The 72,089-nt window shown below is 36.5% G+C and overlaps 1 protein-coding gene and 1 pseudogene across 1 annotated transcript; both read right to left on the bottom strand.

Annotated features, from left to right (window-relative positions):
• Positions 1 to 30,762: 30,762 nt before the first annotated feature.
• On the bottom strand, positions 30,763 to 32,822 carry LOC113324009 (dehydration-responsive element-binding protein 1D-like). Its single transcript, XM_026572352.1, has 2 exons — positions 32,607 to 32,822; positions 30,763 to 31,230 (listed from the first exon to the last, which is right to left on the bottom strand). Exons 1-2 carry the CDS (start codon positions 32,820 to 32,822, stop codon positions 30,763 to 30,765), a joined length of 684 nt encoding a protein of 227 aa, XP_026428137.1.
• Positions 32,823 to 57,424: 24,602 nt separating this feature from the next.
• Positions 57,425 to 58,098, bottom strand: LOC113324007 (annotated as a pseudogene).
• Between the last annotated feature and the right edge of the window lie 13,991 nt (positions 58,099 to 72,089).

Below are 72,089 nucleotides of genomic sequence, written 5' to 3'. Positions count from 1 at the left end.
CTCCATCTTAGCGATCAAGTAACACAACATAATCGGTTTTGTTTTTCTTTTTTGAATATTAAATCATAATCATTTTTCTTTTGCAATTAAATTAATATGTTCCTTTAAAAGAAAAGCAACATCAACATAAATAACTTTTGCTTCATTATAACCTCGTAAACAAATTGAGTCCACAAGCTTGTTTGTATGAGAAGTGGAGCTTGTACCCCATTCATAAATAATATCTTGAGAGCAAACAAAAGATACGGGAAATAAAAATATGGTACAAAACTTTAATCTATTCAAAATCATATGTCACAAAATACTTGGTGATATTTTTCATCAAAAGGAAAAGAAAACAAATAAAAAAGTATCAACAAAAAGAAATTGTATAATTAATGCCAAAAATGCTACATAGAGTTAGTACTTAGTGCACGTCCACACGGAAATATTAATCTATAACCATATATATTACTGCTCCCAAAAATCCTAGAGAAAATTTTTAGCCTCTGTTCTTTCTTGTTCAAATCTAATATTAGAAGAATATCAGATCCGAAGAAGGTTTGTAACATTTTATTATTTGTATAAGTTTTTCAACTATTAGTTGGGTGTTCTTATCCATATTTAGGTTACTTTTCCATAGGTTTCGGTGTGTTCTTGCTCTTACGTTTAGTGTTTTTGTGCAATTTTTGTCCTCATTTTTTGCTTGATTCCATCCTTCCTTTTTGCCGGACTTTTTCTACTATTAAAGTTATGTAGTTTTCATCTTATTATTCTCTGCAAATGACAAGATATTAGGAAAATTCTTCTTCTTTTACAAGAGCATCTCTTCTACAAGAAGAAAATTATTCTAAATGGCTGGATTTTATTCATAACACCATTCTTTCACTATACTATTCATACAAGAATTTTGTGGTATCTCGATCTTTCTCTTCTCGATTTATTGTTTATTACACCTTTCATTGTGATTGGTTTTTGAGTTTCTAATTATTTTATGTACTTACTCTTGAAATCCATCATATAAGCAATCTTTTGACATGAAGGAGTTTGTTAGTTTGACAAAAAATAATAATTAAAAAAATCTTTAAATATTTAAGTATTTAAAAATAATAGTTAAATATTAGAACTAAAAATTGTTAAAGCTCTCACGTTCATTTGGAGCAATATAAAACTCTCTCATTATAATTTAATTTCTTTGAGTTATCTGATTAGTTGTAGCTCGAATTTTAATTATACATCGTTTGTGTTAAATTCTTAAAAATAAAATAAAACTACACACCTGTGTTTTTATTGCGAAATAACAATTTAGTTGTTTTTTGGACCAGATATTTCTTTAAGGTCCTCCGAAAATTTAAAGATCCCAATTTTGTCCATGAATAGTAAATAACATTCTATCCTTACTATATACTCCCACCGAGCCAGAAAGAGTGAGGGTTTCCTATTTGAACATTTTTTGCAATTTTTTCTTTACTAATAACACAGTCTTCGGATGATGAATTGGATCAAATCACTAATTGAATTGAATATTTATCAAGTGCTAAATTCGAATCGGATATCTTTAAAGGATATATTAATCTTTTATAATAGTTTTTCCTCCAATTGGATTCAATTGCATCCGATCAACAATGCAATCCAAATTGGTTCTTAGAGGTAACCCAATTTTTAAAGAATCGGATTCTGAGATTTTACGGCGTGTTCGTTTGGGAAAATTGGTTCGACTACCTTGTAATCAGATTACTGGACTTTTGATTCTCCGAAACACGTTATTAATTTGATACTAGGTTGTCTTACTTCACATTAGAGTACTGTTACGCGTGCATATGCACTTGCTTAAATTGAGGGCTAAGAAACAATCTATAAAGTGGGAGTACCTTAATTAAGTCCACATAAATGTACAAAATCATACCATTTATTGGTGACCAACCAGTGGTGTACATTACTTTTCTCGAGTCTCATTCCCCTTGTTTATTTCTTTTTTTTTTTTCGAAAAGAGGCTAACCTTAACGGCTTACATAGAAAAATAATTTAGGATTTCAGAAACCGTACAGAAATTTTTTAACATCACAAAGCATTCACACAAGTTATAGTATACCGATCCTACAGATCTAGAAAGAGTTTGAGAAGATCTTTTCTCTCGCAAAAGAAAGGACCAAACATCTGGGACCAAACTGATTTTGAAAACAAAATCAATATGCATCAAAGCACAAGACATTGACTGGATCAAATCCAATCAAATGTTCATCAGAACGTGTATATAACACGAACTAGAGTTTTTTAAAGTTTAGACTGCCCAATGCAATTAAGGTAGCAGTGACCCAACTAGAAGTAACATTAGCCAAAAAATAATGAAAATGTCTCAAACAGTATCCAAAGTGTCTCCAGTAATAATGGTAATATGAATCGGTCTTTAAGTGTCTATGTCAAAAGGAATCGGGCGAACTCGACTTTGGAGATGCGGCAACAATTGTGGATGAACTTGATGATAATCTTGATTGAATTGTTTTTGTCTTTTCCATCATCTTTAATTCTAAATCAGTTAAGTCTAAAGCTATAACAAGAATATTCACCTTACATACTAAAACTAAATCATGATATACTTATATTCTAACATCACTACTAACAGAAACCGAAACTAAACTAAAATAGCCGGATAAGCCATTTCTCTGAACATAAATAGATCTAACCTATCATGAATAAAATGAACAGTTACGAGATCAAGAAAAACATAATACAATAAGCATAAAACAAGTAAAACAAAATCAAAAACATAGGAGAGAGCAAATAGAAAAGATGATATGTTCAGAGTTACCGGAGCTAATATTGTTTCCTATACTTGGTTGGAGGTCAATGACTGAAAAGATTGTATACCTTGATTTCTTCTCTTCGGTTGAAGAGACATGCCTGCACTAGCCCATACAAATAAATCTTAAAAAGGCAAAGATCAGAACCGGTAAAAGCAACAACAAAATTCTTCATCTGTGGTTTTTTAGGGAAGAGAAAGAGTCTAATTTAGTTTTGTTAGGTCCAGCAGCGGAGCCAGCCCAGTACAAGAGTGTCCAGTTGTACCCCTTCCCAGCTGGCTCCAAAGACTATTTTTTTGGTCCAATTAAAGACATAAGGCTATATACAAGCATAGTTTTGTTATTTTGTACTCCCTAAAAGTCTTTTGTACCCCGAAAAAGATTTTCGTACTCGGAACCTTCAAATTTTGGCTCCCCCGGTTAGGTCCACCATTTAATAATGTAAATTAAAAGTTAAATAAAGTTTTAAAGATTAGTTATAAAATAACTCTCGATATTGGGGTAAACCAAAATTAATTGAGGTTACCAAATAAAACAAAACAAGCTCATTAGGAAGTAAAATGGAAAGCCACTGAGCCAAATATTTTTGAAAAATAGATAACTTACCTTTAAGTGATTAGTACTAATTCAAATATATGAATCTTTTCAGAAAAATTTAAATCTAACAAAAACTAATTTCTTTTGTTAAATTTAACTTATGAAGGAAATTTTTTGGTTTTTGAGAATTTCGTAATGAAAATGTATCATTCTTATCAAACAATTCTCAAGATAGAATCAGACATGGTTTTGTTGGTTTAATTTGTCAAAGGATCGCAAGAATTCATGTTTTCAAAATTTACTCTATGAAAAGTCGGCATGCTCGACTGAAAAAAAAACGCCGACTAAGCATATTCAGAATCAGTCCATGGAAAGTCGACATGTTCCACAAAGACAAAGCATGCCGACCACACATAGTCGGCATGCTCTACTGACACAAAGCACGCCGACCAAATTTAGCCGACATGCTCGATTGAAACAAAACATGTCGACCAATCATCAGTGTTTCCCATTTACAATCGTCATGGTCGAAAATACATCACATTGACAACTATATATTAGTCATCTTATTCTTACAAAATCTTGACGACCAACAACAAAATTGGACAAGGGAAATCTTATTTTCTGGGAGTCATTAATCGTCAAGGTTAATTTAGCTTTTCAAAACCTGACGACTATTCATATTACATCACTAGTCGTCAAGGTTTAGGGATGACGTCCATGGCGACCCTATAAATGTTACTTTCAGAAATAAAATTCTTTGAATTGTCGTCACGCTATTCATCCTACAACCTTGACGACTGAAAATAATTATAAAAATTCGTTATGCTCGACGAAGAGATACCACGACGACTGTATAACTGCAATTCAGCAATTTCAATTTTTCTGACCATATAAAGTACTACATAGAGTTTGAAAGAATTAACCGATAATAAAAAAATTTAATCGACGATTTTTTTTATATTTGAAAACGATGAAATATAAAGAAGGAGAAAGGAATTAATCATTAGGTTGATGATGAAGGAGAAGGAAAAGAATAAGGTTTGAATTTAAAACCAAAAAGGAAGTAGTTTTAGTTATTATTAATGGAAGAGTAATTAGATAACTTTATGCATATTAGACACCCTTAGAGCGTCCACAGTGGTGCGAGTATAACTAAAGACCAAAGACTAAAAAAAAAAGATCAAATTTGGGTTTAGTCCGTCCTGTGGCGTAGCGGGTGACGAGTAAATTTGGTCGCGCATTGTTATAAAGTCCGCTTCATCGTCCAGCGTAGATAAAGATTACGCCTGGCATGGGGCGTTGATAAAGATAACGCCTGATATGGGGCGTTGATAAAGATAACGCCTGGTATGGGGCGTGAACTATAGCAACGCCTGGTGTGTGGGACAGAGATTATACGTTCGCCCGGATTTAAAAAAAAAAATGGGGCGTTGATAAAGACAACGCCCCAAGCAAAGTTTTCAAAACAAGTTAACGGTGGGATCATGACTATATCAACGCCCCAAGAGAGGCGTTAACTTTATGTACGCCTGGGTGTCCGGCGTTAACTTTACGTACGCCCCATCCAGGCGGACATTATACCAACGCCCCTGCATCAGGCGTTAACTTTACGAACGCGCGGCTACATGCGGACATTATACCAACGCCCGTCGGGTAGGCGGACATTATATAAACGCCCGACTATATTTGGGTTTGGTCTTGATCGCCGACCAAATTTGGTATGGGTTTTACTCTTTGATCAAATTTTGATCGATGGTCGGTCCCACTACGCCAGCCCACTCGACACCAAATTTGGGTTTAGTCGTCCACTGCAGCTGCTCTTAGCTCATTATTATGGTTGGGAATAAAATTTATATAACCTAATTCATCCGCCAATGTAAAATAGCCCCCACTTTTTTTTTTCTATAAATGGCATTTAAAAATTCAAAATTTATAGCTTCATTTATTATCCATAGAATAATTGGCATCATATATAGTAAAATAATTTTGAATAGACCATCAATTTAATACCATCATTTTTCCATACTACATAAACAAAATTGGGTATCTTTACGGTTTATCATTCTTTCTCTTCGCGATATACTTGTAATTGGTATCTTTAATTGTATTAGGGGTTTAATCATCTTGTATTTTGATGTTTTTGTTATTCTTGTAAGCGATCATGTAATCTGTATTTTGATTTGAATGAATTGAAATATGTTGATTGACAAAAAAAGGAAAAAAAATAAAATATAAAAAAGTGGGTCCCTCACTTTCGAGAAGAATAAGAAGTTATATCTGGGCGGATTTTGTGGTGTCTGAATGAACAATATGTTCAGAATTTTTGTTTATAGTAGATATGACATACTGGACCATTTATCTTGTTACGTCTTTCATACGCCTATCTCACATGTAAATGTGGCATCTCAACTCTCAAGGAAAGAGCCGTGAAAAAACACGGTAAATGCAACAGGTGGAGGATGTCCGACCAATATGCAAAAAAAGTGAATCATAACATAACTTAACTTAGCAAGGGGAACAAGGGTTCCATGACTCATCATCTCTTCCGATTTGGCCAAAGATTTTTATTTTCTTTTCTATAAACAAGGAACCTTTTCGTTAATGGAAAGTCGAGGTTATAATGAATTTAAGATCGAAAATAGGAGAATACAAAATAACAAAAACATACTGTAAAATAATGAGAAATATGATAAAATAAAGAGAATGATTATCGGAGTTAGAAAAATATAAGTATGAATAAGATCCGACTAAATCGGATGAAAAATGGTTTTTCTCAGAAGTAAATCTCAACCATTTAGTTTGTTTTTCTTCTTTAGAAAGATATGCTCCCAAAATAGGAACGATTTTCTCAAATTCTTGTAACTAGTGATGAAGTTTCCATCATCAAAGAAATCACCGATGAAGATGAAGATTTGGTCATTAAAGAGCATCACTATCAATCTAAGAACCCAACCTAATAACCAAGAACCGTCAATAAAGCGAAGATAAATCTCAAAAGAGTAGATAAAACCACCATAATGGTGTATATAAATAGAAAAAAAAATCAAGTTAGAACTACTAACTAACTTAAAAAGAACAAAAAATAGTGAAAAAATTTGTTCAGTTCCGATCTAAAAAATGGACCTGATCTAAACAGAGAAAGGTTGTTGTTGATAGTTTTATTGAAGAAAAAGTAATGAGCCAAAGGAGAGAGAAAATAACTTTCTCCAAAACCTAATTTGGGGCGATTTGCTAAAAGATATTTGCCAAAAGAAATCAAATTGTGGTCCGGCTCTGCTGATTCTGAAGAAAATATATTAAAAAAAGGAGTCATGAAGGAGTAACAACTATAACAAGCAATACAGTCCGCCTCCGACAAGAAAACTTTCGTATGGTGTGGGGCCGTGGGGGGCCCTAAATTTCATCACACTCCACTTCTAAAATTTAAGCACAAAAATGGCACTTGAATGAGTTTAGTAAGACAATATAAGGAGATAGATGTTTAAAAATATCTCACCCTAGTCTAGTACTCTAGTGACGACAATTTATTAATAAAATTCTAAATTCATTAACAGCCACAAGAGTTGACTACATGCTTGCTCCATAAACAGACGACCACGTTGCAGTTTCAGGTTGTCAGTAAAGTAATATTTCCTCGGTCCCTATTGTTAGTCGACCTACTTTAATTATAAAGTAGAAATTTGTCTAAGAGGAAGCAAATTTCTATGGAACATATTCCCAACTTTCACATAAATTTAGAAAGTTCAGGCTTGAAATCCAGTTGGATTGGATGCACAATTACACGCTATGTGCTTTTAACTGGTTTCGCCCCTGCTAAGTGGTGGGTTGGTGATCATGTAATGTCCACTCTCTCTGACAATTAAGTAAGAAAGAACTAAAAATGTTGTCATTGGAAACTTTGGAATCTTCAGCGGCAGCTTCAGCTTGTTTGGTAGTTTAGAGCATCCACAGTGGGCGAGTATAACCAAAAATTTGGGATGAGATCGTAACACAGTGGGACGGAGTAAAGATCAAATCCCAACCAAAGATCAAATTCCAGACAAATATGATCGCGACCAAATCCCAAATTCTAATATAGTCGGGCGTAAATTTAAAGTACGCTTGTTGCTGGGCGTAAATTTAAAGTACGCTTGTTAACGGGCGGAGATTTAAATTACGCCCGATGAAATTTTAATTAAATAAAAAAAAAAGAATGAGGCGGACTTTAAAAGTCCGCCTGTTAAAATTTACAAAGAATGGGGCGGACTTTTAAAGTCCGCCTGATGAAATTTTAATGGGGCGGACTTTTAAAGTCCGCCTGATGAAATGTACAAAAAATGGGGCGGACTTTTAAAGTCCGCCTGATGAAATTTTCCAAAAAAAAATGGGGCGGACTTTTAAAGTCCGCCTGACAAAATTTTAATCATGTACCGTTGCGTCACAACACGGACTAAACCCAAATTTTGGTCTTTTTTTTGATCTTTGATCTTTGGTTTTGATCGCACCACTGCGGTTGCTCTTAGAAGTAACATATAGGGGTAAAATTCTTTGTAAAAATAAATAAAAAATGAGTGAAAAAAGAACAGGAGATAATGATTCATTTTATTTTTCGAGAAAAATATGTTATATTAAAGAAAGAAATGTAGTATTTACACAAATATGAAACTTAAACTTCCCTTTGATTTTTCCCAAAGAAACACAGCCTGCAATATAGAAGAGCCGTTAGAAGTAGCGGCACGTGAACTGAACGCCGAACAATCTTCCAAATTTACTGGAGTAGATTTCCCTCGAAGAGCTATTGCAGCAACATCACAAGCTTTAGCTGCCATTTCAAGGCTATACGTGGGTTCAAAGCCACAGTATTTTACTTCCCATAATCTGGTTCTCTAACTTCGCAAACCCACCTATCATGCATTATTACTCTGATATACACACCTCTTGGTTTTTCTTTTTTTGAACGAAGGAACATATATTACATGCACCTATCTTGTATCAGCGTTTTCATTAACCATTATTCTTCTTTCCCTTGTTTTGGTGACATATCAAATACTGCGCTCTCTTTTGATTCCTCTAAGCTGTGGTCTGAAGATGAATGCGAACTTGTATTTGTACTCCAGGGCAATGCAGGCCAAGAATTTTGATACTTGTAAGAGGGTTTCCGCGGATCAAACAGCACTGCGTTAAACCGTAAATATTACTAAAAAGAGAGATATTGGTGTGAAATAGTAGAGAATTAGAATGGTTATTTATAGAGCGGGGGATATCCGTCGACTTAAGACCCCACGAGGCGACCACAAGCACAAAATGATGTCGACCAAAATACTGATATTATATTTTGGTAACTTCGTAACCTTGGAGCATCTGCTATGGCGGGACGTGACGCCTATTTTCTGACTCTGATCCTTCCTTTTCATGGTGTTGACTAATACTTTAGTGGTGTCGAGTAATATTTTAGTCCGTCCACTAAACGCGCCATCAACATCAAAAACTACTGCTCTAGCTCGCAAACATAATGAGCCCACAAGCCCCTCAGATCAAGCTGGCCCCATCTCTCAAAATAATATCTTCATTCTTAAAGACAAAGTAGTAATAAAATTATAAAAGAAATCAAAATATCTCTGAACTTGCTGAGGAATGACGATGACAATTATTGTTGCCGAGTCTGACACCTAGTTAGCAATTCGGGATTCGGCAAACGTACGGAACGGTAAACGTACGAGTATTATACGGTTTTGTAAAATCCAGATTCGGTCCAAAATTCGGTCAACGGGACGTGATTCGTCAGTAATTCGGAACGGCATACGTACGTGTATAATTCGATTTATAAATGTGAGTTCGGCTCTGAAAATTCGGTATCTATATATAACAAATAATTTGTATTTATAAGGTCATAGACCAATTTTTATGCATATGTGTGAGTTATTTAAAGAAAAAATAAACTTAATATGATGATATTAATAATATATACAACATTAGTTATCCAAGAGGACGTCGTATGGTGGTTTAGATGCTTGGTTAGTGAGTTTGAGATCTCTCTCACCTTCACCTTCAAATCTCTTTAGTCGTTTTTGTTTCATAAAAATTACAACACGTTTAATATTCAGTCGTGTATGCTCGGGAGGCAGTAAAGCCCAAAAAATGGAGTCTTTGAAAAGTAAAAGCTAAAGAATTTATGGCGAATTAAACAGACGTATCATTCGGGATACGTAAAATTCGTGAACGGTTCGCGAATAATCCGGGAATGCCACATAATACGCGACTTGTGTTCGGAGTTGCAAACGTACGCGAATAAGACGGTAAAATTCGTGATACGGAAAAATTCGTGAATGATTCGTGAATCATTCGCGAACTTACTAACTAGGGTCTGACATTCGCAAATAATATCTTGATTTTTCAAGACAAATTAATAAAAGCAATTCATCAAAATATCTCTAAACTTGCTGGTAAATGATGATGACAATTATTGTTACCGACTGTTTGTTCGAATTTTTGAATAGAAATTAGTTATTTGAAAGTTAGGAAGTAAGCAAATCCCAGTCTCTACATCGTAAAAAGAAAATAAAAAAAATACTTTCCTTATTGTCCACCTGAGTTGGGGCGGATAGCTATGGGGAAATATCTATAGAGAAATTGGATCATTTTCCCATAAACATTCAAATCCAGGATAATATGGACGAGTAAGATTTTGGTCCGGATCAAATAGACGAAATGTCTATTTACCCGTTCAACTACCGGAGATTGGATTAGAATCACTGCCAACATTAAAAACCTGTGATATACTTCACTAATAACACGACGAACACTAACAACACCATCTCTTACGGTTAACCCATCACCATGACCGCCAAAAACCTCCACTAAGAGAAGATAAAATAGAAGAAGAACACTAAAAAAAAATTCAAATTAAGTTTAAACTGGATGCACCTGGTTGCATCTTGTGATATTCTTGGATGAAGTCAAGCTTAATCTGAATGAAACTTGTTGCATCTTGTATTACTCTTGGATGAATTTAAATTTGTACAAGATCAAACTGAATGAAACCGGTTGCATCTTGTGTTACTTTTGGGTGAATCCAAATGTATCTAACTTCAAAACTAAATGAAACTGGTTGCATCTTGTGTTACTCTTGGGTGAATCCAGATTTATCCAACTTCAAACGAAATGAAACTGGGTTGCATCGTGTGTTACATTAGGGTGAATCCAGATTTATCCAACTTCAAATTGAATGAAACTGGGTTGCATCAAGTGTTACTCTCCAAATTCAAACTGAATGAACCTGGTTGCATCTTGTGTTATTCTTGGATGAATCTGGACACATTCAGTTTAAGCCAAGATGATCCTGATTTCATCTAACTTCAAAAACAGATCCATACTTATTGCAACCAACCAATGTATCTCCGTGTCTTCTAATGCAACAACCAGATAAATTAACACAACCACAACTATTTATCCTCCTTTTGAAATCAACAACTACAGTTAAATCAGACTCATTGATAACAACGTCATCTATTATTATTGCACAACACATCAACACCACCATCTTCAAATTCAAATCATCTTCTTCTTTGTAATGCAAACCCAATATTCAGCAAAAACCCTAGTTCCAATTTCTTCCCAATTTGATAGAAGCACACAAACCTCTTATTCTTCTTCCTTGGTTTTCGGCTTAAGAACAAACCCGATTTAATCTCCTTCTCCATCTTTGCATCACTGCCAACATCAAAACCCTAGCTGCCAACTTCAGACATCACCAAACATGTTTTCCTACTCAAAATCGAATTGGATTGGATTAGATTTGATTTTTGATTCAAAATTAACTCAAAACTCTAGAAATTAAGCTTACAGGATTGAACAAAAGATTAGAGAAGATTATGATGATAGATAAGAACACTAATTCTAATAACAATAACCGAAGCTAACTTCACATCGGGTATTGAATCTCATTTTTTCTCAGTTGATGATGGAGAAGAACAATGAACGATTTTAGGTTTTAACTATTTAGTTTACGGGCATACAGGTAAACTTTCGAAAATTATGTTGGGAAAAGCACCCAAAATGGTTAATAGAAAAGTATCTTTTTGATTCCCGTCCATTTAAACAATATCAAATTTTACAAGTCTTTCTCACCCAGTAATTGTTGTCTTAGGGGTAATTGACCAATTTTGTGATATCTATATGGGGCGGATTTTTTCTGGGTTACTAATATAGTAGAATCTCTATGTAAGAATATCCTAAAGACCATAGGAAAAATATTCTTATACAGAGGTTATTCTTATCTAGAGGTCTACCTTAAAAATATGAAAGAAAAATTTCTTATACGTGTTAATACGTTCATTTATACATGTAGGAAACACCAAAATGTATTTAGGTGAGTCCAAATTTGTGCACCCCTCTAAAATCGGGGTGCACATTCCTTCCCTCCTTATTGGAGGAAATTGTTAAGTAAAACAACCCATCTTTACTCAAAATGCCAGGCGGAATTTTCGTTATTTCTTTCTCCACTTGTTTTTCTCTCTTCGCAGTTCGTTCATTACCCTTCCTCTTATAATTTCTTAGACAAATCCACTTAACTTATGTTCTAAAAAAAGAAGGAACTATGAATTTTGAAGTTGATTAAAACTCAAAAACCCCTTATGGACTATTTTAATCAAAACTGGATTTATGATAAGCTTGTTCATAATTGATAATGATTTTCTTTAGAAATTAGGGATATTTCGTGTATATATATATATATATATATATATATTCTTTTTGATAGGCCAAAGCCGGATCCAAGCCCCTATCCAAATCCAGCCAGCTGGATTAGCCGCACTGTTATACCCAACCCCGTCAAACCCCTCTATACAACTAATTAAACACAAACCTTTACTACGGTGGGGATCGAACCCCTGACTTCCTCCTTACTGGAGTTGATGGGATACCACTGAGCTATGTTCTTGGACCCACTCCGTATATACGTTAAGCTATGATTTTGTTTTCATATTTTTGTTGCATTTTCATTGTCAAAGTCTTGCTGCAAAAATATTTAGGAAGTTTAATTTCACTGTAGGGAAATATTTATCATTGAAGATCTTCTTCCTGATCACTCAACAACATGATCATCATAAAACTATTTAAGTAAGAGTATTCCTTAGGATCTAAAAACATAAACCTTTCACATCCCAAGTTTTTTCTTTCTTAAGCTCAACTTTTTTAATAATCTAAACCCTAATTCATCGTAAACCAGCACCCAAATCTTGAAATCCCTTACAAACTGCAAAAGAAAATATAAAAGAAAAAAAAATATATATAATAAAGAATGCAAATTTAGGAGTGATCAAGATTTACGAAGGAGGAGGATTATATTCGTATTAAGGAAGAGAGAGAATGTATTCGTATTATATTGACAGTTTTTATTAAAGTACTAAACCGAAAGTAGTTTTCCACCGAAGAAATCCTCCAATAGTGAGGGGAGGAATGTGCACCACCGTTTTGAAGGGGTGCACAAATTTGGACTCTATTTAGGTAATACAAATATTAATTTAATTTTGTTAAGTTACATTTATGAATGTCTAAATTTTGTTATATAATTCAATCCACATAAAACTCAGCCACGAGACAGAATAACAACAAACCAAATCATATAATTGAAGCTAGAAAAGCTCCTAATCACGTTGTCCGACATGTTTCTATGTAAGTTAAGCATGGAAAAACCGACAAAGGCCTCTAACCAAAAAGCGGATGTCACCCGACTACAGTTTTTACCTCTTAGGCTCTTAGGAGATAAGACCCACTTGATATTCAAAATATGTAAGTTCGGTTTCTTAATGAATAAATTCCAATCTTCAATAAAAAAAATCATATAATTGAAGATGTCTGTCTCGAGCTGTGCAAAAAGAAAAATAATAATCAAACTTATTAGAAGTAAAAGGATCATACAAAATGGTTACAATAATAGTTTCATCTTCAACTTTGAAGTATTAGAAGAACTAGACTTTCTCTTCATGCACAATAGTTGGCCTACTCTTTCAAGTTATTATGTTCCTTTCAAGAAAAAATTTATAGTCTCCTTAAAAACGAATACTTCCGAGTCCATAATTGACAGTCCCTGGTGTCTTATCTCAGAAATTGCTCTGATACCAACTGTGATATACCGGAAAATTACGGCTCCGGCACCAAGCCGCGCATGCCAAAAATCCCTGATACGCCACTCGTAAGTGAACTGATCGGGTCATAAGCTTCACTTCTCGCTAGGAAAGTGCACGTCAATTTTCCATTCTAAACAAGCTTCGAAAGTATGGTGCCTTAAACATTGAAAAATCGGGTGTCTAACAACACCACCCAATATTTCTCTTAGCAATCTGTATGGACAAACTCGAATATACTTTTAAGAGAATCAACAAGACTCAATCAATTAAAAGTACATCAAAGAGTTTATATCTCTCTCTCTTGATTTGATTTCCTCAAACAGAAACTGCGAGTACTAATCAAATACAAGGAATAACCTTGATGGTACCAAAGACCAATATCCAAAGATCAATCAATGACAATCAATAACCAAAGGTTGGATTACTTTAATTGATGATCTAACGCACAACCTGTATTATTTCAATTATAAAGATAAAACAATATAATGCGGAAACTGAAATAACACAGACACCAGAAATTTTGTTAACGAGGAAACCGCAAATGCAGAAAAACCCCGGGACCTAGTCCAGATTGAACACAACTGTATTAAGCCGCTACAGACACTAGCCTACTCCAAGATAACTTCGGACTGGACTGTAGTTGAAGCCCAATCAGTCTCCCACTGATCCAAGGTACAGTTGTACTCCCTACGCCTCTGATCCCAGCAGGATACTGCGCACTTGATTCCCTTAGCTGATCTCACCCACAACTAAGAGTTGCTACGACCCAAAATCGCAGGCTTTGACAATAAACAAATCTCTCTCACACATACAAGTCTATCAAAGGATCAATCTTTCTCCCACAGAAAAACCCTAAAGCTTTTGTTTCGTATTTTGATAATAATCAAGGTGAACAGGAACCAATTGATAATCCGGTCTTATATTCTCGAAAAACAACCTAGATAAATCAATCACCTCACAACAATCTTAATCGTATGGTAGCGAAACAAGATGTTGCGGAATCACAAACAATGAAACGGAAATGTTTGTGACTACTTTTTATATCTTTCCTATCGGAGATATTAATCTCAAGGCAATCAATATGATTGTACTCGTATGATAGAAGATTCAAGATCAGATCACACGACTACGATAAAAGTAGTATCGTTCTGGCTTCACAATCCCAATGAAGTCTTTAAGTCGTTAACCTGGTTTTAGAAGAAGAAAACCAAAGGTTAAAGGAGAAACGACTCTAGCACGCAATCTAGTATCACACGTTAAGTGTGGGGATTAGTTTAGGACAATACTAGATGTCTCCTTTATATAGTCTTTCAAATCAGGGTTTCTCCTTGGTCACAAAGCAAATAATATCCGTTGTTAGATGAAAACCTGATTTAGATTCAAGATAATATTTGTCAACCGTTAGATCAAAAACTTAGCTTGTTATACACAAATGAAATGTACGCTACTAGGTTTGTTAACCTTACTCAAACGTGTACATTTGTTGGTTCAACAATAGTTAACCAAAAGGTTATCCATATGAGCATTTCATACGAACCATATTCTTCTTCACCATAACTAATTCAAATGACTCAAATGAACTAGTTAGAGAGTTGTTCAATTGCAAGGAAATCTTATGTACTACACAAGACACAATTGAAGCAAAGATGATTTGATTCACTCGAATCGGTTCATGAACTTTATAGCCACCGTTTGCAAATTGCATTCCTTATTCTTTATAAGTTTAAGTTCAGAAATCATCTTCATATATATAACCTTCTTAAGTTCGCACACTAGGTTCGCGGACTTAAGCAACCGGGCAGAGTTTACAAACTCCAGCAGAAAATCTCGGCAAAGACTTTCCGCCGGTTCGCGGACTGGGTTCGCGAACTGGTACTCACGCAACGAGTTTTTCAACTCCAGCAGAATTTCTCGGGATGAGAAGTTCGGTAGTTCGCGGACTGAGTTCGCGGACTTGGCAACAAGCCATTCTTCCGGTTTCTCTTGATCAAAAAAGTTCGCAAACTTTGGTTCAAGGGATAGGACTTATGCACATACGTGTTTCCACAACAATACTTATGTCCATCATTGGTTATGTAATCTAAACTCTCATTCCAATCATTGAAACATTCTTAGAGGACGTTATACAGTTGTTATACCATTTCTCGTCAAAGCAATTTTTAAAGTGATTGAAACATATCATGACTTTCGTCATTAGGTAAAGATAAACATGGTCGAAGCGAAACGCTTACAACACATATTTCGAGATATAGATAGGCGAGGTATACTCGTCTCGAAATACCAAATGTGTATAATCTAAGTCTATATATAGCATATGACTTTTTGTCTCAAGAAGTAGGAGATAGAGTAGATAGACTTTTGAGTGACAGATAAGTTCAAGTCTTCACATACCTTTTTGTATAGAAGTTCCACCGGTTCCTTGAGTAGTTCTTCTTCTTGTATGATGAATCGCCATGAAGTCCTTGAGCTCAACTACACTTTCTATCCTAGTCCGAGACTTAGCTATAGTAGACTAGAAATCAAGACTTATATTTTTGATCACTAACATTGACAAACATGCTTGAGATAGCAACGCATTCGAGTTCGACCGAGCAATGCTCTAACAATCTCCCTCTTTGTCATTTTAGTGACAAAAATATCAATACATATGGAATACAAAAAAGATAAAGAAACTTTAGTAGCTCCTATTCTACATGTCTAATCTTCAACATTCCTCGAAATCTTCGTCACTTCCAAGTACTCCAATGATCCCAAAGGTTGTAAGTTTAGCATCACCGTTGTTGAAGATCCGTAGCTATAACAATGAGAAAGCATCGGTCTCGATCATTGTTATGCAATGTCATAGTATTATTACATAGTGTCAAAGTCCAATTGTATCACAACTTCAACAATAATACTATGGTGATTGTATCACTCCCCTTAGTCAATACTCCATCTCACATGGAAACCACTCCCCCTTACACAATGATCCGGAAACCATATGTATTTGTAGTGTGAACTACATATTAATTCTCTCCCTTTTTGTCAATAAAATTGGCAAAGGTACAAGAACGGGATCATAATAAAATTTCCGTAAGAGACATTTCATGACTAAAATAAAATAAATACCATCTAATTTAGATGCAATCATCTAGCCGAAGCTAATAACATTCATCAAGGAGTTTAAAGATAAAAGATAACCCCTTTAAAATTCCACATCCGCACACCCCTCAAGATATGACCATTAAGCACAAGTTCAAAAGAACACTCCCCCATTAGATTTCATTCTCAAGGGAACAACAAGAGCGACCTTAATTTCAAAAGAAAAGAAGGATTTTGATTGGACACCAAAAACCATGAGAATGATTTTCTATATCCAAAAACTCAATCAAATTAATCACAAGTAAACCCATGATTAATTTAATCGGAATACACAATCAAATTAAACACAAAAGTGATCAACTTAATTGATTATGCTCGACATAATAGAACTTACGGAGCATACGACTATCATAACCATTAGAAATTGAATAGGATAGTCGTTCATATACTCAACATAAGAGGAATCTTACGGAGTATGAAAATAATCAACTAGATTAATTAAAAGATAATCTAATTGGAATACACAACCAAACTAATTACAAAAGTAATCAATTTAATTGTCATTTGTTTTGCTCGACATAAAAAGACTTATGGATCAATAACTAAATAACCAAACAAGATGATTAATTTAGTTCAAGAATGCTCAACATAAAGTACCTTACGGAACAACCAACAAAGCTAATCAAAAATTAATCAACTTGGTTGTATCGTGCTCAACATAAGATACATTACGGAGCCTCACAGTATTACATAAAATATGGATCAGTGAAGATCAACACTGTGAAATACACAAGGATTCATTCTATCTTCCATCACTATTTGCATAACAATATTTAATAGACATAATCCTTGAACACAAAAGATTTTAACCTAAAGAATTGACAATATAGGCTTAACTTTTGTATATGTCAAAAGTCGATTCATCCTTAAATCAATACATGAATACCGATCATGAACGACTTCACTTTTGACAAAATATGGGACAACATAGTTCACGGACATAAACACCAATATCCCGTAACAAATTTCAATATAACAAATCATAAAGATTAAATACTGCAAACCATCATCCTCCAAATATTTTTAGAGTTTAAACCAATAAACCTTAAACAGAACAAGATGATGAAAAAAAGAATAGCTATGTGTAGTCACAATCATTGCTATTCAAGCACTAGTTATTCTTCCAACTAAACCAAAAAGAAGACATACTAGGCAACAATATCTTTGAGAAATTCTTTATCATTCCTGAACTCCTTGTCGTCAACATCCATTAGAATATAAGGTTCTCGGAGGAAGGAGTCAATACCAACAAACCGTCTTGGCTGATGATGTCGAACCAGGGCCTTTTGAATTTCCAAAGATCTTAAAACGCAAGCCTTTATTTCACTAATCTCCTTTCTTACTTCCTTCAACTCATCAAGAACATCGGAAAACTTCTAAGAGTTAGAAGGGACATCCCTTGGATTTCTTGTATTCCTCCTCTTTCTTTTCAAGGAAGGAGCTATTGGAGATTTCTCTTTTTCCTTGATTGATGGATTATCAATTATATTGACATCATTTCCATCCAAAGACATGATGCTTAGAGAACAATTATAACAACTGGTTTTTGTGAGTGGAATTCACAATCTCATCAAGCAGTCTTAAGATATAAAAGATATTAGAGAGGAAAAAGGAATGTAGGGTTCGCAACCATTAAACAGGTTCGTGGACGCCCAACTCTAAACCCTATAAAGAGTAGAGTTGTCGATAATAACCCTTTACTTTATTTGATAGACAGGAAAAACAATCCTAAGAAAAAAAACTTTTCCTAAAGCCTGAGCGGTACACAATCTTATCTTTTTTTGATCAGGCACATGAGACAAGATTTACCAAACGACACGATTAATTTGTGCTGTGGTGAACAAAAATTTGTCCACCATTTTTCTCTTGAGAGGAATCCTCGGACTTCTGTCTATCAAAGCGATTTGAACATACCTTCTTCTCTAATGGTCTAATTTTGTCTCTGGAAACCAACTTCTTAGACGAAGATAAAATCCTACATACCTCAGCAGTCTTCTGAGAAAGTTTAAGCTTCCTTGCCAATCGATTTGATATTCGTTGAAGTTTGTTTGCGTGCCTCACTTGATGTTTGTACTTGTAACATATTGATAGTTCATGACCCTTCTGAGAACAAAACGAGCACGTCAAACTTGGATAGTATTCAGGCATATGTGGTGTGGAAGCATCCAGACACATAGTAGATCCTGAAACATTACAACCAGAGTTTCCAAAGGATGGGTCAATTAATTCTTCCAGCTTGATTGGATTCTCTTCTTCACTGAAACCATCAAGGTTGATATATGTATTGATACAATTATCAAAATCAATGTTTCACATAGAAGGCCAACACTTGATTTCCTATCTTCATCAGAATCATAGATCTCAGAAATCTCATCAAGTGTTACAGCAAGACCTTTGTTCCTAGTGTATTTTCTACGATTTGGGCACTCGTTTGCAAAATGACAAAAATCTTTAAACTTAAAGCACTGTGGCATATCCTCGTCATCAGCCTCGTCAGCATCCCTGTTTTTAGGAGAAACGCGATTGTGAGGTTTATCTGACGACCTAGGTCTGTATCTTGAAAACCATTTACTTCTCTTCAATAGAAGATCCATAAACTGTCTTGTGATCAAGGAGATTGATTTGTCAAGATCTTCATCCGAAAAATCACCCTCAGACTGATCATCCTCAGAGACATAAACACTTTTAATTTTATCAAGTAACTTAGTGTTCTTCTGTGCTTTAAAGGCAACATCCTTTCCGATTTTGGATGTATGATCATGATGAAAGATCTTTAGCTTTCCAACCAATGTATTTATGGAAATATTATCAAGGTTATTTCCCTCAACGATGGCATGCTTTTTAGACTCGTATCTATATGGCAACGATCTGAGAATTTTCATCACAATGTCCTTTTCAGGAATAGTCTTACACAATGCAAAAGATGAATTAAAAATTTCAGACACTCTGTGATTAAACTCATCAAATGTATCTTCATCTTCCATACGGAGGTTCTCCCAATCGGAATTAAGGTTTTGAAGCCTATCTTCCTTTTCACTGAGTTTCCTTCAAATACGGTTTCTAAGATATCCCAAGCATCTTTAGACCTAATGCAATTTGACACATGGTGCTGAAGATTTGGGGTAATGGCATGTATGATGGCATTCAAAACGTCGGAATTTTGCTTTGCAGCAAGTATCTCTGCAGGATTATATTCACCAATATTCTTGGGAACGTTTACATCTCCAACTGCCACAACGGGAACATCGTATCCATTAAAAACATATACCCATGATAGAAAATCACGCTCTTGAAGAAAATCTCGCATATCAATTTTCCACCATAAGTAATTAGAGCCATCGAAGACCGGTGGTACGTTAATAGAGATAGAACTTCTATCCATAGAGTCAGATCGCTACAAACACAGACTTGTAAGGTCTTGAACGTGTTTTCCTGCTCTGATACCAATTGAAAAAGCGGGGGTCTAACAACACCATATAATATTTCGCTTAGCAATCTGTATGGACAAACTCGAACATTCTTTTAATAGAATCAACAAGACTCAATCAATTAAAAGTACATCAACGAGTTTATATTTCTCTCTATTGATTTGTTTTTCTCAAACAGAAACTTCGAGTACTAATCAAATACAAGGAATAACTTGGATGGTACCAAAGACCAATATCCAAGGATCAATCAATGACAATAAACAACCAAAGGTTGGATTACTCAAATTGATGATCTAACACACAACTTGTATTATTTCAATTATAAAGATAAAACAATATAATGCGGAAACTGAAACAACACTGACACCAGAAATTTTGTTAACGAGGAAACTGCAAATGCGGAAAAACCCCGGGACCTAGTCCAGATTGAACACACACTGTATTAAGCCGCTACAGACACTAGCCTACTCCAAGCTAACTTCAGACTGGACTGTAGTTGAACCCCAATCAGTCTCCCACTGATCCAAGGTACAGTTTTACTCCTTACGCCTCTGATCCCAGCAGGATACTGCGCACTTGATTCCCTTAGTTGATCTCACCCACAACTAAGAGTTGATACGACCCAAAATCGTAGGCTTTGACAATAAACAAATCTGTCTCACACAGACAAGTCAAGCTCATGCCATCTCTGCCTTTCATTGTTCATGTAATGCAAGTGCGTATACAAGCATTCCTAACTGGCATACCGGTTAGTTTCAGTTTTTGGCTATGCCCAATTATAAAATTGGTGCATTCCTACGTCGAATGGCTTGATAGGAAGAATGAGTGATAAGCATGTAAATGCTACATTTTATACCCATATTTATATTAGCTAGGATACAATATTTTAGTTGTTAATACTATTTTAGTGCTTTTGTAGAAAGTACAAGTGAATTCGATCATCCAGCGAATAAACAACAAAATGTGAGACTTAATGGTGTTTGCGACGAAAATTGCAAAATGTGGTTGGCCTGGTATTTCCATATATCAGCAACAAAAATGATGAAATGTGGTTGTCCTGGTATTCCCATATGTCAGCAATCACAATGATGAAATGTGGTTGGCCTGGTATTTCCATGTATCAGCAACCACAATGATGAAATGGGGTTGGCCTGGTATTTCCATGTATCAGCAACCACAATGATCAAATATGTTGGCTTGGTATTTCTATATATCAGCAACACTTATTATGCTGGCCTGGTATTTCTATATATCAGCAGCACTTATTATGCTGGCCTGGTATTTCTATATATCAGCAACACTTATTATGTTGGCCTGGTATCTCCATATATATCAGCAGCATAGAATTATTTCACAGCCGAGGTCACAATGAGCAGACAAGTTTTAATTTGCTCTTCAATTAATGCATGGTGAAGCGATTCGACGTCAGCACACTAATGCCACCTAAGATTGGTCAAGAGTGACTTTATTATTGTTAGCATAAGAATGGAAGAATATCACCTCCATGACCATGTGCAAATGAAGTGCAAATGAAGAAAAAGGAAATATTAACATATCATATCCTTACATAAGTTCTCTTGCTATATATATATAAAGAATCTGAAGGAATGTTTGAGACTAAATGACGTCATTTGTGCAAATACAGTTAAGGTGGACCCAGCACATGCAAGAAAATATCATGCTTTTTAAATGAAATTAATTCATTTCCTTGGTGGTTTCATATACTATGGAAAGTGGAGATTCACTGATACTTTACAATGTTTCGTCATATTATGACACGCGGCACAATATTATTGGGCGGATTGTATTTCATGACATGTGGCAGACTTTTATTTGGAGGTGATGTGGTGACGACGTGAATTCATCTGTGGGCTATATTTATGTGTTGTTTCAAAATGAAAATGGGTGGGGGGGGGGGGGGGGGCACCCGGCCACAGTGCCGCAACAAAAAAAGGGGTTTGGAGTTTTGTTTTCATTTTTCCATTTTGTTTTTGGCTTTTGAGAAAGCCATGGCTAACTAGAGCCATGTAGGGTTTAGATAGAAGCCAATTATATGAACTCTATGATGATATTTCTAATAATGATTTGATTCAATAGTGATTTTCTCTTCACATAGCTTGGCGTTTAATTGCTCATGTGATTTTCTTGATTATTTATGCTTTTCAATTGATATTTCGTGCTTTGATAAAATCATTGACGTGATATGCTTTAGGATTGATAGGTAATGCTTTAGAATCACTACCCATGAAGTGAAGGAGATTACAACAGAGAAACTAAATATTATAATTTAATATACCATCTTCCGAGACATGAGATTGAGTTCGACATTTGTCTTGAGTAATAAATAGTGATTAGTAGAGTTTTATATGATTGAATTGGTGGAAATCGAAGACCCTAATAACCCTTTCATTTTCTTAGTTACGTCTTTGTTATTTTTATTTCATCTTGTTTGAATTTCTGAAAAATCCTTAAAAAATCATCTTGTTGATTATTCAGTTTTGGTATTAGTTGGTAGAGTATTTTCACACTCCTCGTGGGAACGACCTATACTTGCCGTTATTCTACTAGTTAAACACTGTGCACTTGCAGTATATTATTGTAGGTTTCCCAACCTACGAATGAGCATCCAAGGAATTAACAACAACTACCTTCTCAAGTATAGCAACAATCATCTCTTGCTTCACATTGTTGAGCCCAGATGATACGAGTTAACAAAATGTCGCAATCACCTCCCAATTAAATGATATGAGCGACAAAGTGCTTGACCACTAATGCTGCAACTCATTGCAACTTCCTACGTACCCTTGTCCATACCTTGAAGGGACTAACCACGGTTCCTTATCTCCGGGACTAGCTAGCAACTAATGCCAACTCGTGTTGCAAGGCCAAATCCAAGCAAAGCCTGGTCCATATACCCCAAAGGGTATTTTGCAAATGATGCAAAAGAGTGTGCATCATTGAGGCCACTTAGTTCGCAAGTATACATTATCTATATCGGGTCATACGAATTATCGCAACATTCACCTTTCTTTCGTTTTGCACCATTCTAATGCATTCTTTGTTTACTGAATGACGTTGATGCATCATAAAGCTCTCTCCAATAAGAAACGTGGCATAAGGATTCTATCACATCTTATTTTCTATATCGGCTAAGCTTTATCGTATATTGGTATACTTCCCCTTAATGTACTTTCAAACAACACCCATCCCTATATATGTTTTGTTGACATTTCTACAAGCAGAAAAAGGGGGAAGGATAGTACCAAGTCCACCTGCTTTCGCGATAACAAATTTCTATAATTGCACCATAGTAGTGCAATTTCAGTTTTCGGCCAATTCTCAACTTCTGAATCGCACCATATTTGTGCAATTTCGCTCTTGGCCAGCAACCCATTTTTATAATGTACCCTGATGGTGCAATTTCTGTTTTGGGCCAACATGCCCGTAACGCGCAACACGAGTTTGACATGAAACTTCATCTCATTCAAGCATGCTTCCTTGAGCATGCGTTATATGAAAAGTACGGGTGTTACAGTAGCACTAGTGGGAAAATTTGGGAAATAAGAATTTACCGTTGTTCCAACTAACATGTTTGAGAAAAATAAGAGTTGATAGGAGTTTTATCACGAATGTCGTCTCAATCTTGGAAAATGGCCTTTGATAATAGATGGTTTAAACTAACATACAACAACCTATTCGCCAGGGACAGTCATTGTTATTGCTTAATGAACGGGACACCATTTCCCTACCACCATCATGGTTGCCATGCTCACTGGGAACCGTGCCACATAAGGGTGGCGTACGCATATGGGACCTTAGTATGGGAAAACGGGAGGAGTTGAGCGGAGTTTTGTCAAGAGGATCATGTGTAAAAACGTCATTTGCTAACCAATTCCTCAAGTAGAAATTAACGTTTAATCCCATATTTGTTGGGATTTAGACACTCTAGTCCAGCGTCCTCAGGCCTAGTACTCCCTAGTCCAATAAAAAAATCGGGTAAACAGTTTGTTCCAAATTTTTAACGAGTTAGTCCAAATTCGTAACGATTCAAACAAATTCGGTACCATAATTACCCTTTCCTATGAGGATACAGGAATATGAATGAGTTTTAAATTTTTATCCAAGATTCAAAACCGGAGAGAGACAGAGAGATATATTGAGGCGATTTCTTGGATTCAATCGTTTCTTCACCAGATTTCGATCTCAGGTTAGAGACGTCAGATTTCAATCTCATCTTTTATTCGATTTTGTTTTTTTTTTCGATTATGTGGTTTTGATTTTTTTTTTTTTTGAATGCATAAGATGAAATCGATTTTGTCTTTCATATTGCTTTCGATCTTTTGATTTCTGTTTTTAGTTTTGATTTTGTTATTTGTTAGGTTTGATTTTCATGAAACTCTTTTGATTTATGTTTTTCATTTTGATCTTTCTTTTGATTTGTCTTTGGATGTATGATATGAAATAGATTTGATCTTTGATTTTTTGATTTTCCATTTCTTCATCTGTGTGTTTTATTAATGGTTATTCGTGGTTTACATTGATAGAGTAATTGATTTCTTTTATTTTTTGACTATGCAGAATGTGTACTTTCTTATACACTGTATATGTTTCGGTTTATTGTGATTTAAGGTTGATTCGAAAAATTAATTCTCTGATAAATTTAAATATGATTCAGATCTTTAGATGTTACATCTTTGTGTTATTGGATTGGATTGAGATCTTTTAGATGTGGCCCAATTTTTTTTATTATTAGTTATTTAATTTATCATTTTTCCGTTGATTGAACATAAGAATGCTATTTTTTGAGATATTTCGTATGTGGTTTAGAGCTTTCATGTCTTTATTTATGTGTTTTTGATATATGTTTTTTATATCAACCATATCCGAGGCTTAGTTTGGTATTGCTGTGGCTTTTGTAAAAGAACTTTTCTGTTGTGCGTTGTTGTGCTGTGATGTGAGAAAAAAACAGTTATACGTTTGGTGAAATATTAATTAAAGTTAAAGCTGATTAAAAAAACAATCAAAATGTGTTTGGTAAAATATGAGATTCAACCATTGTTTTTGTGGCAAATGACAAAAACAGACATATCTCTGAAAATAGTTTTATTCAATTTTATTGGATTTAAAAATCATTAATTTTTTTACTATTAAATATAAATATATTAAATATTAAATTTACTAATTGTACTATTATTAATATTGTTAAAAAAATTATTTTACTGAACCACTTTTTAGTATATATATATGTATATATATATATAAAGAATTATCGAATAAAAAATTAAACTAAAATAAAGTAATTATTTAATATTTGTTTTTGACAAATTAAATGAAATGGTATCATAAATTTGAAAATAAAATATGATAATATTTAAAGAATACAAAATTGATTGTACATATATTTAAGGGTAATTTTTGTCATTTACAAAATAAAATAGGGACAAAAAGGATAAATCAAGCATTGGGACCAAAGCTTATGCTTTTGTAGCTTTTAAAAGCTCCTCCTCCCCGGCATTTAAAAATTGAGGAATTTGGGAAGTGCTTTGGGTAAAAAGCAATTTGATTTTCTTTTTACCAAACACCAATTTCAAAAATTATTGACATATATAGGTTTTGAAAGTGCTTTTGGAAAAATAAAAGCATGTGTATGCTATCTTGAATCATGGTGAGCATTAGACCCTATTTGGTAGATGTACACATATTGGTACACAATGCTTGGGTTGTATTGTTTGAATCAATGCTCTATTTTCTTATTTTATGTAAATATTTACATACTTCTACACTAGTATGCTTTGTGATGAATGCATGACCTGTTTTGTTGGTATATATGCTAGATTTTGGTATTTTTCTGTAGATGTGTACTTGTTTGTACACTGAAATGCTATGTGATGAATATATGGCCTGTCATGTGGGTATGGATGCGAGATTTTGTTAGTTTTTTATAGAGGTGTACATATTTTGCACACTGGGATGCTATTTGATGGATGCATGGCATGCCATGTGGGTATGATGCTATGATCTGTTAGTTTTCTGTAGAGGTGTAAATGTTTATACACTAGTATATGTTTCACTTTATATAGCATGTGCATGCACTTAAATGTGCACCATATATGTTATTAATATATTTTTTTTTGTAATATATAGGGTACCAACCATGTCTGAGAAGGTTATGTATGATATTTTCAAATCATGGTGAGGATTTTGTCCTATATTGGTACATGCGTACATATTGGTACACTAAAACATTCTCTCTGATAAATGCATGAGTTGTTTTGTTTGAACCAATGCTTTATTTATATTGTTTTCTGCAGGTGTGTTATGTGTACATACTTATACACTAGTATGGTCTCTTATGATTTTATGTTCTGTCTTATGGGTATGGATGTTGGATTAGTTGGATTTTTGAAGGTGTGTACATAATTTTACACCATTGTGTTGTCTCAATATTATATGGCATGCTTTGTTGGTATTTAAGTGGGATTTTTGTATATGTATACATAGTTGTACATCATTGTGCTTTTTCATGATTTTTGGTATGTTTTGCGAGTATGGATGTTTGATTAGTTAGATTTTTATAGAGTTGTACATGTTTGTACACTAGTATGCTCTGTGATTAATGGATTGTCTGTCATGTGAGTATGGACACTAGAATTTGTAACGTTTTTATAGAGGTGTACATATTTGTACAGTCGTATGCTCTGTAATGATTACTTTGAAGTTTCTTTTTGATTTTAAGATTGTCGGGATCATGTTGTTGTGTGTACATAGTTGTATACGTGTTAATGTAAATGTGGACATAGTTGTACACATACTGATTATTAATGATATAGAACTTATTATCCTTATCCAATTTTGACATTAATTTTTTTTTTGTAACATGTGCATGAATCATTTGGTCGTAGTTAATGAAGATTGTTGGACATGAATACGATGCAGAGATGATTATTCTATTTATAAATGGTGGATGTCACTAGGGTAAGTTTCTTTACCTTCGCAATTGAACTTGAAACCTAATTTTGAGCATAGTTCACCCTAGTAATGTTGCAGATGATATTCAGATTGATGATATGTCACACTTCAAACTCGTTAAGTATTATTTGATTTCATATGTTATAAATTTATGGACTCATAATCTCAAAATGATTTTATCCAATATGAGTAGTGATATTGTTGCTTAGGTACACAATTCAAGTTGTATGTGTGTATAAAATGGTGCATGTTGTCCTCTCTCATTTATATATGGCATTTTATGGGTAAAGATGTGCACATGTTGATTTTTTTTGAAGATATGGATAGTTCTGCAACTAAGTGTACATAGTTGTACCCATGCTTTTTCTTAATGTGTACATATTTATACACATGTTTATTGTTTTTGAATTTGCGCATAGTTCCACAACTTTATGTTGTTTTGTTTTTTCCAGATCATTCCATTGGTGTTTTATGTTTTGTTTCCAGGTTGAAGATTATCATATTAATGTCTAAGAGACAGGTAAAAACTGTTATGGATAGGATCATTAGTCTCATATCCATGACTTCATTTGGAAGACGAAGAACTCAACGCAATAAAATTTTTAGGAGAAGTAGAGAATACCTATGATGTGCATTAAGTGCTTTGCACTTACCCCCTCCATTGATGATTTACTACCCTTTTTGCTTACGACTTTGTATTTTTTGTTTTCATGTAGCTTATTAAAATGGATGATACTGTCTTATTTATTTTAAGAATCTAGTTTGGTTTTTACTTCAATACATGTGTCTTTATTTCTGCAGGCATGAATAATTTTCTAACATGTCAGTAAATGTTCAACACCATGTACACTTTAATTTTATAACCTGTCAGTAGATGTGCACCATCATGTACACCGTTATGTACATATGATTTTTTTGTACCTATAGTATACCCTGTAAGTATGACACAAATATACATTCAAAACATCAATCACACTAATAACAAAATTAATTCAAGGTTTACTAGTAATAATACTTTTCTAAGAAAGTTAAGAAACATAATTGTCAAAAGTTTAAGAAAATTCAAACAGTTTAACCAAGTTTTAAACAAAAATCAAGTTGTTGCTCTCCTACTCGCACGCTGATCTTGGTATTCTTTATCTTCTGCGATTTTCTACAGTTCGGCAGGACGACCGACAGGTTTCTACGGGTTCTGATGCTACCATCTCCAATAAGTATGTACAAACCTACAAAAATCAGACAAATCCAACTTCAAGAATTATGAAACATGCCACATATCCATTAGATAGCTTACTAGTATGTACACCCAACAAATCCAACTTCGAAATTTATAGAACCCGCGACATATGTACTCACAAAACATGTCATATATCCATGACATAACAGACTAGTGTACAAGTATGTACACGCCTACAGAAATCTTACAAATCCAATCTTCATGCTTACACAAGAAATGGCACAATCTAACATTCAAAACCACAAAATAGGTCATATTCCCAGGAGATAATACATCGGCGTACAAGTATGTACATAACTACAAAATTCTAACAAATCTAACATATATTCTCACACAAAAATGGCAAGTATGTACACACCTACAGAAATGGCAAAATTACGACATTCAAAACCACAAAACAGGTCATATTTCCCATCACATGATACATCGGCGTACAAGTATGTACACTCCTAAAGAAATCTAACAAAAAAAACATCATGCCCACGAAATAAGGCATACATCCTTGAGATATCATACATGTGTATAAATCTGTACACAACCACAACTAATTTAAGTAAAACAGAATTCATACTCAAATTGCAGTCCATATACCACTGAAATAACATGTTGTTGTACAAATATGTGCACAACTACAACAAATCTAACAAAACCAACATTTATACCCACATAACAGTCCATAGACCCCTGAAATAGCATTACAGTGTATAAATATGTACACTACCACAACAAATATGTACACTACCAACATTTATGCCCACAGAACAATCCATACATCCCTGAAACAGTACTACGATATATAGAATTTTACACTATCACAAAATATCGGCATTCACACACATAAAAAGCCATACATCTCTGAAACAACATGCCGGTATACAGATCCGTAAATTATCATAACAAATCTAACAAAAATAGCATTCATACACACATAACATGCCATACATCCCTGAAACAACACGTCGGTGTACAGATCTGTATACTATCATAGCAAATCTAAAAAAAATAGCACTCGTACACATATAATAACAGTCCAATATATGAAAGTAGCAGAGGATCTTACCTTTTGTTACTTGAATATATGTTGAATCTTCTTTTGTTGTTGTTTTTTCTTCTTTGAATGTCTTGATTTCTATTCAATCGCCGATGTCCTTTTAGATAATGATGGTTTTGGATCTTTTCCTACCTAATTAGATGCTGAGTCTGATGCTTGTTGTCGTTTCATTCTCTTTGAAGCCCTTGATTTGTTTTAATTCATTGATTTCGATTTAAATGATGATTCTGGACTGTTTTGTTGTCGCATCTTCTTCACCATGATGTTATTGTTGCTTTTATGTTCATCCATAGCTAGGGTTCTGATTTGAATCTTCACTAATTTCTGTTTTTTTTCTCTCGGTCAAAATGATTTTTATGATTTTTTTTTCGTTTTTTTTCCAGTTTATTAAGAAGAATAATGGTTTAATTCGCAGCACGTGTGGATTACGAAAAACGTGCGAAGGAGATTAATATCTTTGCATATTTTTTAGACTAATCTGTACCTAATTGACTCGGGCTGGACTAAACAGTATTTTTGGACTAAACCGTATTTTTCCAATTCCTAAATTGATACAGCAATTTATTAGCCCCAACCATCGTAATGGGACGCCGTTGAGACACTAGCGCATTAGCCCTACCACCATCATGGTCGTCATGCTCAATGGGACACAGTTCCTCGTAGTGGTGTGGTACGCATATATGCATATGGGCTGGGGACCTCTAGTCTCTTCCTTCCTTTTCATCCTTATGTAGCATAAGAATATCTTTCTAGTTTCGTGATGCTTGCTGAAAATTAAAGTCCTTGTCAAAAAACTCCAAAATTGAAGATTATCGTCTGAATTGTGATTAGCTCTTCTGAAAAGTCAATAATACAAATATCAGACCTGAATTTGCATATGAGCACCTACCATACAGTTGTTGCTGCTCCCACTCAATGGTGGAGTCGGATCAAGTCAGGTTACCAAGTAGGAGACAAAAAAAATAACCTGGATTGTCGAAGCAAAACAAGAGATATCTTATAAATTTAGGCTAAGTGGGGAAACTGGATCTTGCTTTTATTTGGCTTCGCCCATGCTCCCACTAATGTGCTCCATCCAAAATTCAAGAAAGAGAACAGAATTACCACACATCCTTTTATACTTTACCGATCTCTGGTTGAAATGGAAAAAAATACCATGTAAGCCCAGGTGATTGTTAATCTATTCACGAGAAAGACAAGTGTAGTACAAATCTTGTTAATCTATTCACGTGATAATTGTTGAATTGATTAGCCATACGGCAGAATACAACAACAACGAGAAAAAAAAAAAACAGATATAACTAAAGAGATCTCCGTGCAAGTATTAACTCCAAAAACTGCAGTAGTCCATGACTCCATGCTGCATTCCACGAAAAAGTAACCTTCCTGTAGGGGATCAAGTAGCATTCCTTATGCCAATGCTGGCAAAACGTCGCTTTCGAAGAACTTTTAAAAACTTAAATAACTGTATTTTCCACTCGTGTGTGGATGAAAATGACCTTGTCAGTCACTAGGCACTCCACAAATTGCTGTCCACGGTGTCGAGATAGTGAAAATCTAGTGGTGGTGGATCAAGTGGCATCCCTTCAGCCATGCTGGCAATTATTTCTGGCATATAATACAATGCTTCTTCATCGAAAAATGCATCCGGCCTAAAAGATATATCGGTAAATATCTCTGCAACTTCAACCGGTCTGGATGCCTTAGAGGTGACAGATTGTGATGATTTCTTTCTAATCGATGATGATTTTGAATAAGTGGGGAGTGGAAAAGCACGAGCGGCTTCGGCAGCAGCAATTTGAATATCTCTAGGGGACGATGACTTAGCCCGAGTTAACACCCATAGAGAATCTTCGAAATTTAATGGAGCCAAATTCCCTCTAAGAGCTAATGCAGCAACATCATAAGCTCTAGCTGCCATTTCAGGAGTTGAATGAGCTCCAAGCCATATTCTTGATTTGCTATTGGGTTCTCTAAGAGCAACCACAGTCACGACCAAATTTGGGTACTAAACCCAAATTTGGTCCCAGAAAGTATCGCAGTGGTGAGGAGTAAACCCAAATTTGGTCGCCAAATTTAGGGTTTGAGACCAAATGTGGTCGTCGGCCCAGACTAAAAAAGATATAGTGGGACGGAAGTATTAGGAGCGTATGATATCAGGCGTAAGTTTAATCACCGTATACAATCAGGCGAGCATATAATCACCGTATGAGTCAGGCGCATGTATTAACTCCGCCCCCTTCAAACGCGTCAGACGATGTTAATACTTACGCCTGAAATGGGACGGATGTATAAAGGGCGTATGAATGAGGCGCAGTTATAAAAAACGTCTGGGTTGGGCGCATGTATTGTGAGCGTCTGTGTCTAGGCGTATCTTTAATGTACGTCTCTTGTCCATCTACCCTCCGCGTTTCTTCATTAGCTTCTATCAAACACAAATGAAGTTGCATTTCTCATTGAAGCTGGTTGTTCTTATCGAAAGGAAAAAAATCTGAGAAGGGTTCACAATGGTTGGAATAAAAGCCAGCAGTGGTGATGGTTTTGAAAGCTAGATGGATTTTTGGAGTTCAGGCATGAGTAATGATTTAATAAACTTGGGATAATGATGACCTAACAGCATCAACAGTGGATACAGGAGATGCTGATGTTGCTTCCATTGTTCCAATCGGTTGATGGCTGCATACAAAGGAAGAATGGATCCTCAAATTTGCTCGAGTATGGTACTGGCCGTTGATTCGTACAACTGAATGAGAGATAAAGTTCACGGCAACAGAACGAGATGCAGAGTGTTAACTGGTTGCTCGAGCTGTGCTATTGCCGGAAGATGGAGAAATGGAACAGTGGCGTCAGGGGTTGTTGGCCGATGGTGCTGTGACTGATATGGCATTGCTCGTGTTATGCTCGAGTTTGAGAACTTTTGGAAAGAATGATGGGTTGGCTGATATTAAGCTACTGCAATCGTCGGTGTTGGAAAAAGAAGAGACGAAGAAAGATGTTAGACGAATTGGTTTCACGACACAGACGCAGTTTCTATCTGCGTTTGAATGAGACGCCATTTGTAACTCCGTCCCAGCAAACGCAATTACCATCTACGTCCCGTGCACGGCGTGAATAATACCTACGTCCCATTCAAGCGCGCATTATACCTCCGTTTCATTCAGACGCATATTATGAACACGCTCCATCAAGAAACGTGGATATAAGTTGCGTCCCGCATCAAGCGTGGATATAAGTTCCGCTTCACCAAAATTTGGTATTCTCCCACTGGGCTTGAACACACGGAAAACCAAATTTTTTTGGTTTTTAATCTGGCTTTTGGTATTTGGTCCATCTCATGACTGTGGTTGCTCTAACTTCACATACCCATTTATCGTTTTTCCTCAATCTTACTCCTCTATAAATTGGATGTCTAGTTTCTTTAAATATCTTTCTCCCTGCCCTTTTCTTATGTGACAACAACTCTGGTGCAGATATGGGACTCTGGATCAATTCTTCTATGTCTGAAATGGAGTCTGCGCTTGACGATGATGAAGGTGAATTCGAATACTCAGACGACTGTTCAGAATTCATTTTTATGTTTTAGGAGATGGAAGAAGTTCAATTGGAACTTCAAGATTAGATAGATGAGTTTGAAATAAGAGTATCAGGGAATCAGAAGGTATACTTATATAGAAGATATTTAAAATGCTTAAAACCCCACAAAGTGTACGAGGTAAGCACAAGCGCACAAACAAAAACAAAAACAATGACAAAGACATTGATATTATATTTCTCTGGTAAGCTTAAGAACACCGAGATGTTTGACAACAGTGAATACTTAACCACTGATATCCATGCTGAACAACAATTAGAAACTGCCGTGTGTCCAACATGCTTTTGGATGGGGTTTTCGAATGAGTATCTTTGGGGAAATCTTTCTTTGATAACAGATGGTGCTAGATGATACCCCTGTGCCATGTGCATTAACCCTACTAAGGCTAAGATCATCATTTTCATGCTTATGATAGGGGGGGGGGGGGGGGGGGGGGGGGGCATATAGGGACCTCTTGTTTGATCCTTTCTTTCGCATCCTTATTCGTTGAAACTAATGGTCCTTATCGTTGAATCAAGATTTCCAATATTGACTTGCCCATCCATTAACTGTTTTCATGTTTGGCCGTTTATATAACCGACTTAATTAATTGCGTTATACGAGTTCATTTTCATCTTCTTTCGGTTAGTCTCTATGTTACATTGTCTGGGTTCTTTGGGTTTCAGCGGTTAATAATATTTGGGCGACCTTATTCTCGCACGAAAATCTTAAGCTAGGTTAGTTAGTGTTGTGCCAAAGCCTCCGGAAGTATTTAGGTTTGCACTACTACGAGATAGCTCAATATCGCCAAGAACACAATCACACACACAAGAAGAATAAGTATTTAACGAGGTTGAATCCTCGGGAAGGAATAGCAATTTTATATATCACCGTATAGGTTGGAATATACAAAGCTCAAGCAGAGAAGAAGAGAACTCTTTCTAGTTCTGGTGTGTTTTCTCTAGTTCTCTCTATGACTATTTGTACACATCAATAGGAGTGGACACATTCCTTAACAATGATTACTTTCCTACAAGTATATGGTTTCCTAACTTAGCTCTAGGAAACATCTCTTAAGCTTCTATACTTAGGACACAAGTACTTGGTTTCCTTAACCAACTAGATTTCCTAATCTTAATCCTTGACCGACCTACCAATAATTTTTCACCTCGGATCATGCATTCATGCATGAGACGATCAATAGATAAAATCACCTCCATCTTCCAACGTCGATTGAACTATCACTGGCTGCCTACGTATCCTCAATAGGAATCAAACCCGACCGTAGTTCTCTCAAATGGCCTTGCTAGAAGACCTCCACCTGGTTCCTAAGAACCTCTACCCAAAAAGGGCCTTTCACCAAACCGGAAGGATGTGGATCAATTTCGAACAATGTCGAAATTTGATCCCAGATACTACTTTAGTCAACATATCAGCTGGATTGTCTTTGGTATCGATCTTCACAAGTGCAATGTCTTCTTCTTCAAGAATTTCTCTCACAAAGTGAAATCGTACGTCTATATGTTTGGTTCTAGCATAATGCACTTGATTCTTATCCAAATAATTGCACTTAGACTATCACAATGCACAGGCAGTTGGTATTGTACAACTCCTAAGTCATTTAGTAAACCTTGTAACCATATAGCCTCCTTAAATGCCTCAGTCACTACCATATACTCCGCCTCCGTAGTTGAAAGCGCCACAGTAGACTGCAAGAATGATCTCCAACTTACTGGTGCCCTTGCTACAGTAAATACATACCCTGTAGTTGAACGTCCCTTGTCCAAATGACCAGCATAGTCAGAATCCACATACCCAATACACAACTGATTGTTACTTCTATCCTTCACAAACTCTAAGCCAACATCAACTGTACCATAAAGATACCTCAAAATCCATTTCACAGCATGCCAATGTCCCTTACCAGGGAAATGCATATAACAGCTGACCATATTAACTGCATGTGAAATGTCCGGCCTTGTACATACCATCGTATACATCAAGCTACCAACAGCCTCAGAATATGGGACTTGGGCCATATACTTTCGCTCTTCTTCAGTAGTGGGAGACATACGAGCATTCAACTTAAAATGAGCAGCAAGGGGAGTACTTAAAGATTTAGTTCCTTCGTAAACACCAAACTTCTGTAACACTTTCTTCAAATATGCCTTCTGAGACAAACAAACCTTACCCTTCTCTCTGTCACGTTGAATATGGGACTTGGGCATATAGGGACCTCTTGTTTGATCCTTTCTTTCGATCCTTATTCGTTGAAACTAATGGTCCTTATCGTTGAATCAAGATTTCCAATATTGACTTGCCCATCCATTAACTGTTTTCATGTTTGGCCGTTTATATAACCGACTTAATTAATTGCGTTATACGAGTTCATTTTCATCTTCTTTCGGTTAGTCTCTATGTTACATTGTCTGGGTTCTTTGGGTTTCAGCGGTTAATAATATTTGGGCGACCTTATTCTCGCACGAAAATCTTAAGCTAGGTTAGTTAGTGTTGTGCCAAAGCCTCCGGAAGTATTTAGGTTTGCACTACTACGAGATAGCTCAATATCGCCAAGAACACAATCACACACACAAGAAGAATAAGTATTTAACGAGGTTGAATCCTCGGGAAGGAATAGCAATTTTATATATCACCGTATAGGTTGGAATATACAAAGCTCAAGCAGAGAAGAAGAGAACTCTTTCTAGTTCTGGTGTGTTTTCTCTAGTTCTCTCTATGACTATTTGTACACATCAATAGGAGTGGACACATTCCTTAACAATGATTACTTTCCTACAAGTATATGGTTTCCTAACTTAGCTCTAGGAAACATCTCTTAAGCTTCTATACTTAGGACACAAGTACTTGGTTTCCTTAACCAACTAGATTTCCTAATCTTAATCCTTGACCGACCTACCAATAATTTTTCACCTCGGATCATGCATTCATGCATGAGACGATCAATAGATAAAATCACCTCCATCTTCCAACGTCGATTGAACTATCACTGGCTGCCTACGTATCCTCAATAGGAATCAAACCCGACCGTAGTTCTCTCAAATGGCCTTGCTAGAAGACCTCCACCTGGTTCCTAAGAACCTCTACCCAAAAAGGGCCTTTCACCAAACCGGAAGGATGTGGATCAATTTCGAACAATGTCGAAATTTGATCCCAGATACTACTTTAGTCAACATATCAGCTGGATTGTCTTTGGTATCGATCTTCACAAGTGCAATGTCTTCTTCTTCAAGAATTTCTCTCACAAAGTGAAATCGTACGTCTATATGTTTGGTTCTAGCATAATGCACTTGATTCTTATCCAAATAATTGCACTTAGACTATCACAATGCACAGGCAGTTGGTATTGTACAACTCCTAAGTCATTTAGTAAACCTTGTAACCATATAGCCTCCTTAAATGCCTCAGTCACTACCATATACTCCGCCTCCGTAGTTGAAAGCGCCACAGTAGACTGCAAGAATGATCTCCAACTTACTGGTGCCCTTGCTACAGTAAATACATACCCTGTAGTTGAACGTCCCTTGTCCAAATGACCAGCATAGTCAGAATCCACATACCCAATACACAACTGATTGTTACTTCTATCCTTCACAAACTCTAAGCCAACATCAACTGTACCATAAAGATACCTCAAAATCCATTTCACAGCATGCCAATGTCCCTTACCAGGGAAATGCATATAACAGCTGACCATATTAACTGCATGTGAAATGTCCGGCCTTGTACATACCATCGTATACATCAAGCTACCAACAGCCTCAGAATATGGGACTTGGGCCATATACTTTCGCTCTTCTTCAGTAGTGGGAGACATACGAGCATTCAACTTAAAATGAGCAGCAAGGGGAGTACTTAAAGATTTAGTTCCTTCGTAAACACCAAACTTCTGTAACACTTTCTTCAAATATGCCTTCTGAGACAAACAAACCTTACCCTTCTCTCTGTCACGTTGAATATGGGACTTGGGCATATAGGGACCTCTTGTTTGATCCTTTCTTTCGATCCTTATTCGTTGAAACTAATGGTCCTTATCGTTGAATCAAGATTTCCAATATTGACTTGCCCATCCATTAACTGTTTTCATGTTTGGCCGTTTATATAACCGACTTAATTAATTGCGTTATACGAGTTCATTTTCATCTTCTTTCGGTTAGTCTCTATGTTACATTGTCTGGGTTCTTTGGGTTTCAGCGGTTAATAATATTTGGGCGACCTTATTCTCGCACGAAAATCTTAAGCTAGGTTAGTTAGTGTTGTGCCAAAGCCTCCGGAAGTATTTAGGTTTGCACTACTACGAGATAGCTCAATATCGCCAAGAACACAATCACACACACAAGAAGAATAAGTATTTAACGAGGTTGAATCCTCGGGAAGGAATAGCAATTTTATATATCACCGTATAGGTTGGAATATACAAAGCTCAAGCAGAGAAGAAGAGAACTCTTTCTAGTTCTGGTGTGTTTTCTCTAGTTCTCTCTATGACTATTTGTACACATCAATAGGAGTGGACACATTCCTTAACAATGATTACTTTCCTACAAGTATATGGTTTCCTAACTTAGCTCTAGGAAACATCTCTTAAGCTTCTATACTTAGGACACAAGTACTTGGTTTCCTTAACCAACTAGATTTCCTAATCTTAATCCTTGACCGACCTACCAATAATTTTTCACCTCGGATCATGCATTCATGCATGAGACGATCAATAGATAAAATCACCTCCATCTTCCAACGTCGATTGAACTATCACTGGCTGCCTACGTATCCTCAATAGGAATCAAACCCGACCGTAGTTCTCTCAAATGGCCTTGCTAGAAGACCTCCACCTGGTTCCTAAGAACCTCTACCCAAAAAGGGCCTTTCACCAAACCGGAAGGATGTGGATCAATTTCGAACAATGTCGAAATTTGATCCCAGATACTACTTTAGTCAACATATCAGCTGGATTGTCTTTGGTATCGATCTTCACAAGTGCAATGTCTTCTTCTTCAAGAATTTCTCTCACAAAGTGAAATCGTACGTCTATATGTTTGGTTCTAGCATAATGCACTTGATTCTTATCCAAATAATTGCACTTAGACTATCACAATGCACAGGCAGTTGGTATTGTACAACTCCTAAGTCATTTAGTAAACCTTGTAACCATATAGCCTCCTTAAATGCCTCAGTCACTACCATATACTCCGCCTCCGTAGTTGAAAGCGCCACAGTAGACTGCAAGAATGATCTCCAACTTACTGGTGCCCTTGCTACAGTAAATACATACCCTGTAGTTGAACGTCCCTTGTCCAAATGACCAGCATAGTCAGAATCCACATACCCAATACACAACTGATTGTTACTTCTATCCTTCACAAACTCTAAGCCAACATCAACTGTACCATAAAGATACCTCAAAATCCATTTCACAGCATGCCAATGTCCCTTACCAGGGAAATGCATATAACAGCTGACCATATTAACTGCATGTGAAATGTCCGGCCTTGTACATACCATCGTATACATCAAGCTACCAACAGCCTCAGAATATGGGACTTGGGCCATATACTTTCGCTCTTCTTCAGTAGTGGGAGACATACGAGCATTCAACTTAAAATGAGCAGCAAGGGGAGTACTTAAAGATTTAGTTCCTTCGTAAACACCAAACTTCTGTAACACTTTCTTCAAATATGCCTTCTGAGACAAACAAACCTTACCCTTCTCTCTGTCACGTTGAATCTCCATACCAAGAATCTTCTTAGCCTCTCCTAGATCTTTCATCTCAAACTCAGATGACAACTTGCACTTCAAATTATCGATCTCTTTCTTGTTATTCGATGCAATCAGCATATCATCGACATACAAGAGCAAATATATGAAAGATCTATCACGTAGCTTCTTGAAGTATACACAATGGTCATAGTGACTTCTTGTGTATGTATGGCCAATCATAAACTGATCAAATCGCTTGTACCACTGTCTTGGAGACTGCTTCAGCCCATACAACGATTTTTTCAGCTTGCATACACAATCTTCTTTTCCAGCAACCTTGAACCCACTCGGATGAGTCATACAGATCTCCTCTTCTAGATCACCATGTAAGAACGCCGTCTTAACATCTAGCTGAACTAGGTCTAAATCATATTGTGCTACCAAGGCCAACAAAATACAAATTGATGAGTGTTTTACTATCGGAGAGAACACCTCATTGTAGTCAATCCTTTCTCTTTGGGCATAAACTTTTGCAACTAACCTTGCTTTGTAGCGTACTTGATTCACCGAAGATCCTTCTTTCTTAGCATATACCCACTTGAACCCTATGGCATTCTTACCGTTCGGAAGGTTCATAAGAATCCATGTGCCGTTCTTGTAAAGAGACTCCATCTCGTTCTGCATTGCACCATCCCATTATTTACACTCTACACTACGTAAAGCTTCTAAATTGGAAGTAGGAGTACCATCTTCAACAACTGGTAATGCATAAGCAATGTAATCATTCATCTAACCAGGCTTCCTGGTTGATCTTCTCGGTTTGCTGGTTGCTATGGTCTCCGTGAACGTAGCTTCTGTATCTTCTACTGACTCTTGTTCCTCTTTCTCAACAGTGTCACTATTATTTTGAACTTCAGTAGCTACTTCTCTTGAAGACCCACTGTCTTCAGATGTATTCTGAACAGATACAGACTTAACTGGAATTGGTGGAGTTGCATCAATCTCCACCTGCTGCAAACGCTCACTAGTATTGGTGCTTCTGTCCTCCACCTGCAGAGAACCCCATGACTTTACCATAGACATCTCATCAAATGTGACATCTCTACTCATGACTATCTTCTTCTCAACTGGATTCCAAATCTTGAACCCTTTTACTCCACTCTTCATACCCACAAAGATTCCTTTTACAGCACGGCTATCAAGCTTGTTTTCACTAACATGATACCACGCTGGACAACCAAAAATATGAATTGAGTCATAATCATAAGCTGGTTTACCAAACCACTTCTCCATAGGAGTTTTACCTTCTAATGAGGAAGCACGCGTACGTAACTGCCTCATTCCAAAGCGCCTTACCTAATCCAGCATTAGATAACATACATCGTACCTTCTCCAGCAAAGTAAGATTCATGCGTTCAGCTACCCCATTCTGTTGCGGTGTCTTCTTAACTGTGAAGTGCCTCTTTATCCCCTCATCCTGACATACTTGCAAAAAAGGATCACTCTTGTACTCTCCACCATTGTCCGAACGTAGTATTTTGATCTTTCTGCCAGCTTGAGTCTCAATTTCCTTTTTCCACCTCACAAAGATTTCTAGTACTTCATTCTTATGCCTCATGGTGTACACCCATACGCGCCTAGAATAATCATCAATGAACGACAAAAACCAATGTTTCCCTTCCAATGATGCATTCTTGGAAGGACCCCAAACATATGAGTGAACATAGTCAAGAACTCCACTAGTATTGTGGATAGCTGTGCCAAAGATTGTTCTTGTTTTCTTTCCCTTAACACAATGTTCACAAAATGCTAACTTGCAGGCAATAACACCTTTCAACAAGTCTTGTTGAATCAACCTATGCAACGACTTCTCACCTGGATGTGAAAGTCTCATGTGCCATAGCTTCGTCTTCTCGGTAGATGCTCTCTCGATGTGTTCAGAAATAGACACATCCTCTGTTGTTGTACTCCCAATCAAGTAATACAAGTTATGATGACGTGTGCCCTTCATGATTACCATAGATCCAGATATTACCTTTAGAACACCATTCTCAGCGACTATCTTATAGCCCTTAGCTTTTAAAGTTCCGAGTGAAATCAGATTTTTTTTTATGGCAGGTACAAATCTTACCTCCTTCAGCTCTCTAACCATACCATCATGCATCTTGATAAGAACACTACCAATCCCAATCACCATGTAGGTATGATTGTTTCCCATACGAACTTCTCCATCAAGCTCTTCAAAACTTGAGAACCAGTCCCGATATGGACATATATGATATGTTGCTCCAGTATATAATACCCATGTACCATCTGTAATAACACAAGATGATGGTGTCACAGTTAGAGAGAAATCAGAAGCATCATCTGATTCTTCATTACCTTTAGCAATGTTCACCTCAGTATTACCGTTATCTCCTTCTCTCGCCTTACGCTTGGTACAATCCTTATCCCAATGACCAAAGTCATGGCACCAAGCACACTCATCTTTCCGCAGTCACGTTCCACTCTTAGAACATCCTCTACCTTTACCATAACCACCAGTATTCCTTCTCATGTCTGTTGAACGACCTCTTGCAAGAAGCACATTATTATTAGCTTCACTTGCAAGGTCTTCACGGTCCATCTTCCTGAACTCCTCACTACGCAATGCTGTAGTGACCTCAGCGTATGTTATCTTATCCTTGCCGTGCATTAATGCTTTAATCACGGGTTCATACTTTTCAGGAAGAGAGTTTATCAGACATAAAGCTTGTTCCTCGTCGTCGATTATCTCATCGTAGTTAACCAACTCAACAAGAAGTTTATTATATGAATCTAGGTTCTCGGTTAGGGTTGCACCTCTGTTCATGTTATAGCGATACAAATTCCTTTTAAGATGTATCATATTGGCCACGTTCTTTACAAGGTATTCCTTCTCTAGCTTTTCCCAGAGATCCTTAGCTGAAGTCTCGCGCTGATAATAAACTCTTACTGTAGTTGCTAATACCCTCGTATCAAATCATGACATAATTTATTCATCTTGTTCCACTGCTTTTCAGACATCTCCACTGGCTGACCTTCTAGAGCTTCATCTAGGTCAAGATGAACAAGAGCATCCATTACGTCCGTTCTCCATAAACCAAAGTTATTGGTTCCTGTAACATTTCTTCCTTGAGTTGTGATCTATGTGAATGAAGTATTTCTTATTTTGTTTCTTTATCTTTATTTGTGGAATCCGAATGTTCTCCTAAAGGATTTTTCGGATCTTCGTCCCCGTCAACCATTGTTCACAAACAAACAAACAAATATAGATAAAAAACAGAACCTTTGAGATTTTTATTACCTCAAGCAATCTTCAGAAGAAAAAAAAAATACCTTCACTTCATTTGCAATTCGAATACCTGTATCCAAGAGCGTCTCCTTGCTCTGATACCAATTGTTGCGCCAAAGCCTGCGGAAGCGTTTAGGTTTGCACTACTACGAGGTAGCTCAATATCTCCAAGAACAAAATCACACACACAAGAAGAACAAGTATTTAACGAGGTTGAATCCTCGGGAAGGAATAGATTTATATATCACCGTATAGGTTGGAATATACAAAGATCAAGCAGAGAAGAAGAGAGCTCTTTCTAGTTCTGGTGTGTTTTCTCTAGTTCTCTCTATGGTTATTTATACACATCAATAGGAGTGGACACATTCCTTAACAAGGATTACTTTCCTACAAGTATATGGTTTCCTAACTTAGCTCTAAGAGACAAACCTCTTAATCTTCTATACTTAGGACACAAGTACTTGGTTTCCTTAACCAACTAGATTTCCTAATCTAGTCCTTGACCGACCTACCAACAGTTAGGCCATGGATTCCTATACCCACTTCTGATTTTGTAGATTGAGAGTGTTGTTGTATGTAACTACTTGTTAGATTTTCTATGATGTTCAAGGCATTTTGTGGTAAAGACTCACGTCGACGCAATTTTTTCGCTCCTACTCATATGCATCCATAAAGAATATTCGATACAAAAAAGAGATCGCACCTATATTTCACCATCCATGTCTCGTGACTTATCTGCAAAACTAAAATATCTTGTACCTTCTTACGATAATTAGAACTGTTGATGACTTGGACAATGTTTTTTGGTGGAGTTTATTAACCATCTTTACCCCAGGTGGTTGTGCAACATAGCCCTTTTCTTTTTTTTGTTACAGTAATAATTGCTCAAAAATAAAAAGAAAAAAAAATGAAAACAAATTGAGTCCACAAGTCCCTTAAAACGAACTTGCATTCTCACTCGTATATATAAGATCCAAATCTAAATGAAATCGTGAAAACAAACAAAAATTTCAGAGAATGTAGTTGCAGGAAATCCTACAACCTACATCCAAGTAAATCTCTGAAATAAATCTAAGACATCATTAGGAAAACTCTAAATCATTTTATTAAAATATAGAACAAATACAAAGTAGATGTATGAAAACCCTAATTTGGAGAGAAAAATAGATTTCTCTCTCCTAAAATTCTTATCTAAGCTCTCAAAAAGATCTCTCTCTTTACAATGGGTTCTTGTCCCTTTTATAGAGATTACATAGTGGAGGACAGCTAATAAAGACATTATTTTCGGATCTGGGAGGGCGTTATTATCGTCCTTCATTATATTTGCTGCGATGATCTTTTAACTACCGCGCTGATCCTCACACTTTTGGTGTGTCGTCAGCAGAAATATAAAGAGCGCGTCATATTCGCCTGCTATCAAATGATTCCTTCGCCTTACTATCAGGTGTGCGATATTTTGCACCCACATTTTGCCTCTTCTCGTATAATTCTTTTAAAGGAAATGGCGGTAAGAGAAGCTTTTATCTTCAGCATCTACCGACACTTTTCCGGAATTCCGGCATGACCGTCTACACCTGTTGACTTTACGACTCACTGATTGACACGTCTCTAGTGAATCCCCTTTTTTACTAGTAACCGCCTCTTATCATCAATCCTCTAATTATTGCGCCTGTGGGATGAAATATCTCGGGAAAAGGAATGAAATCTTTTATCTACCCTAATACGCCTTCAATATTCTTTTTTACCTTCTTTCTTCTTTTTCTCTGCAACTTTCTCTTTTGCTGATGTTCTTCTGCGGTTACTGCTGCTTAGCTTTGTTTTTATTGTTTCTTCTTTTCAAATCTATCATTCCATCTTTATATTTTAATCTCACCGTTCCGAAATCCTAACTATCTTAATCTTGATTGATCTGATCATCCTTTGATTTCAAACCTTTTGACTTTTCTTTTTTTATTCCATATTCCCATACTTTGAATGGATCCTCGAGCAGGACAGAAACTTCTTAAGGAACTCGTAAGACTGAAGGAAGAACTTAAAACCAAAGGAATCACATTGACAGTTCCCCAAGGTTCGAGCCATAATATCTTGCTTAGACTTGATTGGTTCGCGTCTGAACAATGGAATGACCAGAGGGTCATTGTTTCGCTTGGACAACTTTCTGCTGGGTTCCCCATTCCTCTTTACAATCCTGACATCCCTTTTTTTTATGAGTTGTTGGCGAATATTCAATTTTCTCGTGGAATATTCCAATTAAGTGGTGATTGCATCAGGATTATGGTGGAGTATTCTCGCCGTGCTGCTGGCTTGGAGTCCTCTGATCCTCAATATGTGAAGGTTCCTCCTAAGAAAGAGGAATATACAGTGGAGAATTTTTTTAAGCATTATGATGTCGCCCTTGTCGCTAATGAACGCTACCGTTGGGGCGTTCACTTGATGGGAGCGGATGGTTTCGCAGAGCACAAAAAGATCATGCGTGATGTTGATTTTCACAATAAAGGCAATGATTTTGCTCGATTATCAAAGGATACTCGCTGGATGGAGTTTCCCCTCATTATGGATGGCCCTTTTATTACTGGTAGGGGTGCTGACGGATTGGATCTTCCCCTTCCTAATAAATTTGCTACCTATAAACCTTGGGTCTTTCATTGGCCTGAGGAAAAGAAAGAGGTATGTTTATTTTAATTCAGCCATTTTATTCATTTCTCTTCTCCTTTTGCTTCCTTATTTTATTCATTGTCGCCTTTAACTCCAGATGTCGAAGAAAAAAAAGAAGAATTTGTTGAAGGCGTCACCTTTGCACTCCAAGGAAGTAAGAAATAATCTTATCTGTTTTAACAAATTGTTTCCTCTGTTTCTTATCTAACGTGGAGCGTGTAGGTTGAGCCTGAGGATACTGCCAATTCCAACAATGAATTTCTTCCGTCTGATGTTGGTCGTCTTTCTTCAAAGGAGAAATGTAAAAATAAAGGGACGATTCCAAAGTCTGTTTCTGGGGGTGCTTTCAAGAAGAGAAGAGATCTTAGCCTGCTCCTTTGAACACTTGTTCTCACGATGATGCTTTGCTTTCTCCTGATGGTTCTGCCTCTGCATCTTCTATGGGAATTCTTTCTGATCTTTTCAGTAACTCTTTGTCAACTATCAATAATCCCGTGTTAGGTCGAGCATGTGATGCGGTTGTCAAACTTTGCGAAGCTCCTTCATCAAGTCATGAATCTCTTCACCGAATTGCCTCTGCCGTGATCCCATATTTTAAACTTGCTATTGAGTCTTTGGTAAGTTTCTTTTTCTTATATTAATCAGTTTCTATAATTTTGATTATATTCTTGTTATTCATAATTGACGCCTACTTGTGTTGATGTAGAATTCGTGTATGTCTCATGATGTCATTAATGACTTACGCGGAAAGATCCGAAATCTTGAGGATGAGAATCCCAAAATCAAATGCGATCTTTTTGCTTACAGTAATGATATGATAGAACTCCGCCAGAGAAACAAGAAACTTATTGGTCTGTATTTCAATCCTTTCCTGATCTAGATATCAACGCGTCATTTTTCGCCTTTCTTTGATGATGTGTGTTTGCAGAGGTTTATAACTTAACCGATCAAGCAATCAGTTACCCATTTGAAGACTCTATCATCTTAGAGCATCTTAATGTCGCCTTGAATAACTCTTCGGTTGATGAATTATAAACTCTTAGTTTGGAGGAGATCAAATCAAGATATGAAACCTTTAAGTTCGATCATATGCTATGTTGTATTAGGCCCTAGGACAGGCGAGGCGCCAACCCTAGCGCCTAAGGCGCACCTAGGCGTGGAGGAAAAATTAGAAAACTGCACATACACATATACTTTGACGCCTTGGGTGCCTTACTTCCTAGGAGATCCCTGGGAGCCTAGTGCGCCTAGGCGACCGCCCAGGGGGCCTTTTACAACATAGATCATAGGTCCATGATATCTATCAATAACAACTTTAAATCCCGCCTTCATAAGCCAAGGGAAGAGATTAACAGTTTAGAGTCAAAAAGGAGTGCCCTAATAACCGAAAAAGATAATGCGATTCTTAAGGGTGCTCAGGCTTTAAAGGAGTTTCAAGAAACAATACTCCAATTTCATTAAGAAAGGGACCAGGCCATAAGTAAATTGACAACTTGACTGCTCGCAAATATATGATACGCTCTCGTCTGCTCATAGAGAGCAATGATGAGTTTGAATGGGCTGTAAGGATTATTGATAATGCTAGAGCAGGCTTAGCCACGAGTGTTAGCTTAAAACTGAACATGCTGAGGTGGTTAAGGCTATTATTTCTAAAAAAGAAGGTTGCTCAAAATCCTTCTCTAATTAGTTCGATCTTCATTCTCATGAGCCTCTTTTTTGTCTTTTGCTCTCATGGGGCATTAATTTTTTTGTCCTCTTTTGTAGCTGTTGAAAAAGATCATCTTCAACAAATTGATGATTTAAAGTCGAGGCTTACTTCTAGGGATTTCAAGTACCGCAGCCTTAAGGAAAAGCTGGTGATTGATGTCTCCAACACTAATAGGAATGCGTTTCGCCTTCAGAATGAAAATGTTAAGAAGAATGCTGATGAGATCTGTACTGAATACAATCTTCCTTTCGTAGATTTCGAATTTCCTGATGTTCCTCCCAATGATAATGAAATAGAAATCTCTGATGGTGAAGAGGAGTACGAAGAATATGAGGAAGTTAATGAAGAAGAAAGTGACTCAGCATGTACTAGAGATCTTTGTCTCCTTTCGTCTTTTCCTTTTTTTTTTGTAAGAGATTTGTCTTATATTTTTATGTACATATTCTTTTCTTACTCGTATATCCTCCTTCTTGTTGTTCTAGATGTTCCCAAGCTTGGAGGGCTTTTTCTTCTTCTATGAATATCCTTTCTTGTTTAATTTATGTACTCTTTCCTTCACTTGATTGTTAATGAAAACAAAACACTATCTCTTCTAGTATCATAATTAATTGATTGTAACTGGTAATAATGTATGCATAATTCTATCCTATAAAGGCAAATAACATTCTACTTCCACATTTATATTCCCCTACTTGCCTCTGTTCTTCGACTTTATGGTTATAGATTATGCACACGTGCGTTAACATTTATAGGAGTATTTAGAAACATAAAATACTTTATATGCGTAATATTCGCTTTAACAGTTTTGATCAACCAGATTCATACCTCCATTTTATGTTTACATTCTTTCGCCTTTATTAGATTTCTTTTTGCATCCCTTTTTGTTGATAAGTTCGCCCTTAATTTCTGCCTCAGTTCTTTCTTTTATTTTCATATATGGTTGTTTGTCTTTTTGACCTTTTGTTTTGTATTTTTGTGCTAATATATCCGCTTTTCCTTTCATTTTAGGCATTCTCTTATTCGACCATGCCCTGCAAAATAACGTTAGTTACAGTTTTATAGGTCTTTTTTGTTTCTTTTGAGGTCTTATTATGCCTCCCTAAGTGGAGGTATCATTTATCCAACCCTTGTTGATAGGTCTTATGCTTGCCCCAAGGTATTATTTGTGGTAGGGTGGCGAAATCGCAAGCAGTCATTACTCTCTCAAGTAATGACCTATTGACTTCGCCTTATCATATTTCCGTATTATTGCCTCTGCAGGATATATTGATGCATCAATACAATAGACCTACGGTCTCCCTTGAGCCATAGCCCCATGATTTTGACGTCTTTGACACAATTCAGCTCCCTAATGGAGGGTGTCGTCCTTATCTTCCCCCTGATTTCCCCTTCAAGGAAGATTACCTCTAACTGGGTAGGTTAGGCTCTTCCCCTCCGGTTATGCCAACAATAAGTTGTTTTCGTGACCCCTTTCGAGATCACACCCTAAGTAAGGTGTCTTGAGGACCGAGTGTATCATAGTCAGGACTTGCCAACAATTGTTGGGAACACTGCAGACGCCCCAGGCAATCTTGACTCAATCATGTACCGCAGATCCCTGAACGAGTTTCTACGCTCCTTAGGAGAAAGCTTAGTACCTTCGGCTTTTAACCCAGGAGTCTCTGCTGGATAGGCTTTTGTTTCACCCCAATTCTCCATGACTCAGGTTCCAGGGTTTGTATAGCTTTCACCCGAGCCATGCATTACTAGGTTTTCCCCAATTATGATGCGCGTTAGGTCTTATTGTTGCCTCTTGCATTTACGCGAACTAGGGTGCACGCCAAAATTAGATGCCTAGCCTCCCTAGTTAGAGGTTTTAACTTTTATTGCCTCCTATTAAGGTCTTATTATAAGGTCTTATTTTTTCGTTTTTCTTCTACTTGTATTGTATATGAAGTATCTATTTATTTTGAAGAAGAGATCTTTCATTTTCATTCATATGTTTGATCAGTACAATACAAATGTATTCTTTATTTATTTATTCTCCTTCATAATAACTATTTATTGTAAACACATCACTTCTCAAGATAACTTCTCTGCTTTCTGCATCCTTTGTCTTCATTAAATTCGCACACATAAGGTATATTATGATTGCCACCTTGCCTAAGCGTAATATTTCTTCAAGTATATTTGATTCCAAGGATGGTCAAGCTTTCGTCCCACATTCTTTCCTTCACTATCCATCAATTCGTACATTCCATTTCCAACAAATTTCTTTATAATGTATGGTCCATACCGTGCCTTCTCCAATTTTTTGTCTCCACCTTTCTGATAAGGCCGGTATTCCCGAAATACTAGCTCTCCTAGATAGAGCTCCCCTTCTTTAACGCGCTTGTTATATTCACGATCTGATAATGATATTGTCTCCTTAGTGAAAATTTGATTCATTTCTCCTCCCTTACTCACAACATCAACCATTAATTTATCCTTTCTTTTCCCTTCCTTTATCTCTTCTTTCCAGTTTCTTCTCTTATTGGCACGCCCTTCACTTTTCTCAATATCTATTTCATTGCAATTTTTCGCCTCTATGGTGTCTCCTCTTATTATTCCTATTCCTTGGGGTAATGGAAACTTGATGAACTGATGGAATGTTGATGTGACTCTCAATATTCCATGTAGCCAAGGTCGGACTATCAAGGAATTGTAGGGAGACTCGACATCGACTACACAAAATACCACTTCTGTAGTTATATTCTTGAGTGGGATCTGCATGGTGATTTCTCCTTTAGGTTATTTTCCGATCCATTGAACTCATAAATTTTGTAAGTCGAAAGAATTAGCTCTGAATCTTTACGTCCCATAGTTTTGAACGCGCGGTAAAATATATAATATATCCACTGAGCTACCAGAATCTATTAGGATTCTATTTATCGCTCATACGTCTTTATCATCACTTTTCTCTTCTCCGTTCATCGACTTGTATAATTTCTAGGTTGACGACCAATGGACTGACATGCAATTCTCCGCCTCCTGAGACTTCTTCTGCACTGAATGAGATAGGTTGATTCTACCAACCTTGAAGTGGTGATATCTTGTCTAAGTTGAATATTTCCTTTCCTTCATCATCTCGTGCATGAACTCGATTTAACACATTGTCATGGAAATCTTCTATACTTCTGAATGGGTGAATTATCGAATTGAGATATAAGTTCTTCGCACTTGTTCCCACTTCGATCAGATATGTATTCTTTCCAGTCTCCGTTCTTGGTGCTGTTCCTTCTGGTGGTGGAGGTAAATTTGGTTGTGGTACAGCTAGGAAGTGGTTTAATTTACCTTGCCCGATCATTCTCAGTATAATTTTTTGCACATTTCAGCAGTTTTTTGTATTGTGGCCATGAAAGCGATGATAAGCACAAAATTCTCGGCTCCTTCTCCCTGATGGTGGCTCTACTCCAAGATTTGGTGGTGTCGGTATTTCGTCCATTAAAATCACCGCCTCGGAGATCTTGTCTCTTCTCAGACCCTATTGTTGCCTCCTTCTGGTCCTTGATTATAGTACTTTGTTTGACCACCATATCCTTCTCCTTGGTTATCAATTCTTGCAATTTTGTTATTTCCTGCATGATTGTTAAATTGGCTTTCTCTGTATTCTCTATCGAACATTTCTTGATCTCTGCTATTTATTGCCACTTTCTTCTTGTTACTCTATGTTGTTGTATTCTCCTAACTTCCTTGGGAGGTACTTGCAACCGTGTTTATTGACTTTGGCAGTAGTCTTGCGTTCCCTTCTTTTTCATTTGCAGCAGCAACAGGATATGACTTCATTTCTGTTTGTTTTTCCTTGAGAGCTATGTACTCCTCCTAATACTCACGCAATTACGTCATTGTTATGGTATCTTTTAGTTTGAATATATGCGTGTACAATATATCGGTTGAAAAAAAAAACGTTAATGAAATCTAGGATGAAATTTGTTTCTTCTACTCTTCCTGCCATTTTTCTACACATGGTCCTCCAGCGCGTTGTTAAGTTGCGTAAGATCTTATTAGTTCTTCGCCTCAAGCTGAATACCATCTCTATTCCTGGACTAACATGTTGTTACTAATGTATGCTCCCAATAATATGCTTTGTAGGTGATCAAATGATCTAATAGTTCCCATTGGCGCCCATCGAACCACTTTAGAGCTTCTCCTGTTAAGCTGGCGGGAAAATATTTGCATAAAACCGCATCATTGTGCGCCCACTGCAAAAGAGATAAGTTATACACCTTTATGTGTTGGATTGCACGTGAAGTCCCGTTGAAAATGCTAGTGAATGTTGGTAAAGTGCATTTGGTTGGGATCGCTGCATGTTGTATTCCTCTCACAAAAGGTGATTTTCCTGCTTCTTTTATCGCTTATTCTAGCTGCCTTCTTCCTCCATCTCTTCGAGATGTCATCATGGCCCTCATATCTTCTAGCTCTCTTAGTATTGTTTGATTAATGTTATGATCTTCCTTCATTGGTCTTTTAATCCGCGCTTGTCTTTCTCTGTTGTCTTGTCTATTTTGACGCACTACTTCTTGAAATTCCCGCTCTTCTGCATTTTCCCTCCCGCGTCTACGCCTTTCTTTTCTGATGTTAACCTGCGCTTCATTATCGCCCTCAAGATCCTCAACTCGTTGATGATGTATATTTCGGTAAGGTATCTGGATTCGCCCTTGCAATATTATTCTTGCTTCTTCCTCATTTTCCTCCCCATCATCATAAGCGTGATTATCTTCGCCTTGTGGTTCATATCAATTTTCTATGTGATGTTGTTCCATGCGGTTATGACCGAGTTGCTCCTGCGTGTTGTCACCTACATTAAGATTCTCAACAAAGTTGTTATTCAATGGTTGTTCTACGCGGTTATCTTTACGATCTGATCGTCTACGCCTTGGCATGCTCCTGCTTATCCTTGATGTTGAAGCTGTACGCGTTGTCCTAGATGTCGTACACGATCTTTTCTCCTCTAACATGTTGTTTTCTTTCCTTAATTCAGCATTTTGACGTGTTAGATTCTCTCTTGATTCTTCTTCCCTCCTTCTTTATTCAGCTAATTGTTGCCTTAGCTCTCCGATTGTCATGTTTTCTTCATTTCCTTCAATTGGTCCTTCCTCTAGAGTTCGCTCCTCATTTTCTTCCGTTGTATCTGTGTCTGTTGTATGCATACTTACCTCATCATAATTACGGACGTTATTTTCCTCTTGCACATGTTGGATCTAGGATTGGATTTGCTGTACTTGGTTATTTCTTTCTCCCATCGCTGATGATTCACCAATTTCACCTCCTCTTCTTCTTGTGATTCGTCTACTCCTCCTGGTTGCTATCACATGATATGCTCTGGATGCTATTCTCATCATCGTTGTTCCTGAAATAATATCCTCTTTTTTCACAAAGTATGAAATAACCTTTTGAGATTTAGAAAAGCTGCTACCACCAAAAAAAATTCCTTCTCTGAAGTGAAAACTTATACTCTTTTCTTTAGATCTAGAACTCAGAAACTCTCAAAACTAACGAAAACAATGATGAAAATTTTAGTTTGAATATAAAACCGACGACTTTTTTGAAACCATTTTTAAAGAACTTCACAGGCATGGATCATCCCTCTTACTCATCCAAGTTTTCTTCTAGCGCCAAAATGTAGTTGCAGGAAATCCTGCAACCTACACCCAAGTAAATCTCTGAAATAAATCTAAGACATAAAAAAGAAAACTCTAAATCATTTTATTAAAAGATAGAAAAAATACAAAGTAGATGTATGAAAACCCTAACTTGGAGAACAAAACAACTTTCTCTCTCCTAAAATTCTTATATAAGCTCTAAAAAAGATCTCTCTCTTTATAATGGCTTCTTGTTCCTTTTATAGGGGTTACATAGTGGAGTACAACTAATAAAGCCCTTATTTTCGGATCTGAAAGGACGTTATAATCGCCCTTCATAATATTTGCCGCGCTGATCTGTTAGTTACCGCGCTAATCCTCACACTTTTGATGTGACTTGATGGCGTCATCTCATTCGTTAGTAGAAATATAACGAGCGCGTCATATTCGCATGCTATCAAATGATTCCTTCGCCTTATAGTACAAAATGAGCGCGTCATATTCGCACCCGCAGAGAAAATGAAAAAGACAAGTATAGTACAAAATTTTAGTTTGTTCCAATTTCATATGTAAGCCAACATAATAATTCTTGAGTTGATATTTGATAAGCTAACAGAAGCCAATAATACAAGGGTGTTTCAAAAAATGGTCACATTGTCCTTAATTGTTTTACAAATTGATCATACTTTAAATTAGTGATTACAAACTGGTATTTCTCCATCCGACACACAGAAGTTTAAAAAAACGGTAAACTATCTGCCTAATCTACCCCTAAGTCTCTTATAATCGTGGTAGTTGAACCATGTTTAACATACGTCTATGTGGCAGATCTATGCATCCGTGGCACTGACACGCCACCTGATAGCTTGAAGACGTGGCAATCCACCTGGCACTGTTACACGTGGCATTTTCTATGTGGTTGGAAATGTGACAGTTCCCAACGGCTTGATCTGCCTTTCCCTTCAATATAAAACCACACACACCTGCAGACAGATTTAACACTCATTCATTATCATTCATAGTCCTCATATACTAACATTTTTAGAATGGGTGGTGGCAAGATGGAAGAATATTGCAGCAGCAGTTCAGGGGAGACTTCAAGTAGCAAGTACAAGATCAGCAGCATCAAAAACTATTGTTTTATGTGTGAGAAAGGTATGCATGAGGCAATAGACTGTCCATGGATATATTCTAGATGCAAAATGGTACCTTGCAATGGTTTGAGGAAGCTGTTGAAAGCCCAAACTGATGATCATCCTGGTGAGAAGTTCTTCAGCTGATCCATATGCCCATACTTTGAGTGGTTTGCAGATGGTACAACACCTGGAAAAGCAATGCAAATTCAGCTTCCATCTCCACTTTCCTGCTTTGCTTGTGGTGACAAAAGCAAGTACAAAAATCAACTGTCCATGGGCTAATCAACCCTACAAAAACAAGAAATGTAAGGGCACAATAACATAAAAAATATTTAATAATGAACATAACTCTGGAAATTGTTGTTAAGGTGCTCACAACATGCAGATGGGTCAAAGAAAGCCCTAGACCATGGTTCTGGTTTTTCCTTCATCATGTAAGCTGCAGCAGCTGGTGACAACTTGATCAGATCATCCATATTGGCCGACACATACCATAAACAAGATTAATTAAATGCAAATCCATAAATAACATGACTAAAAAGAACTGACAATAGTGAATTAGGAAGAAAGATTACCTTCCAGTGTCTCTCCTTGTAGCATTTTGCAGCATTGTATACAAGGTAGTGCAGCTTTGATCCTTTGAAGTGAGTCTTAAAGTTCTTGAACATATGACTGGTTGTAAAACATATCATTTCAGTTAGAGTTCTTAAATAGTAAATGTTTAAAGAATAACAAGGTTTCCTTTAAATAATAAAATATTGTAAAACTCACCGAAGGCAGTATCTTTTGAAATGTTCTTTGAAAACCTCATCCAATGACTCTTGGAGACCTTTTTGTCTGTCTGAGATAAAGGTTATCTTCCCAGCTGGATGGTCTTCAATAAGTGGCTTCAGCTCTTTCATAAATAAGTGTCAGTTTTCACCACATTCATTCCTCACCACCTTTAGAGCTAGAGTAACAATCCCATTCTGTCAATCTAAACCTGTAGCTTCCATTAGACATCCACCATGTTTTCCAGTCAAGTGGCAGGCATCAAAACCAACGAATGCTCTACCACCATCCTTTCATCCTTGAATTGGTGCTGCAAAAGCAATCATCATGGACTCAAAACATTTGTCCTCACTGAAACAAACATAATCATAAGACATAAGTTAGCATAGTATTTTATGTGGTTATACATAATACATAAGCAAATTATAGTACTGTTACTATAACAAATAAACTAACTTATTAAAGTTAGATTGAAACTCACCTTCCAAAAGAGTAATTTGCAACAGATCCAGGATTAATTGCTTTTACCATGTCACAAAAGGCTGGAATCAGCTTATGAGATTCATCATAGCTCCCATTGAGTCTTTCTAAAGTCATAGTTCTTCCTCTCCAAGCAACATGATATGGAACATTGGTGTTGTGAGTAGTAAAAAATTGATCTTTCAGTGCATATGGTAGTGGCATTGCATCTCCTCTCTTTATCTTGTCATACAAATACTCAGCAACAAATTCTGCATTAGCTGCTCTATTCCTGGTCTTCAGTTCAGTGCTACATGTATGCTTTAAGTTGAACCTCCTCACAGTAAAAGTTGGTTCACCCCTGATAACACTTTCCCAGATAAAGAACTTGCAGTCTTGAGATTTGTTGAACCTGCATATTACTTTAATCCTATCATTTTCATTGGTCTTAAGCTTGTACTGTAATCTCTTCTTAATGGAATAACCCCTTAGGTTCTTCTTGAAGTCATCTTTGTCCATAAACTGCATTCCCACAAACATTGTGTCAACATCATGAGTAATGTATTCCCATCAACATCAGGAAACAAATCTCCATTGCTATCTGCATCAATATATGGACCATGTATTTGCTCAAACTGGTTGTACCATGGATTAGGTTTCTGATGAGTTGGCTCATTACCGCACTCATTGGTTCATTGTGCTTCTGTTATACCTACATACACATAAGGACTTGGTTTGTCATTTCTTTCATATGGAAGCAAAACAGACTAATGACATGATTAAAATAAAAAACACCAAAATAAAACCCAATAAGTTATACAATTACCTTCAGAGCTTGAACTGTCCTCACCACTATTGTACTCCTCATTACCCTCAGCGTCGTAAGGAACAATTGCTTTTCCTTTAGGATCCTCCTGCTCACCTTCCTGCTCCACACCACTTGCTTGTACTTCATTGACTGCTTCCATATACTGTTTTTGATGTACAGAGTCAACCCAGTTGTGGTCCTTAAAGTAATTGTTGACAAAGTCACAGTAAACACCAAGGCCCATTTCATCAGTATCAGAAACTGGACTACTAGGATCATCATTGGGATGACAAACATCTTCAACATCATTAGGTAGTTGAATGTTCTCATACTCCCTTTCAGCTTGGAGTGTTTCAGCACTTAAAACAACATTCTCATAGTCATAATCATCAACATTCACATACTCATCCACATTCTCAAATAAGCTCTTGCTACTGCCTTTACATCCAGTAACTGCATCAACAGATCTCTTAATTATTCTTGGAATCCTTCGGACCTGATGTGGTGATCTAAATCATGTTAACTTCTTCTTAGGTGTGGCAAACATCTCTGGATCAAGTCTGATTGGTGAAGAAGCATAGTTAATGCATGTTACTGAACTGCTTGTAACCTTGGATGGTGTTGAGTCCCTCTTGTTTGATATCCCAGAAGATTCAGTACATCCATCACCAGGAGGCACAATCCTGTCACTGACATTGCACCACAAATTTACATACCCTTCCTCCTCAACAGCCTTGTCCTACATCTCATACCAATGTGAATCATTAACCATATATTCAGGTGTATCATTACCAATCCAAATCACTTCAACCTTCTTATTTGGTGCTAACTTAAAAGAAGCATGAACTTTATCACAAAATGCCTTCAACCCACCAGAATTAACATCCACATTATCAAAATACTGAACCTTATTTGTCCAAAACCATTCTACCCTAAAATTCCTAGTTGGGTACTTCACATACTTCCTGCACAAAATTGAACTGACAATGATTACCATACTAACATATTAATCAAACCCTAACACGGATTTTATGAAAAAAATCCCAAATCCCCAATTTCAGAAATTTAGGGTTTATCAGTAAAAAATTAAAATTCAGAAAATTAGGGTTTCTGAATCGAGTTGATAATCTACAAAAGTAGTATAACAAGGAGGGTATTTACCTGGTGATGTTTGTAAACATCTTGATGGCGAAAATTAACACTGGTTATCTTCACAGTTCGATAACTGACGATTCACACAACTCTGTAAACTCGTATTTCTGTTCACAACTCTAGTAGATCGAGATGAAGAGGTAAGGATATTGAAGAAATATGTAAAGAAACAGATCGATCTGTAACTGCTTCATGGAATCGCCGTCATCTTCTCCATTTCTTCAGAGAAGAAGCTATGGAACAAAGGCGGCAAGAAATGAGGTAGGAAATGGCAGCACAATCGTATTTGTGCAAGGGTTTTAGTTTGTTTTGATCCAACGTACCACATTTTTTCGAGATTGGTTTAATCGATCCCACTCGACCACACACGTGCCACTGCCACGGTTTAGGGGTATTTAGGTAAGTTAACAACCCGACAAACGTCTGACAAGTGAAATAACTCTGCAGTTACATGTCGAGTGACAACTTTGCTAATAGTTTGTAACAGTGGGATCATTTTATGAACCGGAATAGCAAAGTGTGATTGTTTTTGTAAATACCCATAATACAAAGAAGAAAAAATATCAATAAAACAAATATCTCTGACATTAATAACTGATGATGACTAATATATATTGCTCTACAGATTCAATATTTTCTTCATAGACATAGCAGGACCTTAACAAATCCGATCCACCAGAAATGCCGAAGCAATTTTAGCCGCTCCACATGTTATAGTCGACGCTGCATTCCATGTCGTCGAAAAAGTAAACTGTCTATGTGGATCAAGTAGCATTCCTTCTGCCATGCTGGAGAATAGTGACGGCATATTAAACAACGCTTACTCATCCAAGAGTGAACATTTTATTTTCGATATTGCCCAATGCATTAATGCGTCAGATCCAACATTGCTAATAGGGGCACCAAATTAAGTGGGGTGTACTAAAATTATAATAAAATAAAACAGATTTTTATATAGGACAAAATAATTTTTGCCTTGGTTTGGTACATCTCACTAAACCTGGCATCCCATCAGCAGCCTTGCTTATATCAATTACATAAATAAACCTCGATCTATGAATGGGTCGAGGGTCGAATTGGCAACCACTCTTAACCATTTGAAAAAAGAGAGAGGAGGCAATAGGAATCTATCGGGCTCCTCAAACTGGAATTCAAACAGGAGGATTAATAATAATTTCCTCAAACTCTGTTTAATCCCATTTAAAAGAAATGAGTGTATCAATTTTACTGATCACTCCACAAATTGCCGTCCATGCCATACTCCACATCATCGAAATAGTAACCCTCTTATGGAGGGTCAAGTAGCATCCCTTCTGCCATGCTGGCGATTAATGACGGCATATTAAACAATGCTTTTTCGTCCAAAAACGTGGAAGAACTTTCTTGAACTTCATCAACATTATTTTCCATTCGTCTGGAAAATTGCTTAAAAGGAAAAGCCTGTGACACTCTGTTCGTCATTATCGGAGATGGTCCAGAATCAGCCGGGAATGGGAAAGCTAGAGAGGCTTCGGCAACAGCAGCTTGCATATCTTAATAGACGATGACTTAGCACGAGGTAAAACCCACGAAGAATTTTCGAAATTCAGCGGACCCGGTTTTCCTCGGAGAGCTAATGCAGCAACATCATAAGCTCTAGCTGCCATTTCAGGACTTGAATGAGTTCCAAGCCAAATTCTTGATTTTCCGTTACCTGGTTCTCTAACTTCACAAACCCACTTATCATTTTTCCTCTCCCTAACTCCTCTGTAAATTGGGTGTCTAGTTTCTTTAAATTTCTTTCTTCCTTCCCTTTTCTTATGCGATACTGATTGCGGTGGCGAATCTGACACGAAGGATGATAAGGGCGACTTCCCATCAGATACGGAGTTGTTGTCTGAATACAGTTTTTGGTCTGTCCCGGACGATGATGAAGACGGTGAAGAAAGGGAAGAATACTCATAAGAGTGTTCAAAATACATAATCAGTTAAGTATAGTACAAGTAGTGCTAGTGAAAGTGTGTGTGTGACTGTGTATATGAGAGTGAGCAAGTTCAGTTCAGAAGGTAGATAGGGAGACTTGAGTTTTAAAAGTTATGCAATTTTCAGAGTACTTATAGATTTTGGGAAGATATTAAACAGCTAAGTTACTCGGACAAAAACGCGGTTAATGTAACTGGTGGAGGAAAGTGAATATGCGGTAAGTGTTAGAAACCGTTAGCTTAGTTGGGGCCTTATTGGATGAGGTCTATGATCTCCTTTAACATTGTCATTTTTGTTTGTGGTAGTTGTTGTTAACTGCAGTTAAAACCATAGAAAGTTAGAAACCCTACTACCTAGATACTGTCATAAAATAAGATGTACGATATATGCTGCCCAATGGAAAGGCTTTCATGAAAGTGTGGCCCTAACCTTAAAAACACCGAGATATTTGATAGATATTTGGAAACAGAGAATCTATGAATGAATACTTAACCAGGGAATAAGGGCAATTCCTATGGAAATCAACAAATTCATTTTTTTGTTCAGTCACGTGGATGAACAAATTGTGTTTTCCATTATGATAAAGGATTGGGCGTTAGACAACTAAGCGCGTGACCATAATAAAAATGCTAGCGAGTGTAGGTAAACCGCCGGCGCTGGCGTTTGTAATAGAAATGCTGACGTTTGAACCAAGGTCGCCAACGACTACTTTTCAACAGCCACGGGAACGGCTAGTTTTTTCCTCCATAAATATGGCTCGAGTTTGATCTTACAAATTCACAACAATATTTTATCCGATCAATCTTTTTTTTCAATTGTTTTCAATTTTCAACTATGAATTCTGATTTTGATTCTTCTGAGGAGGATATGGAGATGGATGACATGTTGTACGAAGAAGATGAAGAAATGTGTATGGAGTTTTTGCATCAAATGGATGAAAATGCAGATCAAGATAGAAGAAGACGAAATTTTATGTTGCAATTACAAACCGGGATCATACCAAAGCCTCTAGAGCCTTATGAAGTTGCGACTAGAAGATGGACGTGGCGGAATCGACATTTTTACCACAAAAAGATGATGCATGATTATTTTAATCATGATTGTGTGTATTCCGATGAGAATTTTCACGGACGATTCCGCATGGGCCGCAACTTGAAGCAAAGGATTATTGCCGAGCTTTGTCACGTACAACCTTTATTTAATTATCAGTATGATGCACGACATACACGAGGATTTAGTCCCGAACAAAAATTCACTGCGGCCCTACGTATACTTTGTTACAGGGTACCAGCGGATTCCACGGATGATTACATCCATATTGGGGAAACAACCGCCTTTAGGTATCTCAAATTCTTTTGTGAAATAATAGTTGAGCATTTTGGTCCAACCTTTTTAAGAAAGCCTACTCAGGAAGATGTTCAAAGAATAACTTCATAAAACACCGAGAGGGGTTTTCCAGGAATGCTAAGTAGTCTTAACTGCATGCACTGGACGTGGCATGCGTGTCCGGTAGAATGGGCAGGTCAATATAAGGGTCATTATCCAAAATCAAATGTAATTTTGGAAGCTTCAACTACTTATGGTTGTTGGTTTTGGCATGCCTTTTTTGGACTCTCGGGTGCAAATAACGATCTCAACGTTTTATATAAGTCATCATTGTTTGAAGATCTTAAGAATGGGGTCGCGCGACACTGTCATTTCACCATCAACGATCATCACTGCACTCAGGGTTATTATCTAGCAGACGGAATCTATCCAGAATGGTCAACTATGGTTCAAGCTTATAAACAGGTAGGCTTTGGTCCGACGACTTCGAAGGATATGCAGTACTTTAACACACAACTAATGGCATGCAGAAAAGATGTTGAACGCGCTTTTGGCATATTGAAAAGGAAGTTTGCCATCATAGCTGGCCCGACGCGCTTTTTTGATATTCAAGAAATGAACAAAATTATGCTGACTTGTATCATTCTGCATAACATGGTCATTGAAGAAACCAGGCGTGACCCAACCTGGACTTGTTTTCCAGATGAAGATTTGACGTCGAATCTTGTGGTGGAGCATGGGCGTCCGGCAAGAGAATATAGACTTGCCACTGACAGACTCCACAATCGGGAAATCTATGCACAACTAAGACAAGATTTAACAAAGCACCTTTGGGCTTTAAAAGGAGCACCAGACGGTGCGGGGAGAGGGGGAGGGGGGGGGGGGGGGGGGGGGGCGAGGTAGAGGGAGAGGAAGAGGGAGATAATCGTGTACAATTGAGGCAATTATATATAAAATTTTTTGTTTAATTAATATATTTTTTAATTTAAAGTTGTTTGTTAAAATTGAGGCAAGTATACTAACTAAATTAAATTAAAACGACTACACTGAATTGAACTAAACTTAACTACATTGAATTGAACTAAATGTGTTCATTCATTAGCAAGAATGAATTCCTCTTTGTTTTCTTCCGAGGCATCGTCTTCGTCTTCTTCCAAATTCACACACTGGCCAGTTTGTTGATGGGTGACTTCAGTTTGTTGGTGGGGGACTTGTTGGGCCTGGACTTCTTGTTGTTCGGTCTCATCCATTTGCTTAGTCCATATAGAATATTGCATTTCATTCATTTTGTCGGTGTCCAAGGAGAGTAATTTGCTTAGCTTACAATCCTTGTAGTGTTGTTCTCGCGCAAGACGACTTTTCTGTTGATTATTTAAAGAATGGCACGGTCCCTGACTCTATCTACCTCCATTTTCATCTCCATTGACTTGTGATCAGCATAGTTGAACTCGCTTGAACCTCCTTCTGCTGCTCGGTGGGCTGCGTCTCTCGCTGCTTTTGCAGCTTTCTGACCACCTCATATTCTTCTCTTCAATTTCGTGTTAACGTGTAGATTAGTGTTGTGTTGTTCCTGACTACCTGGAGTTCCATCAGGTGAGGAAGCAGGCCCTCCATTCTGAAAATCCTGTGAGATTGGACCGTGTGGTGATCTTCCAGGCACTTGATGACCTTCCAACAAGTATGGATTAAACTTGTTCATCACCCTCAAAATGGTGAAACAAGTTTCATGTTGGAAGCTTGAACCTTTGTGGGATCTTTGCCACTCTTCCCGATATCTTCGTTCCACATATGGTTCGCCTTCATTACTTTTTCTGTTGTTCCACATTTTATTGATCGAAGATACATATTCGGTAACGGATGCTGAAATTGTGCAAAAATGATGAGACAACCCATCGGCATCACGACTATGAATGTTACCGGTTTCTTCACAAATTTTTTGTAAAATCTTACGATAAAAAGTTTTTTTTTTTGATAAATACCATTGATTTCATCTAATGTATATAATACATAATTTCTGCAAAGTGTCTCGTTTTCATCCATCGTATACTTGGGATCACGAATTTTTTTGTTCCTTTGTTGTGTTTCTTGTTATGTTTCTTGTGGTGTTTGTGTTTGTTGTTGTGATCGTTGTTGTGAGGATGCCATATTTGAGAATTTTTCTGAAAGATTGAATTAATATGAATAGTTTGGTATAAAAAGAAAAATTTAGAGACGGTATGAAAATTGTGTAATGTTGAGGAAGGTGTGAGTCTAAGTACGTAGACGAACTGAATTTACAGGGAAATGAAAGGAAAAGTGGCGCTGGGATGGGAGTAGCAGTTGGCGCTCATACAAAGAACGCGACGCTTTTACTATAAACGAAGAGCAACAGAAAATTGCCATCTGCCCCAAGCATAAGCAAAATGGGTTTTCAGTGATTGTACTTTGAGAAAATGATTTTTGTTTATGGTAACAAATGGTGTGAAATGATATACACCAATGTGCTAGGCCTACGGCCTACAAGCCTGCCACCATCATTGCCATGCTTATAAAGACACTACGGGGGATCATACATGGGGACCTCTTGTCTTCTTTTCACCCTTTGTGAGAAATCAAATCGCACATAAAGGAGTGATAGAGAGATTAAATAACATAATGTAAAATATATATAACATTTTTCCATATACGAAAGGGCAATAGCTGTAACAACAAACTTATGCATTTGCATTTCCTTGATCCATTCCTAGATTTCGAGTAGGGATATACTCCGTGCCATAACTGGTTTCGGAGGAATTGTTTAGAAGCTAAATTTTTAGTCCAAGAAATAGTCTCCTCAAAGATATTATTTTTACAAAAGAAGGCTAAACTAAAAGCATCTGCATTTGGTTCTATGGAAAAGCTAAAGATTAGTAAGCACAAAAGAGATTTGGTACGATCTTTCATCTTTGTACGTCTTCTTGATAGATCGCGCAATAAGACTGGAAAACGCCCTTGCACCACATCTTGACAGAGATATTTGAGAATGTCTACGATAGATTCTTCTTCTACTTCCATTGTCACGTTTATCTTTTGCATTCCTTAGCCCAAATAGTTGAGATCCTCTGCTTGTCCCATCCTTCCATCATATTCTAGATGTCCTCTAGACCCAATGATGTGTCCTGCAAAGTCATAAGCAGTCAAAGCATTATAGTAAGTTTGAGTGTCAGGTTTAAAAGACTAGAAATCTTTATATTGACCCTGTATTTCCCCAAATTAGTTAAACGGTCGATAGTGGTTATTCAGAATATGATTCTGAATATTATGAACCCTATTGTGATCGCAGAGGTGATTGATGATACTTTTAGTGGTTTGCTTCACATTCAGAGTAGAAAAATCAAAGAAGAGAGCACGTCTGGCTTTCCATATGTACAAGCAAGTAGTAGCATAAGTCGCGGTTTCATGTTCGTTCCTCCCAATCCATGAGTTTATCCAATCAACAAAAGTTGTTGGTGTTTTTCCAATGATATGGTTGCAGCCTAAAAGTCCATGCCATGCCTGAACAACAAAGAGACATTCCATGAAAAGGTTCATCATGGATTCCTCCCTACAGTTGCATGTCTTGCGTATGTGATCAACACGGTGTAGAATACTTGCAGTTTTTGTATTTTGGGGAGTATTCCATGTGTACTTTTCCAGAGAAACAACTTTATAACTGAAGAAATGTCCATTTTCCAGATCATGTTTCAATCTGCAAGATTTGCATCCTGATTGTATTTTTCCTTCATTTTAGCTTCATAGAGGGATTCTACATAAAGTTTCCATCTTCTATTAGATCTCATCTAATTTGACCACGCTCTCTAGTGTGTATCATTGTATCTTTGATAGCCATAAATTCTCTCTAGTTGAACCAAGTCTGCAATTTGTAGTCATCCAAGTAGCTCCTTTATTGGAAACGAGGTGTTTCACCAGTTATCAGTCATCAGGGAAATTTTCTAGTTTGGTAAGTTGTCGTACGTGGATCACCAATTAATCCAATTTCCTTACCAAATATTGATACCAGCACCTTTCCAACTTTCCAAGGGATGTGTTTTAAAATAATCTCAATCCCTACCAATATTCCTTTCCAGATTCAAGAATCCTTGCATGAGGCTTGGTATCCATGTTTAAGATATTCATGCTTCTTATGTACTTGTCAGACATAATGCGAGACCATAAGGATTCTTGTCTTGAACTTATCTCCAACCAATATTCATTATCATATCATTATTAAATGTTTCGATATTCATGAATCTCAGTCCTCCTAACTATTTTGGTTTGCAGATAAAATCCAAATCTTTTGGGTAGTAACCTTTTGGAGAAGTCTCTCTGCATCTTGTTGATGTCGTTGTTATAGAATTTATTGGTTGAACCCACCAAGTGTTGGGTATGTCAAGTTTGGTTGTCATATTTGAGTTCCAAAACTTGAAGATGCTTGATATGATTACTAGATGCAACTTCGTTAGGTTAGACTAGGAACAATAGAAATGTTGATACTCGCTCGTGTTACTCCGAAGAACCTGAAGACGTCTCGATATCAACGAATACATTACTCTTCTGTCCCAGGTTAGTAACACAAACTTGACTTGTTACATTTCTATCTACGTTTCTTTCAAGTTGTTTAGATGGAAAACATAATATACAAAGTTTATTTATGTATCTTTGGTATTGGTGACTCGATCATTTCATTATGATCAAAGTGTCAAGAAATTGTATACTAGTTGTTTCATACAACTTTGGTATATGAAGTTACGAAATATAGTTTATCTATTGGAACTTGTAGATTAGATATATATAACACTATTTGGGTTGATTCCATACCTAGAAAACTATACTTCCTCCGTTCCACTTTAGATGATGTTTTTGGAGTTTTCACGCAGATCAAGAAATGGACAGAGATATGAAAATTTTCCGTTTATACCCTTGAGAAAAGTCTTCAAACATTAATTTTTACTAGTGTATTTAAAAAAAAACTTACAGTTCCAAGAAAAAATGTAAGGGTGTAATTGGTAGTTATGTGGAAAAATATGAAAACTTTCAAGTATTGTGGAACAAAAAAATAACCCTAAAACATCATCTAAAATGGAACGGAGAGTATTTAATAACATGAGTTTAAGGAAGTAAACATACGAAAATAATTTTGCATTTTAAATGAAACAAATGATGTCTTCTAGGAGCGATCCCTTAAAAACAAGGTTTTCTTACCAGGACCTATGTTAATGATCTCTTGTTTGACTAATCTCTTAACAAGGATCTATACTAGGACTGGTCCTAAAGATCTCTAATAGGACCAATCCTATGGATCTCTAGTAGAACCAATCCTTAGTTTAATCAAGTTTTTATTTTTGATTTGTCTAGTACTTTTGGGTTTGTATGGATACCGAAAATTCCTTTTGGTTAAAAAGGAAAGTTCACGAGATGTCGACATAGTATATGTGAACATGTGTTAAAATCTTATCACTTAAGGTTCAATACTTTTCCTTGATACTCAAGGCGAGATGCCATATTCTAAATATATTTTTTATATTCAAATATATATGCTTTTCATATCCCAGGGGATAAGCATATCTATCGTTGTTATATTAGTAAAGTATATGTTGTATGCTAGCTAATATTAATTGTCATCCAAGAGAGATTTCGGTACATATGTTGGATTACCAGTTGGAAGAAACCGAAGATATACATTTATTGCATATCTTTAAGATTTTCGGATTTGGTAGTTCCTTGTTGTCCAAACATGCCTTGGTCATTATAAATAAAATAACTTGTATTCTTACAAACTCATCCCTTTGACACGCTACTTAACTGTTTGTGTTGGAAGACCACTAGTAGTATTCTTTTTACACCCGTTCATGAGGAGAGTATCCTAATTAGGTAAAATATCGTGTATGCGCTTCATTTAAAGACTTATATGGGATCAAAGAAGCCATAGTAGTGTCATCGGTGAGAAAAACGAATCGTATTGTTATTTTAGTTTTTGATTATTGATTTAATTGACTAACGGTAAATTTGAACCTTGACAGATCTAATTTTTTTATTATGTAATCCTTCTCTTCTGATATAAGGTCACTCGAACTAGTTCAAGGATCGACGATTTCAGATATGCTTTGTTGCATCTAGATCTAAAGATAGAACTTTTGATCATCCAATGTTAACATACTTTGTTCTCTATGTGATCGATCATTGGTGGAATCTAGTTGTTTGTGCAGGTACTTTGAAGATCGAAGATTGAAGACTACATACAAGATTTCATTTTGTTATGATGGTCTTTGTGATAAATTCGAGCACACTTGATTAACTGGGATCCGACAAATTTTTTATCTCGAATAAAGTTTTTAAAGCTTGTTGTATATATCGGAAATCTACTTTTTCGGGGATAGGGAAAAACACAAGATACCAGAAGTTTTGTTATCGAGGAAACCGCACTGCAGAAAATCCTTGGGACCTCGTCCAGATTCGAAAACCGAGTTGTATTAACTACAGACACTAGCCTACTATCAGACTTCGTACTGGAATGCATATGAGACTGAATCAATCCTTCGGGCGATTCAGTTACAACCATGGTCCTTACATCTCTTGAACCTCGCAAGGATCTACGCACTCGATTCCCTTAGCTGACGTCCTTTACAAACCATGAGTTGCTTCAGGCGCAGTGAAGACTTCTGATACAAATATGTCTCTAACAAATAAACCTATTTGATTTACGTTTAGATCGAGAGATCAAGGTGTGTAAATATGGTTGCAATAGACAAACTAGCAAACCTCACAAATATGGAACTTATGACTCCCAAAGAGCATCCTAGATTCTTCACCACCTCTAAGGAACAATCTTTAAAATATCACTTAAGATCAATTTTTAGATATCTATCTTGAGGAATTACAAAGTTTGCGATGAATAGAACTTTGCGACTTATATCTATCTTGTGTGAAAGAGATTACAAAAACCTCGATAATAGAAATGCAAGATCAGGATACACGAACTATCAAGATAAAAGATGGTCGGACCTGGCTTCACGAATCCCCAAAGCGAAGTCTTTCAGTCGTAAACCTAATTATATTTCTCATAGGAAACCTAGTTTCGTAGAGGACGACTCTAGATCAACTAGGACACAAATTGTCATGGATTGAATTTCCCAGTTGAAAGAGCATCCCTATTTATAGATTTTCAAGACTGAGGGTTGCTTAGAATTCAAGCAAAGATAATTTGGGAATCAACCAAACAATTTAGGTCTTGAAAATTTAATAGAAGAATATACACAATGGTCCGGTTCTGGAACCGCGTATAATGACTTGTTCAGTTTGGAAAATATGCCATGTGAACAATAAACAATATGATGTTCATTAACTCACTTAAGAGTTTAATCATGATGCACACACATAAGTGTTTAAGTGATTAATAAAGTCTTAAAAGTTATAAAGAGGGCCATAACAATCTAAACATATTTTAAAAAATAAGTCTTTGATCATCTGCTAGAATTTACTGAGACAGTTGGTGAGATGGTTCGTGAACCGTACGGCTAGTTCACGAGTCAAGCAACTAAGGTTCATGAATAGGGTTTTCCATCCGTTACATGGATCGATAACTCAAATGGGTACGGTTTGTGAACTGGGCTCGCCAACCGTACTTGGCTTATGAACTCATATGAACATAATTCGCCAACCGGGTTCGCCAACCTTAAGCCTGTTATACCAACATTAACAAAATTAGTTCACCAAGGTTTGCCAACCGGGTTTGTGAACTGTTCTCAAATGAACTTGAGGTTTGCAAACAAGTTTGCCAACCTTCCCTGTAATTCTAAAATCATATATTTATGGTTTGCAAACTGGTTTACCAACCTACCATGAACACAAATATCAGAAGTTTATGAATTTCTCTCTTATTATGTTTGAAACATTTCCATATGATAAAATCAATTGTACGTGTTGTTTTCAATTGATCCACAAATTAATTCTCAAACAATAAATTGTTTGGAACTAATATTGTTAAGTACCTTTGAACATCTATATTAGAATCATATTTCGAGATTTTTAACAAGACAAGCTTGACTCAAAATTTCTTCTTTGTGAATCTACTAGAAGTCATTCAACATAGTCTCAATAGATTGAATGGTAAGATAATGAGTACAATAGAATGGTTCAGTCTTTGCTTTGACCACTTGTGATTTTTTTGTCCGTACAGGTAGCCAAACGAAAAAAATGATGGTGTACTGGGTAGCCTTTTTCAAGCTTTTCTGTTAGAGGAATATAGGTATCAAAAGTATCCACTGAGTTTGGAGCAACTGTTAGGATGTAAAGAACTTCATCTAAGGGAATCAAGTTTGTAGAATCCTGCGAGGTTCAAGGGACGCAAGAAATACAACTGCAGTTGAATTTCTTGAAGGGTTAATTCGGTCTCAAATACATTCCAGTCCGAAGTATGATAGTAGGATAATGTCTGTGGAGGTTTAACACAGTCTGGTGTTCAAAACTGGACGAGGTCCCGAGGTTTTTATGTAGATGCAATTTTCCTCGTTAACAAAATTTCTGGTGTCTTGTGTTTTTCTTTTTCCGCATTATATTGTTTATCTTTATAATATGAATAACACAAGTAGTACGTAATCAATTTAGATAGTTGATGTCCTTATTATTTGAGATCAAAATCAAGTTGTTCTTGTTGAATTCATATCTTGATAGATAGATTGAAAGTTCCATAATTGTTAGAATTCGGATCTCCTTAATTCAGATACAACTTGTTCTTAGATATTGATTTTTGAGATCATCCAGGAACTCTTCTACAAAATCAGGTACAAGGACCTTTTGGTCTACAAATATTGATTTTGGAAGAGAAAGAGAAATACTCTATATACAATTTTTTTTCAATGGTCTTTCTTTTAAACCAATTTTGATTGTATTAGGTTTTGTCCATACAGTTTGCCGAACAAATAATTTGGTGGTATACTTGGTGCTCTCTCCTTTTCAACATGTACTACCAGTTCGGAATCAATATCAAAGTGCACTCTCTCTAGATATAATTCCTTTGCCCAGGTTACAGCTTCCCAAAGGGTCCTATGAACTTTGCTTACTCTACATTTCTGATATCAGTTTGGTGGATGCATTTTGTTGTATGTTGTACATCTGCAAAATTATGAATTATTAGTCCAATGCCACCAGTTTTAGTGGTTGGACTACTAAAAACTCTACTAACCTAGTAGACTGGATATGCAGTTGGTTTGAGAGTCTTCAACATAAACAGATAACATAATTTGAAATTGTTAAAAATTGAATTATATCTTGGTGTATCTGTCAGCAGAGAGATGTGAAAAAGTTTTTCAGAACAACAACTCGACCTTGAAAAGATTATTCAGAAATGTAGGAAGTAGATTGAAGAGCATGCGGTTAGAAAGATATCCATTTAATATAGTGACATAAGACACAACCGAAGTAATATACACTGGTTACCTTCCCATTTGGGTGTTTTAATTATTAAATATACATGGCTCATATGAATAATGTTGAACCAAACAGCTCTAAATAAATCACAATTCATGATAATGTGAGTTGGATTCTCGGGATATTGATCATACCGAAGGGGCATGAATCAACCAGATTATTGATAACTCCAACAAGTTGATCCATTATAGGAAGAATGTTGGATATGCATTTCAAAAGAAATTATCGTATTCTTGGTAGAAACTGTTGGAAAAAATACAGTTTTATGTGAATAAAAATTACTAATAAAAAGGTTTTTCCAAAAATAAAAACACCTTCCAAATTTTATCGGGTTAGGGTTTTATATATATGAATAATTTTTTTTATTGTATAGATATATAGAAAAACCTCTCTTATATCCCCTAAGGTTTTTAGTACTTCTTCTTCGTTTTTTCGATGTTTGATACGAGGGTTTTAAGTGCTAACGATTCGTGAGTTTTCCGCTGCCAAGTTCTAGAAGGACAAGTTTGAATGTGCTATTCAAGCTTGTTAAGATTGTTGTATCTTGGAGGCAGATGTACCCGTAGGGCTATAGCATCATCTTTTTCAGAGTGTAGCCGGGCATTCTTGTCTTAAGGACAGTATGTTGAACATGCGCCTCAATCTACCATTACCGTTTTTCTTGTTTCCATGGTGTTTAGCAGGATATTCAAGACATTAACAGTTGACTAAGGAGAACACACGAAAATCAGATAAGTGCCTCTTTTATTGATTAGTTATTTGATTTTTTCAGTTTTAATTGTTATTACCCAACAGAAACAACAGCTTTCATAGGGATTAAGATCTTCTACATAATTGGACCAACAAATGTATTGAGTTGAGATTTCTCGTACATCTTTCTGTAGCAATACTTGATTCTAAAGTTTCCACTTTTCTCTAGGGTCCAAATGAATCTGTCAGATTGATTTATATGAAGTGTAATGTTAAGAATAAGACTTACAGTGCTTGGTTCAAATAGCTCTTGTATGAGATTGATGTTCCAAAGTGACGAGTCTGGTTCGAATAACTACCATACATGAGTGTAAAGGAGGTTGGTTCATACATCCCGTTAGGAGTTGGAGGTGCCTGCAACTCAGGTAGTCATATATGCTTCCAAACCAGAGTATTTTTACAATCTCTTAATCCCCAGTAGCTGTATTTTGGAATGAACTAAAGTTCTGAGATAATACTTCTCCAAGATCATGTGGTTACTTTTCTTTTTTAAAACGAAAATAACTCCATCTGGGAAGTACTTTGCTTGGAGAGATTTGGCCATTATTGAAGACGAATTTGAGCATAAAATCCAAGCCGATTTGGATAGAAGTGCTGTGTTAAAGACGTGTAAATCTCTAAAACCCAAACCTCCATATTTTTTGGTCTTGATGGCTCTCCTAGAAGTGACTATATGTGTTCATTTGTTAGAATTCTTGTTTCTCTAGAATGCTTGATGAGAAGAGTTCAACTTATTCATGGTTACATCTGGTACCTTGAAGGCGGTCATGTAGCGAATAGGAATGAAGTTTATAACATTTCTGATCATATACAATGACCTTACTGCTTCACACATGCTTCTTCCTCTCCACTTAGTAAATTTGCAGGCCATCTTTTCAATAAGAACAAAAAAAATAAAAATGAATCATTTTATTTCTTCCTACAAAGAAAGGAAGGCCAAGGTATTTCTCTTCATTAATGTTCAATTGTATTACCTGAAGAATACCACTAATACCTTGACGTTAAGCCGGTACCATATTTGAACTGAAGTATCCAACTGACTTACTGAAGTTAATCAGTCGGCATGAACAAGAGTTAAATCAATCAATAACTTGAAGAGGTTTATTTTTATGAGAAATATTAGCCTTACATGATACAAGACAACCATCGGCAAATAGTAGATGATCGATCTTTGGTGATGATCTAGAAATCTTCATATGCCTAATAATTAACTTGTTGCTTCACGATGAGATAGATGTCTTGAGAATGATTTCATGGCCGGAATGAAGAGATAAGGTGAGAGAGGGTCACCTTTGACGAATCCTATGATTTATATTAAAAGCTTTTGTAAGAGCATCATTGAGATATGAGTTGATAGAATTTGTCCTCGAGACCAAACTTCTTGAGGATCTCTATGAAGAAATTTCTACTCTATCATGTCAAAAGCTTTCGAGATATCCATTATAACCAAGTGACCACATTTACTTCTTTAATTTTTTTGGGTTGAACAATCTCTTGGCCAAGCAGACATTTTTAGAGAACAATGTACCGGGTAAGTATGTTGCTTACATTAGAGAAATAATGTTGATGATATATTTCTTCATCCTCAAGGTAATAATCTTTTAGATAATCTTATAAACAATATTACATAATGCAATCGTCCTGAATGGTGAGGAGTTTGAATTTTAGGAATAAAAGTGACTCTTAGTTTGTTAAGTTTCTTGAGTGAAAACTTGCATCGAAGAAAGCTTTGATCATCTTACATATGTCAACTTTAACAAGCGACCATTTAGATTGATAGAATCCCGACGGGAAGCCATCCGCAAATTGGGGGATACTAACTGTTAATTGGAGTTGGATTTTTGGCTAAAGGGATTTTTTTTTTAAAATGAAATGGAATGTCAATGCTGGCCTTTACCCTAATAAAAACTAAAAGGAAAAATAAAGTGCCAAATCATTTGGTATCTCCCTTTATTCTCCAACTGCCGACTGCACCTCTCTTCTTATTCTTCTTATTATTCTCCTCCTCCTCCTCCTCCTATTTCATAACTTCTTCATTTCATCAGCAAGTAATCGAGGGTTCCAAAAATTCTTCGTTGATTATAGGTTTTAAATCAAAAATTAGGTCAAAATTAGGGTTACATAGTCATAGTCGGCACTGGTATAAGTTCGAAGGCAATACGACTGGTATAGTTGGTATTGGTTTGTTGACGAAACCAATACCGAATGTGTTAGTCGGCATTACGGGTTGTTACATTATCTAAGACGACTGTTGGTACACCAATGCCGATTGTTTGTGAGGCAGTGTTGACTTCGGTATTGCAATGCCGACTCCTTTATTCATTTAATGCCGATTTAAAGATTGACTAAGAGTTTGAGTTAGGGTATGAATTGGTTAGAATCTCTCATATCAATCAAATCTCTTATCTTCTTCTTCATCTCTACTCTCGCTATTCTATAACTAACACTTAAAAAAATAAAATCTAAATCTAAAGTTTATTTTAACACACTT

The sequence above is a fragment of the Papaver somniferum genome, chromosome 11 (genome assembly GCF_003573695.1).
Source record: "Papaver somniferum cultivar HN1 chromosome 11, ASM357369v1, whole genome shotgun sequence".
Taxonomy (NCBI): domain Eukaryota; kingdom Viridiplantae; phylum Streptophyta; class Magnoliopsida; order Ranunculales; family Papaveraceae; genus Papaver; species Papaver somniferum.
The sequence above is the reverse complement of the archived record's forward strand: the minus strand, read 5'-3'. Positions and strand labels throughout refer to the sequence as shown.

Coding starts and splice junctions, on each gene's coding strand:
- LOC113324009 (XM_026572352.1), bottom strand. CDS start 32,822: ATGAATTCTGAACAGTCGTCTGAGTATTCGAATTCACCTTCATCATCG. Junction 31,231..32,606: donor ACGATAAATGGGTATGTGAA/GTTAGAGCAACC, acceptor ACTGTGGTTGCT/CTTAGAGAACCCAATAGCAA.